General features: G+C 40.6%; 6 protein-coding genes across 8 annotated transcripts in view; 1 reads left to right on the forward strand and 5 right to left on the reverse strand.

Annotated features, from left to right (window-relative positions):
• LOC120716313 (insulin-like growth factor I) overlaps positions 1 to 7230 on the reverse strand; it is an 8672-nt gene extending 1442 nt beyond the window's left edge. Inside the window, exons 1-4 of the mRNA XM_040003793.1 lie at positions 6994 to 7230; positions 5147 to 5291; positions 1911 to 2089; positions 1 to 658 (exon numbers count right to left, since the gene is read on the reverse strand). The exon at positions 1 to 658 is cut by the window's left edge and continues 1442 nt beyond it. Coding sequence (XP_039859727.1) covers positions 470 to 658; positions 1911 to 2089; positions 5147 to 5291; positions 6994 to 7215 — 735 coding nt within the window. The 5' untranslated portion in view covers positions 7216 to 7230 and the 3' untranslated portion in view covers positions 1 to 469. The remainder of the gene's footprint in view (positions 659 to 1910; positions 2090 to 5146; positions 5292 to 6993) is intronic.
• Positions 7231 to 10245: 3015 nt separating this feature from the next.
• Positions 10246 to 15896, reverse strand: LOC120716301. 2 transcript variants are annotated; one of them, XM_040003779.1, is made up of 3 exons: positions 15649 to 15896; positions 13025 to 13552; positions 10246 to 11740 (listed from the first exon to the last, which is right to left on the reverse strand). In XM_040003779.1, the coding sequence occupies exons 2-3, from the start codon at positions 13547 to 13549 to the stop codon at positions 11267 to 11269; spliced, it is 999 nt and encodes a 332-aa protein (XP_039859713.1). In that variant the 5' UTR covers positions 13550 to 13552; positions 15649 to 15896; the 3' UTR covers positions 10246 to 11266. The 2 variants fall into 2 exon arrangements, with proteins under 2 accessions (XP_039859713.1, XP_039859712.1); XM_040003778.1 differs by lacking the exon at positions 15649 to 15896 and adding an exon at positions 15150 to 15482.
• Positions 15897 to 20214: 4318 nt separating this feature from the next.
• On the reverse strand, positions 20215 to 29456 carry lrif1 (ligand dependent nuclear receptor interacting factor 1). The gene is made up of 3 exons (XM_040003742.1): positions 27903 to 29456; positions 25351 to 26797; positions 20215 to 24028 (listed from the first exon to the last, which is right to left on the reverse strand). The coding sequence occupies exons 1-3, from the start codon at positions 27917 to 27919 to the stop codon at positions 23102 to 23104; spliced, it is 2391 nt and encodes a 796-aa protein (XP_039859676.1). The 5' UTR covers positions 27920 to 29456; the 3' UTR covers positions 20215 to 23101.
• Positions 29457 to 29534: 78 nt separating this feature from the next.
• On the reverse strand, positions 29535 to 47175 carry LOC120716276 (renin binding protein). Of its 2 annotated transcripts, XM_040003744.1 has the most exons (11): positions 46916 to 47175; positions 43459 to 43564; positions 43302 to 43377; positions 43143 to 43218; positions 38620 to 38798; positions 37528 to 37755; positions 37328 to 37409; positions 37000 to 37175; positions 36742 to 36873; positions 33088 to 33175; positions 29535 to 30613 (listed from the first exon to the last, which is right to left on the reverse strand). In XM_040003744.1, the coding sequence occupies exons 2-11, from the start codon at positions 43557 to 43559 to the stop codon at positions 30540 to 30542; spliced, it is 1212 nt and encodes a 403-aa protein (XP_039859678.1). In that variant the 5' UTR covers positions 43560 to 43564; positions 46916 to 47175; the 3' UTR covers positions 29535 to 30539. The 2 variants fall into 2 exon arrangements, with proteins under 2 accessions (XP_039859678.1, XP_039859679.1); XM_040003745.1 differs by lacking the exon at positions 43459 to 43564 and having other exon boundaries at positions 46916 to 46976.
• A 3454-nt stretch (positions 47176 to 50629) lies between these two features.
• On the reverse strand, positions 50630 to 52280 carry LOC120716279 (TELO2-interacting protein 1 homolog). Its single transcript, XM_040003749.1, has 4 exons — positions 51850 to 52280; positions 51571 to 51702; positions 50959 to 51126; positions 50630 to 50793 (listed from the first exon to the last, which is right to left on the reverse strand). Exons 2-4 carry the CDS (start codon positions 51581 to 51583, stop codon positions 50630 to 50632), a joined length of 345 nt encoding a protein of 114 aa, XP_039859683.1. The 5' UTR covers positions 51584 to 51702; positions 51850 to 52280.
• Positions 52281 to 53289: 1009 nt separating this feature from the next.
• On the forward strand, positions 53290 to 57324 carry LOC120716315 (collagen alpha-1(XX) chain-like). Its single transcript, XM_040003794.1, has 6 exons — positions 53290 to 53707; positions 54700 to 54916; positions 55387 to 55526; positions 55613 to 55688; positions 56411 to 56556; positions 56702 to 57324. The coding sequence occupies exons 2-6, from the start codon at positions 54907 to 54909 to the stop codon at positions 56924 to 56926; spliced, it is 597 nt and encodes a 198-aa protein (XP_039859728.1). The 5' UTR covers positions 53290 to 53707; positions 54700 to 54906; the 3' UTR covers positions 56927 to 57324.
• The last annotated feature ends 13766 nt before the right edge of the window (positions 57325 to 71090 follow it).

Here is a 71090-nt window from a genome sequence, read left to right on the forward strand (position 1 = left end):
TTCTCTCCCCACAAATGTTATTTCCATTAGCTGCACAGATCACATTAACATGAAGATATATGAAGGCCTATAATGATAAGTACATAAAGGAGTAACTTCTTCCTGAACATTACTTATTCACCAAATTACTGGTGGCCTGTCTGAGGTTAGAGCTAACTTTTGTTTTAATCTAAATCAACTTTTTTCTTTTTTTTAAATCGGTGTAACAAACAACCAAATACTCTCCATGAAGGGGCTAGGGGTTAACCAAACACTGTCCTTAACCATACATGGATTGCTGTGTTACTGGAAGTTTGCTGTCTGATTACATTTCTAAAGTTTCTGAGGTGACCTTTTATCTATGAACATATAAGAGGTCTGGGTCGCTGCACATACTCAAACACATACACTGTTTGATTGTTTTTATACCACAGGACTTCTGTGAGTATAAATATTATCTTCAAACTCCGGACTGTAAACCCATAATTCTTTAAAGTGCGCTCTTATTGGCTGCAGTCGGCTGACTTGTTGTTTCATATGCAGTCATTCTCCTGAGTGACCGTGAAACTTTGACTTTGTGCTGAAGAGAATGCTGCCAATTCCTTCTGTATGCTTCCCTCTTCGGACTGCTCGGAGGCCCCAGGTACTGTAAAAGTTTTTTCTGAAATACTTCTTGGAACTGCAAGACACAGATAAGAATAAAGAGTTCATTAAACAATGAGGAGCTTAAGACCTCCAATACAGCTGTTAGTTTGTGTTATGTGGTCACTGTTGCTGATATTCTGTTGCTTCACACAAATTGTGCTGGATCACCACAATACCAGAGAATTTCCCCGGCTTGGCAATACTATTGCAGAATTACAAATCCAGGAATATAAATATTCATCTCATAAGGCCAAAGCTCATAAAGCGCTATACAAATACAGGCCATTTACCATTTATAAGTCTTTAGTGGCTGTAGTACCAACTGGTTGTTTTCCTCTTTCATGACAGTGAAACTTTCTGCTAAAGTGTATGCTGCCTTTTTCTTTGTGGCTTTTGTGGTTTTGGATTTAATAAAATGAAACTTTTTTGTCTGTGGCCAGTTGAAACCATGTCTGGATTTACTTGTTAGGCATGTCTTTAACAGTGACAGGTGTGTTAGAGGAAAACAACACAATAAAACAAATACAACTCCCAATCCTGATTTTCTGGCTTAGTGTTGATATATTTATTAAATGGTAATATTGAGTCTGTCCAACATTCAGTAGGTATATGGACATATTCCTGCATTCTTATACAAAACACACTTATATGAAAAAGAAGGAAAGTGTTTTTCACAGCTCTGAAATAAACATATTTTTTTCACCATCTTTAGATATTTAATCAAAAATGGAAATAGTTGTGGATCACATGCTTGCAGTACTACCACAGATCACTGAGAGAAGACTCCACAGTTGGTTTACAAATGTTCTTTGGGATCTAATGTGACCTAATTTGGTAAAGGTCAGCAATGACTGAGGACACATGCTTCACTGTATTTTATACAATGAGCCAGTTAAGGGTAAGGCCCAGCTTTTTTCTCTTTGATCCAGTATAATCAATCCTCTGATAATGTCAAGGCCAAGTGTGAACTTAAACAGCACAGTGGTGCAGAGTCAGCACTATCACTTCACAGCAAGAAGGTCCTGGATCAAATCCACTGCAGATGTTCTGGCTTCCTCCCACAGTCTGAACATACATGGGGGTTAGGCTAAGTGGTCGTTCTAAACCGACTGTACGTGTGAAGGACACATGATAGGTTCTCTCTCTGTGTCTGGCCTTTGGGTTGTATCCTCATGTTTAGCCATGAGATAAGCTCCCACCTTCTCCCTGTTCTTCTGAAGTGGATAAGGTGAAGACAATGGATGGATACAAGGTATATAAACTTCTTTAAACAACAGAGATCTTACCAAATTTGGCTGTGTAGTGGCATGTACTGTTGTGGATGGAGAATATGTGGTCTGTTGGCTCCTTGGTTTAGCACAGTACATCTCAAGGTGATGAAGTTCACAACCTGATGACAGGCAACACAGATCCACTATCCCCTTCCCTCTGGACCGAGTGCCATAACCAGACCACAAGCCTTTACCTGCAGAAGAGAGACATGTCACACACTACGTTCTTCTCTTTCCTTTAACTATCAATAGCTTTACAGTCAAACAAAATCTCCTTTACAGAGTACAGTGGTGCTTAAGATTTACTGTGTCCCCTTATGTGGCCATAACAACTTCCTCCTCTGCAGAAAATAAATGTGCTCGGACAGTTTAGTCATTGTTGAACTGTCGTGGCTGCGGCGCAGGAGGTAGAGCGTGTCTGCTAATCGTTAGGTTGGTGGTTTGATCCCTGGCTGCTGCAGTCTGTGCGCCAAAGTATCCCTGGGCAAGATGCTGAACCCCGACTTGTTCCTGATGTGCTCATTTGGGTTTAAATGTCTGTGTGTGTGTTAAATGGATAAACACTTTTCTACATAAGAACGAGTCCATTTATTATTTTTATTTTAACATAATGCACTACCCAACTCTGAAAACACATCAGGACACATTCTCAACAGGACAAAAGTCATGTTAATCATCTATTCTGATATTAATGGGCGATTGTAGGGGCTTAAAGCACTTTGGGGTCCTTGGGGACTAAGCCAAGTGCTATACAGATACAGGCCATGATGTGTTGGGAACAAAAAGATGCACTGAATTCAAAGACATCCCAAAAACCAAAAGTGAAAAATATATGGCGGGCTAGTTCATTTAGCCGAAATTTCATTGTAGCAACTCAAATTGGTACTATCGGATTTAGGTCAGGTGCTTCATCCTCTAGCAACTATATGTATACTCTCACCACACGGGGAAGCTAGGTCCCACTGCACCAGCATAAGAGCTGACAGTCAAGAGTGTTGTTGCCTAAGCTGTAGAGGTCTGTGTGGCCCTCCCATGCTTTCCCAGACCATCACTGACCCACTACTAAACCAGTCATGTGGAACGATGATGCAGGCAGCATTCTCCACAGCTTCTCCAGACCCTTTCACATCTGTCACATGTGCACAGGGTGAACCTGCTCTCATCTGTGAAAAATACAATTCTGGTATTCTATGGCCAACCCCAGGGGTACCCAGCTGTGAGCACAGGGCCCACTAGAGGATGGTGGCTCTCAGGCCCATTAAATCTGTCTCCGTTTTGTCACTTACCAGTGGCCTGTTGGCCTGCTCTTTGTAGAGCTCTGACAGTGCTCTTTCTATTCCTGCTTGCACGAAGGAGCTGATACCAGTCCTGCAAATGGTTTAAAGACCATTCTGTACCCCTGTCCAGCTCTGCTAGAGTAAATTGTTAAATCTGTTGGTGCCAGGTATTACCTCACGCTACCAGTGGTGACATTGACCTAGCCAAAGGTATAACAGTCAGAAAAGATGAGGAGGAAAAATGTCAGTGGCCTGAAACCATTCGTGTTTGGGGACTTGTATTATTGCTGCACCTTTGAGCACCTTTTGTTAATTTAATTAACACCAAAGCAGCTGAAACCAATAAAAAACCCTCTGCTACCTGACTGACCACATCAACATCCTAGAAGTTTAAATGACTTATGCTCTGATTAATTCCTTCCTGGTGTTTTACAGATGCCATTTAAGAAGTGCATTTAAAATCATCAGGATTCATCCTCTGGAGCACAGACATGAAATCTACAGATGATTTCATGTCAGTCTGTTTAGTAGCAGTGACACTGTTTAATGTGAATGATAATATTTTTAAACCATTATTATTTACAGCTTTTCATTTTTTTAAGCTCTAAATCAAAATCAATAAATATAAGCGAAGAACTGACCCAAATGACTCGACCTATTACACTGACTCTGTTTAAATGGTTTATAATGTTATGTCACTAAAAACAAAAACAAAAAATAAGTACATAAAAATGATAGGTTTACAACAAAACATATTCACAAACTAAAGATAAAAACTGTTGTTTCATAAACAATAATAATCATACTTTTTCCACAAATTTAGCCTATATATATGTATATATATATATATACACAGATAGATAGATAGATAGATAGATAGATAGATAGATAGATAGATAGATAGATAGATAGATAGATAGATAGATAGAAGTAGAATATTTTGTCCTTTGTACATTATCAGTGTACAATTAGGAACAGTTCAATCATAACATGCCTGAACACTGCAGCGTTCGTCAGCATTAGCGTGTATGTGAATGGATTAATGATAAGCAGCACATTATCCTGAAAAGACAAAATAATAATTGATACTATTTATCTTCACATGGCTGATTTAAAACCTCTTTCAGTGTTTACTTCTAATGTTTCTTTTCTTCAAGAGACCTTTGACTGTCTCTAGCTTGGTGAATATGGTAAACATTACTTTCAAGATGTAGTCATGTTTAGTACTGGCATTGTGAACATTTATCGCGCTGTTTTTGGCATAAACAAAACATGAAACATGCAAAAGTATTTAGCACAATCACGATATAGGCCAAAGAACACAGTGCTTCTGAAAGAGCATATCTGCAGCTGCTTCTGCTCCCTCTCTGTACCTTTTTATTGCTCTCAGATAACACTGTTTTAACAATAAGACTATCACACAGAAGCACAGTGTCCTGGTGAGTATGCTGCTATTTTGATGCACTGCCACCAGCCTGATAGCAGATGCAGAGGGTTGCCTTGGTTAGAAGAGAGCAAAGGTAACCAGGTGAAAAGTCCAGTGGGTAACTGCATTGGTACGAGTACTGTGCAGTGGAAGTAATTAAAGTTTAATCGCATTTAGTTTTAAATCCTCATTATAGGGAGAATAACAGTGTGTTTAGCTATTATCAAACCTTTAATACATATAATAAATCTGTAGTTATAGTGGCACCATTCAAAATATTGGTAATTTGTTGTTTAATTTAGTATCTCATCTTAGCAGCTTTCAAAACATGAATGAACAAACAGGTGAAAAAACTTCAAAAAAGGAAACTAAGCACATTGGTGCACTTGTGTCCGTGCATCGTTACAGATTTACACCTGGAGCTTTTAGTTTAAAAAAAAAGTTAAGCTGCTACTCCTCAGTTTGACTAATGACTAAAGTAAGTTGAATAATGTGGGCCCATCCTGCTGCTTGATGCATCAAACTCACAGTACTTGAGGCAGACTCACGTAAATAGATTCCACGGTCCCCACAGACAAACATGAGGTCACTGAGCAGGTCAGAGCCACATCGGACTTTAGCTGTCTCTGCGCACAGTGGCCAGCTTACCAGACAAATGCTGGAGTAAAACATGCAGATCTGCACACACAGCACCTGAAGACAAGAAGAAAACCACAATACGAGAAAGGTGTTAAGGAAATGCTGCCATTTTTATACATATTCCTCTGTTTTTGACACTCCAAATGTTAAAAAAGTAAATGAAACTGACTGACATGAAGGCGAGGCCTGTTCCATCAATAGTTTCTGACAAATTAAGCAGATAAAAGATCTGGAATTGATTCTGAATGTTGCCTTTGAATAACCAACCAGCGCAAGTTTCAATATTAGGTCCAAAGAAATCTCAATGCAAATAAAGGAAGACATCGTTAGACTGAAAGTATAATGATGGATATTCAACAATCTGTTGACATTGCATGAGTGACTTTTGAACCTCATCAAGCAAGAACGCACTGTGCAGCTTAGTAACACCAAAATGCCCCAAAAAACCACAGAAGACATCATAAGCAGGTGACTGCAGAACGACTTCACACTGGTCAAGGCAAGAACTCAAACTCAAGACAAACCATCACCCAAGTCTGTAAACAAGACATGGTTTCATGAATTTAAATACAGCATGCACAGCACAAACATCTAAATTAAATATTGGCAACAAAGAGGGACAGCACACAATCGTAGTGGAGGCATCTTTGTGCCACTGGCATGGATGGCTGCTGGCTTTTCAGTTAATGAAGAGGCAAACAGACCCACACACAAGCAGCAACTGATGGCAGCTGCAGTAAAGGTCCAGCAGTTCGTCTCAAAGGAAAAATGCCTCTGCTGAAGCAGTCATTGACTGCAAATGATTTTAATTCAAGTATTAAGAACTATCATTATAGTCTAAATGATGTTAGTTTGCCCTGTTACTTTTGACTCTCTGGAAATGGGCAGTATGTATGAAAATGCATTAATGGGTTAAACCTGTTGAATTAAAGCAGCAGTACTTCAGCCACATCTTGATTATTTCATTTTAAATCCACTGTGGCAGTGTACACAGGCAAAACTACAAAAAATGTACAATTGTCCAAATACTTACAGCTGTACATTTATTTATGATCTTTTACAACAGAATGGTGTATTAATGGTATTTTTGTGGTACAATAAAGTGATATCCTTAAATATTTTATTAATAGTGAAACATTTGGGCTGTTTTAGGCCATAGTTGAACTGAAACAACAAACATCCTTCCAATCACACTACCCAAACTGTCAGTTTGAATCTGGCCACTGGATTAATTTAACTAAACAAAGACAACAAAACAAATAAGTGGGAACACTATGATCTCTGATATAATCACAACGTCAGCGTAGACATTCTGTACAGTACAGATAGATAACCTTCAGTAACCAACACATATCTTCTGATATTGTTGAGAGTAGACTGCAGAATTAAATGACAGGTTATACTATTGTCTCTATTGTTAAGGGAGCGTTAGGAAATATGACCAGTGGCCTTGGAAAGATAGCTCCCCATTTACTTTTACTTCTCACTTATTTTACTACTTAAATTATGTAATGCACACAGTTTTTTTTTAACTAAGACTCAGGAAATTAATAACTAGCTAATAACGGATGCCTGGAATGTAGTGCTTCTGCAGACTTCAACATTTAGTTTAGAAAGATCAACTTTTTTTCTTTGTAAAAATAAAAAATAAATAAAAACAAAAGAAAATAATGACAAGCAACAATGTTTAAAACACCACCTACATACAGTATGTTTCTTTTCTGTCCCACCTAAAAGAAGTGAGGCGAAGCCCTACCTGGAGTGTCTGTGGTCTGGCACGGAGACAGCACAAGGAGCACATCCTTTCTGTGTAGACCAGCTTTGGGAGACCTGCGGTCTTATAAAAGGCAGCAGGAGGGGAGGACTGCGTCAGGGCGGTTGCCTCCCTCCTATCCTCACAGAACCATTTCTGCTTGAAAATGTAGCAGATGACTTGGTTCTGTTGTCCTGAGAGGACGTCTGTTAGAATGACAAACATGATGAAACATGCTCAGGGTGAAATCAACTGCAACACACCAAGGAGTGGAAACTGAGCTGTAAACATAACTCTCTTCCTGTTCATGCCATTTTTGTACAGTAAAATATGTGCATACATATTTTGTATTTTCTAAGTTTGATTCCCCTTATTGAGATCAAAGAATTCATTCGGCAGTGATATTATACTGCATTCCATTTATATTATAAATAAAAATATAACCTAATCCTGTTGGTTTTCTCGTTTAGGCCCCCTAGCCTCTGTACCAGTGCCGGTTCTTGGCATATACAGTGTCCCAGTTCAGGGGCCGCATCCTTGAAGGCCGATTACATCACAGCGAGGCAACGAAGGCTGTCCCAGTTTGAAGGCTCCTCCAAATGTGGCCTCCTTTTCCCAGGTGTGAAGGACAGGTTGGATGAATCCTTCGTGGTCCACCCTATCCCAGGATTCATAGCGCAGCCGTGGTGGTGGAGATTTTTTTTTTTCAAAAATATGAATTACCCATCATGGAGCGAGGAGTAAATGTTTAGGTTCTAATAGTGATGTTTCCCAACGTTTCCCTTCTGTCGACTGTGTGGATGTGCTGCTTAATAGCGACATCTGCTGGATGTAAAATTATTGCAAGCATCCTGAACATCGCTCATTTATCCTGACTGATGAGCGGTCCTGTTTATATAAGTGCTAACTGAATGAACGAGAGGTGCATATTAATTTGATTATAACAAATTCATATGACTGATTAATACAGTGTGTCAAATGCAGACTTCAAAAATAGGTTTTGCAAAGACGTATAAATGAAACACGTGAAATCAAAGTGAAAGTGTTTGGGAAATATAAGCGCTCGTGACAGTGGGAGTGCTGGTGTGTGTGAAGGGTGGAGATCATTGTGTGCAAAGGAGTTCCCGACAAACACAATTTGAGCCCTGATCGCTGTACAAACAACTGCATCCACGTCAGTGTGTATGACATGGCAGCTGTATGGGTTACATAATTTGTCTTATAGCGACGTGCACTGATATGGGGTGTCCCTGTTTGTGGTTGATTTCTGAGCCATCACTAAGAACATTAAACCATTTGGCTTCATGCCAGCAAAATTGGTGACATTAGTGATGTTAGTCAGCAGTGTTGGTCAAGTTACTTGAAAAAAGTAATCAGTAACTAATTACTGATTACTTCCCCAAAAAAGTAATCCCGTTACTTTACTGATTACTTATTTTCAAAAGTAATTAATTACTTAGTTACTTAGTTACTTTTTAAAAGCACGATTTGCAACCTGAATAGGTAATAAAGTGATAGATATTTCAGCCCAATTCTACTTTTTCTACATAATCCATCATACAAAATGCAATCAAATGGAAAAGTCTCTCTTTTTTAACTTGTTTTATCAGTTTTAATCTTTTAACTTTATGCATCAAGCAAAAATTTAATTATATGCAGCATTCTCTGACTTGGATAAATTAGTGTAACATTTAAACCTATTTTCTGCACATTCCAGCACATAAAATAAAATATTTTTTGTGTTTACACTCAGTCTTTCAAATAGATGCAAGTAAAACACAGCAGAAAATAAATAAAGTCAAAGACTCAGCGGTCCTTTTGCTCTATTTTCACCTGTAAAGCAGGAGCAGGGTAGGCGGAGGTTTACCCTGGTGCAGGTGTGCCGCGGTCAGTTAAAGAATCCGCGAGTTTCTCTGTGAGTTTCCCATTATGTCGTAGCTACTTGGTGCTTGCTTGGAAATTTAGGGGTTTTTTTCGCTGTAAAAAGAAGTTTTCTTCCCACGCATGATGGACGCTAATGTTTTTGTCACTTTTTATGGAATCAAACTCAAAGTAAGGTCAGTACTTCCAGGCTTGAAACGCTGCACGCTCATACTCTCCATTGTTGATCTGCACACAGCTGTTGTCACTAACGGTGCACTCGCTTACGTCACTGTCGTGAGACATTCTCGCAAAAAATCACGGTTTTAGTAACGCAGTAACGCAGCGTTCCTACAGGAAAGTAACGGCAATCTAATTACCGTTTTTGCAATAGTAATCCCTTACTTTACTCGTTACTTGAAAAAAGTAATCAGATTACAGTAACGCGTTACAAGTAACGCGTTACTGCCCATCTCTGTTAGTCAGTACTTAATGTGGCTCACGTTCCACTTGATTTGAACTAGTACTTTAAAATGTACTCTGACTAAAAACTGACGGTTCTATATAGAACCGTCAGTTTTTAGTCAGAGTACATTTACATACACTTAAAAAGTGGGAGGCACATTTGCAATCTGTTGTAATTCCTACACCGTTCACCTGATTTGGATGTAAATACCCTCAAATAAAAGTTGACAGTCTGCAGTTAAAGCACGTCTTGTTTGTTTCATTTGCAATCCATTGTGGTGGTGTATAGAGCCAAAAATGTTAGAATTGTGTCGATGTCCCAATATTTATGGACCTGACTGTACCTCGTCAGGCCAGGGATCTGCAGTCTATTTACACCTACAGGCCAGTGGACACTCTTTCAATGATGAGGATGTACACATCCTGGACAGGGAGGAACGCTGGTTTGAGCGCGAAAAGGAAAAACAATCTCTGAATGGAGGAGGGGGCCTAAGGGTACATCTGTCACCATCTTACAATGCTGTGATTGCAGCCATTCCACAACTCTCTGTGAATGGTACTCATTGTTCAGTTGGCTTTGATCAATTTCCATATTAATGATCATGAAACTGACCTCACAGTCCACTGTTAATCAGTGGTGTTAGTTTCAGTCAGTGTGCAAATGTCCTGTTTATATGGTTGGAAACCTGCAGTCAGCTGATGATGAGGAAACATTTCTCCTAATGAGAACGTCCAGATGAACAGAATCAACTTTATGGGATAATCCAATAACTCACACTAATACAACAAACCTCACTTTTTTTTTTTAAACTTACAATTTTTTCCTTCAGTTACAATATTCTGAACTCTTCTGATTCCAACCCTGGTTACAGTATAAACTGTGACCCTTTGGTGTGGTGAGATGCTTCTTTATAAAAAAAAAAGTCAAAGCCCCATACAGAATGCTTTTAATGCAAACATATTTTCCAATCAGATATACATCTATAGAAATGAATTTCAAACACAGAAATGAAAACCTTTAACACTAGATGAGTCCATGCTAAACATTTTGAATCATTCAGGGACCAAAGCAGAGAGGTGAGTGTGAGCACAGTCACTATGTCACAATTCAAAGTCCTGACTTTCTTGTTCCACACTGACAGAAGAAATGTCAGGCTCAGAGTGTAAGACCTGCATATGAAAAATAATTTAAGGAGTGAGAAAGCAGAGTAGAAAGGACAACAGTCACGCCACAACCATTTCAGCACTAGGTCACCAAATAATAACAATAATAATAATAATAATAATAACAGCAATAATAATGATTTTTCACAGGTCTTAGTATTAAAAGTCACATTATGAAACATATGCACAAAGATTAGTCATATTTATTGTTTATGGTTTGGAGCACTTTCAACAGACAAGACCAACTCATGACCTGTGGAGGTGTTTCAAGGTGATCAGGGAAACTATCATACTAAACAAAAACAAAAGTGTAGATTTGGTATGCTTGATTACAAAAAAAAAAAAAAAAAAAAAAAAAAAAGAAAAGAAAGAAAGACAAAAACAGTCTTAGTTACTGAACCAGGAAAAACGCATCATATATTCTGGAAAAAATAAGTATTTTAACAAAGAACCATTTGGTTCACTTTGTAAATGGGACCAAACTACAGCTTGAAATAATCAAACCATACGATGTTATGGTTTGAGGTTTTATCAAAAGGAAATGAACTAACACATCAAAAACATCCAAACATTGAAGACCTTGCTATAAACTGCACCTAATGAGAAGAGAACACCACACTAGTACAACATCTCTGTTTTTGGACGCCTAAATAAAACAAAAAGGATCACCAAACACATAAGCCCATCGACACCACTTTTATTAATGTGCATGTGTTCACAGAAGACAAATGTATAAAAGTCTATTCTAAACATTCAGTACAAAAAGGCTAACAAATGTGAGGTCACTTTAAGAAAGCAGGTTTAGAGCAGCTTCGCTCTGTCTAAGTTTGGCTCTCATTTGAGCGATCTTCTCCTCCTGTGCCAACTCGTTAAAGTCACAGTCCATCTGCAGTGATGTGGAGGCGGCAGCTGCACCCAGGGGCTCCACCCTGCCCCTGCTACTTTGGTCAACTTCCCTGATGTCCATCTGTAGACTACCACCTCTGTCATTGTTCTCACGGGGGCCGTCTGCTTCCTCGGCAGCCAGATCCTCCTCTGGCTCCCTGTGAGGCTGAAAGCAAGCTGTCTTCAGGGGGGCCTCTGAGAGCGGCTCTCCTCTAGAATCTGCAGGACACTGGCTGCCCACTTCACACTCACTCTCAGTGGGTTTCGGCAGAAAGTGAACATCTCTTGTCCTGTGTGCGTCATCCTTCTTGTTTTCTGTATGCATTACTTTACATATGTTGTGCTTTTTCTTGGGCTTGTTGTCGCTTAGCATCGTCTAAAGGATGTACAAAAAAAGTCATAGAATTAGCGTTTAAAGTAGCATTCTAGGACTAAAATACAAATGAACATAAACATAATCCAGAGGCTTCTGGGAGATGCTATTCTGTCATTTAGTTCAGTTTTTTGTGGAATCTCATGAATTCCAAAAAACCCACCAAAAGCATATTATGAAATATACTTTTGGTGAACCCTAAGGCTCAATTGTTTGTCAAATAGGTTGATTACAGGCAGCAGCATGTAGCTTTACATTTGTAGGGGCCTCCTAATACATGCATGTATTTGCATCTTGATACTAGAAATAAGCTTGAACTTTATATTCTGTAAATTAATAATAATAACAATTATTATTGGTGGTGATTAGCACTGTCAAAGCAGTGCTAATCACATGGCGTCGAACGTTTATGGATGATCTGAAAACCGTCGACATCGCCTGAGACGAAGATGTAGCAGTTGCTGCAGACCAACGTCGATAGAGATCATTAGCTGCCCGATGTGACACTTGGTGTAGGAGGAACTAAGTGCTAAGTAAGATTAGCATTGCTGCCTCACAGCAAGATGGTGCCTAGTTGGATTTCACCCCCTGGCCGGGTCCTTCCTGTGTGGAGTTTGCATGTTCTCCCCGGGTACCCCGGCTTCCTCCCACAGTCCAAAGACATGTAGTTAGTGGGGTCAGGTTAAATGTAAATTCCCACAGGTGTGAATTGTTGTCTGTCTCTGTGTATTGAACATAAAATTCTCACCAGATGTCGGTTCCTGGCTGAAATCAACCCCTTTCAGCAACTCGATATCACAGCAAGGCATGTAACAGAGATACCAATCCACTGTGTCCATGTCACACTTTGTCTCTCCAAAGCTAACTTAATCATTTCTACTTCTTACATTTTCTGTTTAATACCGAGTTTGTGGATTTAAATATATCATGTCCCTCTGCTGTTATATTCCTGCGGCGTTCAGCAATATAATTTCTGCATGCGCTGGACCGGTGTTTCTGTTACATGATGTCAGGTTGGTTTCAGATAAAGGCTGAGACCAATAATCAAGAGTTTACACCGAGTGATCAGGCTAAACCATGTGAAAAGAGAAAAGAATGGAGAGCATTTGTGTGTTTTAGGTTAATAGTAACATAAATATATTCATTATGATTCTTTTCAATGATATATAACTGTGTTGAATTGAATCATTCTCCCTTCTGGAACAGCAACAGACTGCTCTGTGTAAATACGACCTCTGCTAGACTTTTTGTAAACTGGTCGTTTTAGCAGAAAGAAAGTTGTGTTACCTTTTTCCTTTTCTTTGAAGACAAGTGGGACGTTGAAGGAGTGACAGGCTGAGAAGTCATCTGTTTCCCACGCTGACTATGGCTACGACTAGGCATTCTGATGGACAAGTAAACTTGCCCACGGTAGATGACGACAGCATCTCGACCGGTTCGCGGGGCAGAGTCCGAAGGGAATTGAGAGGTTTGACATAGAGGTGCCTTGGGAACGGTGCCCTTCAGCACCTCATGAGCTGCACGGTTCGAGGAAACAAAAGACATTCGAAAAGGACCCCTTGAAGCGCGCAACTCTTTGCCCAGCACTGAGGTCATGTTATCTATTGCACTTCCTGTGTGTCTCTGGCCTTTCTTCCGTATAACTGCTGGAGAAATCCATATGCCTTCTGGAGAGTCTGCAAGATTCCTGGAGGCATTCAGTAGAGGGAGGCCCATTCTTCTGAGTACAGACTTTGGCAAGGTCGACAAAGGGATGTTTTTCACCTCAGCCTCCGCAGGGATGTAGATTTCCAAACTACTGAGGAGATCCATGATCTGTGTACACAAATCATTTAATCAATAAGCAATCGTTTAATAAAGTGACACATACAAAAATAGAAGAATCAGATGATGAAAACAGCCACAGACTGAAGAAAAAGCTCCACCTCAGCTTCCAGCAGTACACAATTGGGGAATTGACAAAACATGACTTTGTTGTTGGTGGAGAAACCCTTGTTGTAAGCACAGCTGACAGATGTTTCCTATAGTTGGTCATCAGGGTTGCACACATCCCAGGGGGGATTCTGGACAACTCTTCTTTATAGAAACTCTAAAGGTTTCTTACTCAGGCTTCAACTCGTCTCACAGATTTTTATAGAATTGAGGTCTGGAGTCTGGGTAGGACAGCCGGGGACCTTAATATGCTTCTTTAGCCACTCCTTTGTTGCCTTGGCAGCGTGTTTTGGGTCATATCAGAAGAATCATCCACAGTGTCTAGGCAGCCACATGCGATAAACAAGCACTCCAAGAGCACAAACCTCAACCAAAGCCCTTTTCCATTAGTACCTACTTGGATTGACTGCTTGTCCATTAAAATCTAGTACCATCTGATGTGGATGGTCATTATCATAGCAACGCGTCCCAGCGCCCCCGTGATGTAATTGAGATGCAACACGAATGCTTAGGTCAAAGAATAAGAATATGCCAGCTGCTCATCTGTGGCTCTTTGTCAGTCCCAATAAAACAGCCCAGAGTGAACCAGTAAATTACCCTATATAATTTTCACCATGTACCAATCACAATGTGTGCAGTACAGTAGAAGTACAGTGTGTCCATCTCTGTGCTCGAGTATGGGGATGGTGTTCCCCAAAGAGCTTGATTTTGGTTTCATGTAACTTCAGCAGTTTTCCTCAGGCCTCCTGTGAATCATTAAGATGTTCACTGTCAAAGTTCAGACAGGCCTATACATGTTCTTGATTACGGGGACCTTGTGGGTGTTTCAATCCGTTATTGCATAGTGGATTACCAGGTATGTTTTTGTTAACTGTGGCTCCAGCTTCCTTCAGGTGATTGACAAGCTTCTTGCTCATGGTCTCGTAGCCCAGTCCAGCCTTGTACCAGTCTACAATCTTATCCACGAGGTCCTTTGGTGTTTCCCACGGTGGTGGAGATGTAGGAATGAAAGAAACTGATTCTGTGGAATCTTGTTATGTGTGCTTAATGCACAAAACAAGTTGAGAACAGAAGGATCTAATTCATTTGATTGTATTCTGGCTTTGCTACAGGGGCTCAAATACTCATCTGACTTAATGACCTGCAAATAAATTCCAACTTTTATGTAATGTGCGTGTGTTTCATTTTAATAGAGAGAGAGAGAATATCAATGAAACTACCATAAAAATTTGAGACTGTTCTTTTTTTGGTAAGTGAACAAACAAATTCAGCAGAAGAGCAAATAATTATTCCCCCACTGTAACGTTAACATGGGAAATTCTTCTGCATTGAGTACTTTAACACTTTTTCTTAAACTAAAATGTTACAAAACTACTTTTGAACTTTCAAAGCTTAAAAGTGAAACTTTGGCATTACTACCTATGTGAAACTGCTTACACATATAAATGATGTGAATAGTTGCTTGCCTTAGATGTCTTACCGACATCTAAGCGTTAATTGGACTTCCTTTCCCAGCGTACCCAGTTTCTCTCTGGCCCATGCTGATGATACCAGATGTATACTTCCTGGCAAAGGACTTGAACAGCCATGTTTATAATAAAAAAAAAAAAGGTCCCGGTGTGAAAAATCTAACATGACGTTCGCTGAAACGCACCACCCAGTTCCGCACACCGAGATAAAACTCGCCCGTGAAAGAGACCGAGCCCGGTGTTCCTGTTACACAGACACCATTTTGTTAGAGAACAGCAGGAAAGGCTTTGTAACCAAGGACAAGTCTTAGACCGCTAATTAGCACATTTGTTTCCAAAAAGCTCGTCAACACCTGGGTGTCGTACCTTAGCTCACGTTCGAGAGGGACAAGAAACCAACTCAAACCTCAAAACGCGGAGGCGGATTTTCACAGTGCCGAAGATCGCCGTTCACGTTAAACACACACATAACATACTAGTAACATGCAAGTCAAACGCAGTAACACATACCTTAGCAAAGCAGCCCTTTCTCCCAAGACCGCGATATGCTCTTGTTTCACTTTGCCACAGGCGAACGGACTTCCGGGCCGAATTTCAGAATAAAACATTCATTTAGCCTAACAGCGATTTTAAGTGAAACTGTAAAAAAAAAACAAAAAAAACAATAATGATAATATTAATAATAAAAAAAATGCTGCGTTAAAAATGCGTACTTGACATAAAAATGATATGTGCTGGGGAAAAAAGGGAAGGTTTCGGAGGGAGTGTTGAGAAGTCCAGGAAGTATTTCACGAATCGTGTGTTGGCTTCAGTGTTGCCAACTCCTCAGTAAGGAAAATCGCTATTGGTTGTCCTAAAAGTCGCTAGAAGTCGCTAAATGACGTCATCGCCTAATTTGCATAATTGATCATGCTAATCTAATTGTAACCTATGTTGTTGGAGAGAGAAATAACATCGTGGAAGAGACATAAAGTGAGTAAAAAACGTCCTAAATGCATTTAGAGTTTATTTAGAACTACAAATTAAATTTCTTTTAGCAATTATTGTTTTTTTTTTAATGTCACAATTCCAACCCTGCTCCTTTACCCGGGCTTGGACCGGCAAGTGACCCGAAATAGGCGCTCTGGTGGAGTTACTTTGTGTGTGTGTGTTTATAAGTAGTTTTAAACCTTGTGATCCACAAAACAGCATAAGAGTAAAAGAAGAACTGACTGCGTTACAGCACCCGCTGCTTGTTGAGAGTAAAAGCGATACGCGCTTTCACGTCTTTTTTTAGCGACTTTCTTTAGAAAAAAAGTCGCTAAGGGGTCTGAAAACTCGCTAAATATAGCGACAAAGTCGCTAAGTTGGCAACTGGTTGGCTTGCACTTTTATGGGTGAGTGACGTCAGTGATGACGTCTGAAGCCTCGCTAGTTCAGAAAGTGAGTGTTGGTGTGATTTCTGGACATACATAAAGTGGAACGGATCCGTGGGTGGAGGTGCATATATTTTAGCCTAACATAAGCCTACTGTGGGGTACTTGTGCACTTCTGCCTCTTCAGTACCACGTGAAAGGGTTTTCTCCAAAGCCAAAGAGGTTATTGCCAAAAGGGGAAACCAGGCTAAGGAGAGCCACAAGTGCAAAATGAATTTAATTAATTAATTAAATAATGAAATAACGCATGCACACATTTGCACACAACCAGAGATAACTGCTAACAAAGAAACCAACAGACCCAATTTTCAATCAATCCAAACACAGAAATGTTTGCACACACATATGATTATGTGCAGAGGTCCACCCTAGAAACCAGCCTCAGATCTCCACACATGTACACATGAATGCACATACTTCTGTACACATCTGGATTGGTAAACTGATTACCAATCCAAAATTCCTAAAAATCCAAGCACAGAAATGTTTGTGCACAAATGTGATTGTCCACAGAGATCAACCAATTCAGCCAACCTTAGATCTCAAAGCAGGAACATGGGAATGCACAAAGATTTCCACACATACAGAGATAGAAACGGCTAAAGAAACCACCGGAACAAAATTCCAAGCAATCCAAACACGGAAATGTTTCCACATGTTTCCTGATCATGCGTGGCCCATTCGGTGTGCCTGCGTTGAGCTCGATCCAACCTTAAATCTCAGGATTGCAGGATTAAATGAATCCACATACATTTGCACACATACAGAGATAAACTCTTCCAAAGATACCGAATCCCAAGAAATCAAAAACACAGAAATGTTTGCACACACATAAAAAGAAAAGAAAAATAAATAAAGAAATGGCAAATGTGAAATGATCTCACACTCACCCATTCAATTCAATTCAATTTTATTTATATAGCGCCAAATCACAACTACAGTCGCCTCAAGGCGCTTTATATTGTATAGTAGATCGTACAATAATAGATACAGAGAAAAAACCAACAATCATATGACCCCCTATGAGCAAGCACTTTGGTGACAGTGGGAAGGAAAAACTCCCTTTTAACAGGAAGAAACCTCCAGCAGAACCAGGCTCAGGGAGGGGCGGGGCCATCTGCTGCGACCGGTTGGGGTGAGAGAAGGAAAACAGGATAAAGACATGCTGTGGAAGAGAGACAGAGATTAATAACAAGTACAATTCAATTTACGGAGGCAGGTGCTTTTGCTGTGATGTGTATTGTAACAGTTTGTCAATAAAAAGGCGACGAGGGAAGCTGCTCTTTGAAGGATTTGGGCTACAGACAGGTGAGGAGCATGAGCTCCAAGAGCTGGTTCTGACCCAAACTTCCCTCGTTAACGAGTGAAAAGACCGGTTGAAGATGTTCTGTCTTGTTTTCTGTTCTTCATGAGGAATAAGTCTCTAAACTAGCGGGGCATGTGGAAACACAGACCCAACAATGCACATCATCGGCATACATCCCCTTGAATGTCCAGTCAATAACCAGACCATTATTCTTCTCAGAGTTTTTGTATATCCCATACGCCCTGCCATGGGGTTACAATGAGCTGCCTGGAAAATTATTTTCCAGCTGCTTTTTGGCACCAACAACTGGGTGTGTCATGACTCATTCAATACAATCTGTCTCTAACCATCACAGAAAGAGGGTAGGTCAGCGCTACGTCTGAGCACACCATTTGATCATCAGTTTCCATCCCTTGGTCAAAGGCTGAGCGTAGAGCGTCATCACAAGACTGCTCTAGTGGGAAATCTCAGATGGAGTGAATTACTGGAGCAGGCAGAGCCTGTGTATGTCCCTGGGCACACACCTAACCGTCACCTACTCTGCCTCCAACAATATCCTGGGTTGAACGAAGGGTATGGTGGACCAGAGTCAGCGTGCAGCCCGAGTCCACATTATCTGTCCTGCCTCCATACACGGGACTCTCGACTGACGTGTCCTAGTTGTTCACATCTCCAGCACTCCAGCCCCAATGCTTGTGTGGCTCGCAGTGAGTGGAGTGCATTGTCCATAGCTACTGTGCAATGACACAGACCCAGAGCTGCCTCCCTAGAGTTGGGACTGGATGACTCGCCACTGCTGGTTTTGACCGACTCATTGACTCTCTTAGCTGCACTGACAGGTGGTTCTCCGACCGCTTCACCACGGCATGTGGATCGGCTGGTCGGTGGCAGCAGACCCACTCTGCTGTGTCTACTGGGAGCCCATCCATGAATTGCTCAAGGCCAATTAGGTCCACCAGCCAAACCTCTCCTTTATGTGAGTGCCTGGCGTTGCTCGGCCGCTGGGTCATGCACCTGCCTTGCGTAGGTGAAGGGCCGATTCTATGACCCCGCCAGCTACCTTGTGCAGTGGTCCTCCAGTGTGAGTCCCAGTTGGTCAAGTATCAACCAAGGGACATCTTTAAAGCAGACCCTGTTAGGATTAAAATGATTAAATAAAGAAGTTTTTTTTTTAATGATTTTCATATATACATCACATGTGCTCATTATGGGCTGGTGCTGCATGTTTTTGAAGGTCAGAAACTTCATTCAGTGCTATGACTGAATTGAAATATTGAGACTGATGTAGAGCGCAGAGGGTCTTTTTGTAGCATGTATACACATCACACCACATAAAAGTCAGGCTATTTTGTGGACCAAGGAACTCTGAACAAAATGTCCAGAAATTAAATAATAAATAGAATCAGAATTAATTATCAAGGCAGGGAGGTGTTTTTCTGTCTCTGTCATTCCAGGAAAAGGAGCAGATATGAGGTCGAACCTGAGCGGAGAGGAGACTCGAAGGGAGACAACAGGACTGCCACAATGCTGCCAGAAGAAGATTGTCATAATAAAATTTGTTATTGTTGGGGTATAAAACTGTGGGCCCCGTTTCAGGCTCATCCTTTTGCGTGAAGACAGACGGCTAATTTAACAGAGAGATCCAAGGCTGTAACTTGTAATTTCAACTGCAGAAGCAAATTAAATCTTTTTTTTTTTCAACGACAGGTTGAAAAAAAAGTACTTCTGTACTCCCTTCGGGAAAAACTAAACACGACAAACCTCACCATTGCAAAGTTGAGGGCCACCATCTGGGCCTCCCAAGACAGCAATGGGAGCAACCATAAGGACCGCTCCTCAGCAGGCCACTGGCACGCTTCAGCCATGTCCTCCACGAAGGCATAACAACTGGGACTGGGGGGATTGACAGCCGAGCTGGCAAGGAAAGTGTGACCAGCACAAGCACTCGGCCTGGTCCTGCAGCCAGTCAAGCTGCTGGTGATGCACCGCTGTCTGATCCTGATGCATAGTGGCTCCAGAAGCATACTGGCCAGAGTTTCCAAAGGCTGAACCCGCTGCTCCACCCCTCTACCTGCAGCTGACCGTCTTTACTCACACCATGCCACACATGACTTTAATGTACATCATTAATTGAAATTAGGGCAACCCCCTTTTGATTAACCTACTGAAATGTGTAAAATGTATAAGAGTGAAAACAGTCTGTCCTCCTGTAATCAGGAATGTACTGATGGTTGCAGAGTTTAAATGCATGTACATCCTTCCTTCAATTACAGTGCATTTAATGGTAATAAAAAGCAGACAATGAATTATGACACTGTGTTCATTTGCAAAAAGAAATCACTGTACACACTGTGATCCACACACAATTGAACTGTAATTAATGTATGTTACAGATAACAGACAAGAAAACAGCAAGAAGGCAAGTTTTAAATAAATGTTCATTTAGTGGAAATGGAATTAAATAAATCATGAATACATATTTTAATCAAAAACATGAAGAAACCTAAAACTGATGGTCACATGTTTCCAACAGAAGTCAGAGATGTCTGCTTCACTGCGTCCAATTCAGAACAACTATGTTTCATACCATTTGTAAATATCCACTTTGTAAAGACAAAGCTTACACTGTCTGTCAGGATTCAGTACATGTTAGGCTGTGTTTGGAAAACAAATGAAAACATTATAAGTAATGTTTAGGATGCAGCTTACAAGCTGAAGTGGAACAGAGTGATTTAATCTATTATTCAAAAGTGAAGAATTAAGGTTTACAAACGAAAAAGTGCATCACTGAGCAGATACATGCTATTGTATTGTTCTACACAGCACAAGGTAAACCATAGCAAACTTAACTATAAAACATATAACCCTGTTTACAAAAATATTGTGATTCAGTTTAAAAATGTAAATTAAATAATACAGTATTCAATTAAAACCTTTGTGTAACTATAAATAGCAGAAAGACAACGATTCAAATATTGAAACAGTTTTGTAAGAAAATAAATATTCATTTAAAATGTTTAATTAATGACAGCAACAGTTTCCCATTGTGTTGCATAACCACTTTTTTAAACAACCCCTTTATTTCACCTTCATTTTAGGTTGGAAATACTGCCCCCATCACATGACCTGAAGACGCCTCAGAGGTGAAACATCTTCACAAACCTAATGGAGTCCAGTTATCTCCTTGTATGTAAAGAGACACTTACTGGCAGGAACTGATGGAAAAAACAGGAATTTAGTAAAACTGCTGATTCAATCTGCGATAAGTCTGGAAACCATTACATGAAACCTTTCTGCACATCATTCATCAATAATGAATAACACAGACTCATTAATGCATTAATGAGATATGTAAATTACTACACCATTATAGGTTGCTAGCTTTTTATCTGTGCGTACTAACAATCGTCATGGAGCTCTGTAAATAAAGAATAGAGCAGCCATTAAAAACAAAGAAGAAAAAGAATTATAAGAACTAGATCAGTTATCTCTTTGGTTACCTTTTTAAAAAATAAACATAATTTCTCAGTTTTAGCATTTGATGTAAACTTTAAAATAATCTTATTAATAAAAAGTTATAGTTTATTACCTGTTTTGAACTTCCATAACAGTTTTTGGAAACAGAGTTTGTTTTCAGTTTAATGGTTGCCAGAAAAAAACAAGAAACCTGACCAGTAAGAAACATGTAAGCTGTAAGTGTGTTGGAAAAGACATAAACTGGGTGCCACTTTAGCTCAGTGGGTAAGCAGAGGAATGAATGGGTGAAAAAGAAAAGTTGTTTGAGTATGCTATATAAGAACCAGTCCATTTACCATTCACCGTGCAGGTGACCACATGACAAGAGTGAAGCAGCTGGCTTTGACTCTGACATCTGGTGTCCCTCTCTTATCCTGGTGTCTGTTTCTTTTGTTCTCTATCCATAGCTTGTGACCATGGCTGAGGGTACAGACACGGATCAACTGATAAACAAACTGGTACAGTGTCCACATCACTGCAGATCCTGTCCTAGTTTGTCTATCAGTCTCCTGCTCCCCTCTCTCAGGGATAAAGTTCCCTGAGATACTTGATACCACTTAGGGCAGGGGTGTAGAACTCCAGGCCTCCAGCACCGGTGTCCTGCAGGTTTTAGATCTCACCCTGGGTCAACACACCTGAATCAAATGATTAGTTCATTACCAGGCTTCTGGAAAACTTCCAAGACATGTTGAGGAGGTCATTAAGCCATTTAAATCAGCTGTGTTGGATCAAGGACACATCTAAAACCTGCAGGACGCTGGCCCGCGAGGCCTGGAGTTCGACACCTGTGACTTAGAGTAACAATTCATCCAGCAGAACACCATATCTTCAGATTTGAAAATTCTAGTTCTTCTTAATACGGCTTCAATTTTGTCTGTGAATCGCTCCAGTGGGAGCTGGAGGAAACTGCCTGATGGAGTCAACAGAAAGCAAAGAGGAGATCCTTAGGCCACCAAGATGGAAGACGTCCACCTTAGTGGCCCTAGCACCTGCCAGTTAAGCAATTTTTTTTTTTTTTTTTTTTTTATAAGCTTATTTTCATTTTTAAATTGGAAAACAGACAATCAAAACAAACAAAGCGAACAAACAAACAAAAAAGCAACTTTCAATTAAGACTTAATTCCATTAACCCTGCAACACCTCCTGAGAACCGAGGAACCAAGTATCTTTTTTGTAATGTCCTGCATTTCTGGAGCTAAAAGAGCCACCCAAACCGGCGTGATATCAATGGAAAGGTTGGTGTGACTTATTATGGTAGCCCAAATAAGTCAAAAGATGTAGAGCAAAAACAAATGTCCATTAAAAAGGGCATAAATGAATAGACTGGTTCTCAGGAGGATATACATACATTTTTGTGAGTTTTTGAAATTTCCACATAAATGTGATCCTCTGCCTCTCAAAAAAGCAAACAAAATGCAAAATGTAGCAAATATGATACAAATGAAAACTGCTAAAAGCAAATTAATATTTTTTTCCTGAAGGTATTTCATGGTTCAGGATTTAAAGTTTCAGGTTTGTAAATACACTGTGTGTAATGATATCACATTATAGCCTATTGGACAAGTAAAAACCCAGCATTGATGTATGTGTGTGGTGGGATCCATGGAACATAAACTCACTTTGAGTCTCAGAAAGTGAATGTGCATGAGGAGGTGCCATTTTTGAGTCCATTAATCGATGAACTTTATAAGGACACGTGTGTGCTAGAAATACTGGACATTTTCAATCAGCTCACTTTTCTCTTCATTAGTTGCAACGCTGCCTCTTTCTCTGTCAGGTAATCTTTGAGTCTTTTGATCCGTTCCTGTCTTTTTAGTTCATCACAGTCCGTGGACGTTGTTGACAAAATGTTACTATAGCCCACATGGGCGACACAGTTCTGCTTGTTTGTGACTTTTCCACAGCTCATCATTCCATCTTTTCGAGGAACCTTTGCTCTTCCCCCTTTTTTACTCACCTGCTCTGCTGTAAAGTCCCACTTGTCTAGCTCCTCTAGCCTTGCCCTGGACTTGACTGCAGGATCCAGAGTAGTGGGCATGCAACATGGACACACAGTGCGTTTCCTGGTCCGTCCTATTCTCCTTGTGTTTCTGCTGAGATCCAACCAAGTCTGAGTCTGAAGATGGGCATCTGCATACTGTGATTGTGAGATACTGCCTTCATTTGTGGTAGGGACCTCCTCACCACCTGGTTCCAAACAATCTGTCTCTTGCTTACTTTTACAGTCACATGATGCTCTGTTGTGTGAACTTTGACCTGAAAAGAACTTCTGTTTCCAAGGAAAAGGAGGAGGTTTCTGGTCCAGTTTGACATGAGAACATCTGAGAGCTCCAACACCTGTGTCAGGTGATGGTGGTAATTCCTTTCCAGTTTGTACTTTTACTCTCGGGATATCAGTATGACCACTGTTCATATTGGTTTCTTGTGAACCGCCACCTTCATATCGAAAAACATCTACCACTGGTTCCTCATTATCCTCCACTGACTTAATGGAGTCTATGTGCAGCGAATTTGCAGGGACAGACTCAACTGATGGTTCATCAACCCTCTGAAGGCAAAGTTTAAGTTCAGCTGTTATCCCAAATATCTGCCTCAGCAGGTGGTCGGACACTTTGCGAGGCTTTGGTGCCACTGACTCAGGATTTGTAGAGCCCTGCAAATAGGGAAATGTAAAATAAAAATACCATTATCACACATTAAGCAAATGATCCAAGTACATTTAGTAGCTGTTTATGGGAACTTTTACTAGGCGGTCCAAAGAGAGGTCACTGCAAGTGAAGGAGGCCATCATTATTAAAGAGATGGCTAAAACTCTAGTGGTCAAATCAACAATCTGGTACATTCTTAAAAGAAGCAATGTATTAGCAACACCAAAGGTCTGAAAGACTACAGAAGACAACTAAAACGAATTCTTTCCATGGCTGAGAAAAAACCCACTCACAACATGCAACACCGTGTTGGCTAGCAATGTCACCTCACAGGAAGAGATGACCTGAGGTTCCTGGTTTATGCTGGGGCCTTTGTGTGCTGTGTGCATGTTCCTTCCTCCCACCATCCACAGACATGCATGTCAGGTTAATTGTTGATTCTAAACTACCCATGAATGTGAGGTAGATAAAGTGCTTGGAGTGTAAAAAATAAAGCAATGCATTTAATGCATGGTTAAAAATGTGGCTTGTACTCTAAAGTCAAAATTGCTCTTAAAAAGGTTGGGATGTCATTGTCAAGGTCTACAAGGTCTTCAGAGGGTTTACAACAAGGTGCCACTGGTTACTTTTAAAAAGAGAAAGTCCAGATTATATTTAGAAAGCATCTGAAAAGAACCTGCCTAGGCAGATGCCACCTGTCAAACATGGTGGAGGCAATGCTAAAGCTAAAGTATGGTTGCCAGTGCTACCAGGTCATAGTATTTGCTGATCATGTGCCTGCTCAGAGACATAATGGGATGAATCTGAGCTGCACAGGGCTGTACACTCTGCTCAGATTCAGCCAAATGCTGTGAAGCTTAATAGGTAGCACGTTCCAGTGTAAACAAGATTTATTGTAATACTGAAAGCTGAAAGTCTGCACTTTAATCACATGTTAATGAAAACTGACTACGGTGCTGTACAGAGAAAAAAAAAAAAAAAAAAAAAGGAAAAGGAAAATAAATACACGTTTTTTCTATCATCCACGCTTCAGAAAATAAATACTCATTTTGTAGATCACACAAGAAAACCGACAAGGTTAAGAGGTTGAACTTCCAAACGAACACTGGTGTGATCAGAAATACTCACCAGACAGAAAACAATACAAAAAACAATTACAAACAAATAAACTTGAATTATCCTTCAAAAAACATAGACCAAACCACAGATCTGTAATGATTAGCTGCAGACCTACGTGAAATGTTATATTATCTAGTCTACAATCACACCTTAAAAGCATTTTTATTAAAACACTAACAAGTCCCAGAAGCATCAGAACTAGCCTTACCTCAGTTATCTGACTGTCGCTCTCTGTTTCACAGCTGCTGCTGGCCTCTGTTGGACTTTGTGTTTTTGCATCAAGCTCTACGTCTTGCAGCTGCTGGGCAGAGGTGCTGTGAAGCATGTCTGAGCCACAAACACACGTTTCATTTCTATCTGACGTGTCCTGGCCGGCTTTTGCTCCTCTCAAAGCCATGTTTGAAGTTGTGCAGCGTGGTGAACAGGACTCTGGCTTGGGTGGAATATATGATACAAATATGACATTGTCTTCATCCAGATGAGAGACCGCAGGCATGTTAACTGCTTGTTGAGGTGACTCATCATCGTCACATAGATCAATCACCTCATCTGACTCCCTTTGCGTTCTAACATCTCGACTTGTTACAGCTGACTGAAGAAACTGTTGTAAAGAAGAAGATGGTGGAAGAATGCTTTTGCTGAGTTCAGACGCTTTAGTTGTTGTTGTGGTCTTAGATAGCGAGGTGCACCGTTTAGCTACAAAGAACACCTTGCCATTGCACATGACCAAAGCATTTTCTTGCCCTTGTGCACCATTGTCCTGACTCAGTTGAGAGGCTGTTTTTCTGAAGGTGCTGAGCTGTGTGGAAGAATTTTCTCTCTGTGCGATTGCTTGAAGAATCTCTGAAGTTACAGACGGACAGTTAAGAGGTTTTATATTTGGACCTGATGAACAATCCACTTCTTCTATCACCCAGCGTGTGGGGCTGTCGGGCCTTTGTGAAACCTTTGGAATCAGTTTTAACTGTTGTGTTCTTTGCTTTGGGTGAAATCCATAAGAAGTCAGTGTTGATGCATTGGAAAACATTCGGACTGAGTGTGGAGCGGTGTCCGTTGGCAGAGTCCCGCCTTGATTTATAGTGGTGACAGGAGTAACATACACTACACTGGGTAATGCTGACCCCGAGGAGGAGCTGGCAGAAGAAGTAAAAATCTGTTTCTGGATAGCTGCAGGGAGTCTGCATGCTGGAACGGTCTGGACTTGTGCATTGGGGGGAATCTGAAGATACTGTCCTCTCGGGAGTGCAGGAGATTTCACAGTAACTGGGAGTGGATTAAAAAGTTTTACTGGCATTCCAGATTTTTCTTTAAAAGTTGCCACTGACGGAACTTCAGCCATTAAATTACCAGTCTCCTGCTGCAGCGAATGGTTGTTGACTGAATGTACACAGTTGGACAAGACATCCATAACTGAAACCTGCTTCCTGATTATTTGCTGAGAGACAGAAGAACTCAAAGCTGTATCTGTGACCATGTTCACAGGTGCTGAGTTGATATTTATGGTAACAGCTTCCTGGGAAATTGGGTCCCTTTTAGTGTTACTTGTCTGTGGTTGGAAAAACTGTCTGTTCACCATTTGGACAGGAATCAGTTTCATGATGTTCTTTCCATCAGCTCCAATTGCAGGCATTGCCTGGTAGAAGACACCTCGGCCACTGAGAGAACGGAAGGAAGAACGGAATTAACACAAATATAAATATATGAATTTTATACAGTTATGACTTTATTATGTTGAACTCTAACACCTCCAAACAGTACAGATCTAAACCTTTACCAGAGTGGCAGAGAGTCCACATATCTGATTTCCTTTGTTGAATTTGTGATAGTTGCCTGCATTTCTAAGCCAATATTAGTTGTATTACTCGCTCTTGTTGCTCAGAGGAAGGCTTTAAGCAGGCACTCGGGAGCATACGTAGGTGTCACATGCATTTAAGAAGAAATTCATCCCCACTCTTTTACAAAGAAGTTATTCCACCAGCATAATTAGAGGCAACAGAGTATCTGATGCTGTATTTTTTTTCTATTGGAAAAATAAAATGAGGTACGTCATTATCGTACTATTTTTACTGTTTTCCCAAAATTCTTAATTTTTGCTTTACTCCTAATAACTGGGAAGAGCTGTTTTACTGCAATGGGAGATCAATTATATTTCTTTTAATAATCAAGGGGTAACACTTTATAACATGACCCGCGAATAAGGCGCAAGTACCCAGTACTTAGGTGTCATTTGCAGGTAACAAGTTATTGTATGTTATTTTATTATTGTTTCCTGTACAAAACGTGTTACACGGAAATACAGGATACTTGCGGTCTAACAATGTAATTATTTTATAGTTTCCTGCAAAAACCTGACTCGGTACACGAAACTGCATGTAAGTACAGGGTACTTGTGCCTTATTCGCGGTTACCATCAAGGGTACATTACAACTGACAAGGTGTGCAGTACACAAAGGTACAAATATTTAAATACTGTTTCAAACAAGTTAATAAGAACTTTAAAACTTTAATGTGGGACTATATGAATGACAGAGATCGATCTCATATTTTGTAAGATTAGCTCATTGCAATTAATAATAATGATTAGAATATTTATACTTAGTATTAATATATTTAGTATCTAATCCCATCTAACAGCAAACTGAGCCAGCCTATGATTTCTTATTCGGACCCATCATTAGTGTTGTCATGACTCCCGTTATGTTTAAAAGAACAAATCATCAATAAGGGACTGGGAGGCATTGAGCCATCAAACCGCAGTACCTGTAAATCGTATCCATCTGTCCTCTGGTGAAAAGACGAACGCTGGAATGTAATTTTTAGCTGCCGTAACGAAAAATGACTAAATTAAATACATAATTATTGGTGTGAGCTCCGTTTACACGATAGCTATAAGTTACTGGTAACGTCCAAACACCATCGTAGCCTCAGCGCTTGAAAGCTAGCCTTGGTCCAAATGTGTAATCGCCGCTATTAACCTCCGAATACTCTCGTTTAATTGCCATTAAAAATGTTTTGACTGCACATTTTTCGCCCTGGTGCCTTTCATCAATAGATGTAATAAGTTGGAATCTCGTTTCCATCATTTCAGCCCTTCTGTCACATTATTTCCGGTTTGTTACGAGGTTGTGTTCAACGTAGCAAGCCGTTTTTAAGTTTGTGTTGATTGTGTTTGTTTGTTTTAATCGCAGACTCTGACTTTAGGTTGAATATAGTGGTGCTCTGTCGTGTTTTAGCAGGGTTCATTATTCTTATTATTTACTATTATTTATTTTTCACGCAACACAAGACGAGTTAAATATTGCTAGCCTTTGTGGCTTTTGAACTGTCCCTTTTTACCAACTTCCGCTTGGCCACTTCCGGTTCCGTTTTGTGATACGCATATTTATTTATATATTTTCTTATATATTAAGTGTGTCTGATATTTAGATAACCTGTCATGAAGAGGTTGAGGTGGATATGGGCTCTGTCTCCTTTAAACATGACACCCAATGTTGTTAGTGGGTTTTGGGATTGGTGTTAATTCATTTTGCAGTGTTCATTTTGGTAAACCATATCACCCCATGACAAATTTATAAATACACTGACACAAGTAGTGGGAAAAATAGACAAGGAAACCTAAAAAGGGAGGAACACAGGGTGCTCCAGCAACATAGAGTAGAAAATCAAAGTTATGATGCAGGACAACCAGATCAAGCTTGAACTTAACTGCTTAAAAAAAAAAAAAAGAAAAGGAAAGAAACTCCTAAATCAATGTCGGATCTTTATGAGTAAAATATTCAGCTGTTTTTGCTGATGTCAGTCAGCATTGTTAATATGGAAATCTAGTGAACTATATTCGTGTTTTTGTGTCATCGTGAAGTTATATAACAATTTTTAAAAATGCTGTTCTAAAGAGCTCAAAGTAAAAAGCTTGTGACCCCCAGTGACTAACATTTTGCTTTAAAGTTTGGAGATGATCTAATGGAAACTAACGCTTATCCTAATTGACCTGTTTCTTTACATTTTGTTTTTTAAGATCAACTTTGACCTTGGGAACTAATGATGAAGATCAAGGTCAAATGCCAACCTAGGTACTCATGTGCCCCAAAGCCTAGTATATTGTTGTTGTTGGAAAACAATCCATAAAAATTATGAAGAACAACATTTTTACAGATTTTCACATTTGGTTGACCTTGACCTGAGTCAAACCAGCCCCACCTGTTACCTACCTTCACAGAAAATCGAAAAATGAACAGTGGACGTTAGACTGCTAACAGATAGACAGACAAAGGTTAGATTCTAATAATTATTTGTTAATTAGAAACATATCCGCTTTCTAGGAACATTGGCTCATCATCTGTCATTTGTTTCCATTCCATTTCAACTAGTAATAATAATGATAATTCAGCTGAGTGAAAGCATCTGCATCAGCAGCTTTATTATTTCAGTATACAATTTATTTCCTGACATGGAAGTGTATAGATCACATAGAACAGTAGTAAAATAACATTTTAAAAGGCCTGAAGGTTCCAGTTTAAAATCCATATTTTCTGTAAAAATATGAGCATAAAAACATATCTGTCTATAAGTCTTAGCCCTGTGAAAGATTAGTGACCTGTCCTAGGCTTACCCTCCCTCTCCTGTGACTGCTGGGATTGGATGAGAGGAAGAAAATTGGATGGATGGATGGATGTACTACCAGCTGTTGTACATTTGTGGAGTGCTTTGTGGGAAATTCAGTAAATTATGAGGTGTAAATACCAAGTGTGAAGCACAGGTTTTGCACAGGGGAGTTAAATACAAATCTCATCCACATTTTTGCAAAACTTCAACTGTGGTGAAAAATTATCTTCATCAAAATTATTCAGCTGAAATGTTCCTGATGCAAATAAGGGCAAAGTTACTGACGCCCCTTGAGCCTGTGATGTATTGTTGCTGCACTGCTGTGACTGTGACATCACTGGTGATAGCTGCTGTACAGCTACTGAAAAAAACATTGTTGGACCGAAGAAAGCAAAATTAACTTGTACCAGAATTATGGGAACCGCTTATGATCTGAAGCATTACAGATCACCTGCGCGAGCTGCCATTGGAACTGGGTCACTACTCTACCCAGATTCAGTCAAATGAACCATTTATTTACTTTCAAACATTGAATTAAAGCTGAAGGTCTTCAATGAAACATGAATGATTGATTGATTGGAAATATATATCTCAAGGTTAATGTGTTCTTTTTTTATTCCCACCCTTAGCATCGGGTATTTTAGAAACCCCTTCAAAGGTAAGATTTTAACTGAAACCTGGATGAATGCACAAAGAATCAGACAATTTTGCTTTATAATTTGATTATTCGTGATTCGAAGTAATGCACAAGTTCAATCCCTGACATGAATCCCTTTATCATTCATGTCAGAATCTTCAGTCCTTGTTTTCCAGCAAGTCATCCAGAATGCGTTCACACATGTACAGGCAACGAGGCACGTGGAAGAACCCTGAGGAACAGACGAAACAGCTACTTTACCATCATGTTAAAACAGAAAAGTATTTCACAATAAAATGATTGTTGGGATTTTAAAACAATTGATGCAGCTAAAAACACAGAAGAAAGACTCTTTCATGCTGATAGATGACAAATGAAAAAAACTTGTTTGGTTTGGTTTCCATGTGCTACTAGGCCAGCTTCAGTGCTGCTTGGCATTAATTTTCCAAGTTTCTAGAACTCTGTTGGAGGAATTAGTACTAATCTTTCAAGGTATTTCATCTGATGATTTGTGGAGACCAAACATCTTAGTCCAGTATCTCTCAAAGCATTCAGCTGGGTTGAGGTCTAAGGTCTGAATGGTTTGATAAGTATGAAAATAATGCAATTTGTATGCAATGGCTTTCACAGGGAGCATGGAGAAGCGCAGCATCAAGGTGATGATTCAGAACAACCTTGTGGTTATTTATAGTGGTCCTTTCCTCTAAAGAGATCATTGGAACCAAACCATCCATTCTCTTCTGCTTATCCAATTCAGGTTTGCAGTGCGAGAGGCGGGTTACACCCTGGACAGGTTGCTAGTCTGTCGCACTAACTGCATGTTTTTGGACCGTGGGAGGAAGTCAGAGTACCTGGAGAGAACCCACGCAAACATGGGGAGAACATGCAAAGGCCACACAGAAAGACCCCGGCCTGATGGTGGAATTAAACTCAGGACCTTGTTGCTGTGAGGCAACAGTGCGAACCACTATTCCACTGTGCTGCCTTTGGAATCAAATCATTGTACAGGGTGGGCCATTTATATGGATACATCGTAATAAAATGGGAATGGTTGGTGATATTAAAATCCTGTTTGTGGCACATTAGTATATGTGAGGGGGCAAACTCCTCAAGATGGGTGGTGACCATGGTGGCCATTTATAAGTCGGCCATCTTGGATACAACCTTTGTTTTTTCAATAGGAAGAGGGCCATGTGACACAAAACAATGGTGTGCTTGGTTTCAACGTAACTTTATTCTTTCATGAGTTATTTACAAGTTTCTCTTTGTTCACAGCCATTGACATGTCGAAGAGGTTAACACGTGAGGAGCAGATCGAAATTGTGTTGATATCTGGTGAAGGCAGTAACCGGGTCATTGCAGCAGATTTCAATGCAAGACAACCTACGAGACCACCCATCTCCCATGCTACAGTTAGCAAACTGCTTACTAAGTTTTGTGAAACTGGTTCAGTGTTGGATTTGCCAAAACGTGGATGCAAGAAAACTGTCACTAATGAAGAAACATCAGTGGCTGTCCTAGCTTCATTCAGCAAGAGCCCACAGCGTAGCACTCGCCGCATGTCACTGGAGAGTGGCATTAGTCGAACATCCCTTCGGTGGATATTAGCTACTCACAAATGGCACCCTTACAAACTCCAGCTACTGCAGCATCTCAACGAGGATGACCCAGATCGGCGCACAGAATTTGCAGAATGGGCAAAACAAAAATTGGAACAGGACCCTCAGTTCACGCAGAAGATTTTGTTCAGTGATGAGGCAAACTTTTATGTTAATGGTGAAGTTAACAAACAAAACCACTGCTATTGGTCTGACACTAACCCACATTGGATGGATCCCTCCAAGACTGTTGGAACAACAAAAGTGATGGTTTGGTGTGGTATATGGGGTACAACGATAGTGGGTCCATTCTTCATCAATGGAAACCTCAAGGCCACTGGATATTTGAAATTGCTACATGATGTGTTTCCCTCTTTATGCACTGAAGCTGGCACGTTCCCTGAGTTTTTCCAGCAAGATGGTGCACCACCACATTATGGGTGCCAGGTCCGAGCATTCCTAGATAAACAGTTTCCTGGAAAGTGGATTGGTCGTCATGGGCCAGTTGAATGGCCCCCAAGGTCTCCCGATCTGACCCCCTTAGACTTTTATCTTTGGGGTCATCTGAAGGCAATTGTCTATGGTGTGAAGATATGAGATGTGCAGCACCTGAAACTACGGATACTGGATGCCTGTGCTGGCATTTCTCCTGTGGTGTTGCTATCAGTGTGTGAAGAGTGGGAGAAGAGGGTTGCATTGACAATCCAACACAATGGGCAGCACATTGAACACATTTTATAAGTGGTCAGAAACTTGTAAATAACTCATGAAAGAATAAAGTTACGTTGAAACCAAGCACACCATTGTTTTTCAGAGACAGTCAGAATTAATAGACATGCCCAGCACCATCATTACATCCGTGTCAAATTATTAAACATTACAGAAATATGTGTTCCACTTTATACATTCTCCCTCATTTTTTACAACCTGGGGCCTAAAATACGCAGCACTCAACATCTTCACTGAAATTTGAGTGCAGATCAAGGAGTGTTGTGCAGGTAACTAAAACATACAAAGCCCATTTTATAAGCTACTCTACATTCTCCTGTCATTTATTTCCCTCATTTCAGAACTTCCTGCTGTTGCTAGATTTTAACTATGCTCTTACCTTTAAAGGGACCGCCTTTAAAATCCAGTGCTACTTTCCCTTCTTGTGTCAAATAGCCAAACCACTCACCATTCTCAGCATCAGGAAACTGGAAACAGAAACACGCACAATCACCCAGCGTTACATTCTTTAAAGGTCTCTCTTTGAAGTAATCAACAATGGTCAAAGAGCCTTAAATTAGCCTTTTACACTTGAAAAGTCATAGTTCAGCACTATTTAAGCTGGGATATGGTTAGTTTAGTATTGCATAAAGACTGAAAGCAGGGAAAACAATATCTTGGAGTCAAATTAAAATGGATTTTAAAAATAAAACTTTGAGCAGCTGGAGACCTTAATAACCCTGGAATAATATTTGTTGGATCAGAATATGCTGAATGCAAACAAATATTTCCTAATAAACCTTCCATAACAAGGCGATCCGAGGTTAATTATTAATTGTAATCTGGTCTAATCTAATAATGAAATTTTCCATCAAGTCAGAGAAAGATGTGAGGGACAGTTTTTTAAGGACAAAGGAACAGAGAAGTTCAGTGTGCAGAGAATCAGACTGCATTCATACTAGACTCCATAATAATGTGACTTGTGTCTGCTGTGGTGAAACTAGTGTCGAAAGATGAGCTAATTTGATACTTTGTGAAAAACAGGATAGTCATTTTAAATAAACAGGAGTACACATATAGCCTTTAAAGTAAAATGAAATGGTTATCACAGTGAGACGAGTTTCTGCTCATGTCCAATCCCATTTTCTTTTCCTGCTCGTGAATCTGACCCTGTGTAACTCCTGGCATTTGTGAGGATTTCAGTAACTGGAGTCAAATGAAAAAACACAATAATCCTAAAACCTGCAATTTAGAAATAGACAAAAAAATGCAAACTGAATTATTATAAATGTAATTTATTTTTAATATAACTCGTAATCTTCATTTATACAGTATTTATACATATCTCTCCATCTACAACATCAACATAACCTCGTCATAGCCAGTCATAGCCAGTCAATCTTGTTTTCTGCATTTTCTAACACTCTCTGTTTCAAGTAGGTTAAGCTCCGCCCAGCTAGGCTGTGGTTGGGGGTGTTGGGCTCCAGTTTCTCCATTCTTCATGCCTACTCTTCCTCATTTCATCACCTGCCTTACTTAAGGACAGAATCCAGCGTTCAGCTGCTGCCCGATTGTCAGTGTCAGGGAGTAACGGAATACATGTACCGCCGTTACGTATTTAAAATACAAAATATGAGTAACTGTATTCCGTTACAGTTACCGTTTATAAGGGTGGTATTCAGAATACAGTTACTTTGTTGAAATAAAAGGATTACACGGCTCTTTTTCTGTTTCATATATTAGACTATGCTCTCTCTATTTTTGGGGGGTAATTCCACGCCGGTGGAAACCCAAACAAAACACTCATTAAGAGGCTCTAATGAGTGTGTCTCAATCTTGCGGCCCATGACACCTCTACTTGCGGCCCGCAAAATGACGTGAAGAAATATTTTTGAAAAAAAAATTCTCAAAAATTATTTAATAAGAGGGCAATAGGCAGAGTGTTACAGACATAGACCTAAAGAATGTAGCCTCATGGGCAGTGTAGTCCGTGCTGCAGGGAGAATGGACTGCCATACCCGTTATGTTCCTGAGAGCGAGGGAGGGAGAAAAAAAGAGAGTGGAAAAGTACGAGTTGTCACAGAGCAGAAACAGGAGATGCAATCATGTAAATATAATAATAACCACTGCAGTCAAAAAGAGTGCCTGACGAGCCCAGTTGTAAGTAAGCTATTAAGACTCGACTGTACAATGTGTTCGTGTTTTTCTCCGAAACAATAAGTTCAGTTGGAGCAGCCTTTCAACGCCTCTCTCTGTCTCTTGCTAGCAAAGTTGACCAAGACAACAAAGTAAAGTAAAACTAGATTTCGGCTACGAGCCTGACAGAGAACCTAACGTATTAGCCAGAGGTCCCTTTATGGTTTTACGCCTTTACGGTTCGGAGCCGCGGACCTGTTTTATATACATGTGGAATAGTTTTCTATACGAGATCGCTGCAAAAAGTGCAGCCTTACCTAATGTCCACCCTACTGTTACTCATTTTATATTAAGATTTAAAAATCTAGTTGGTATTGGTATGGAGAGTAACCTTCAGTAAAAGTAATAAATCACACGGCAATAGGACATTCATGTAGTTGTAAAAAAATTGATAATATATTAGTAATCCAAAGTATTCAGAATATGTTACTCTCATTGAGTAACGTAACGGAATACATTACAAAATACATTTTGGGGCATGTATTCTGTAATCTGTAGTGGAATACATTTTAAAAGTAACCTTCCCAACACTGCTGATTGTCATAGTACCTCGACTGGTAATGATTTAGAATCCTTTGCTTATTATAATAATAATAATAATAATAATAATAATAATAATGGATTGGATTTATATAGCGCTTTTCAAGGCACCCAAAGCGCTTTACAATACCACTATTCATTCACTCTCACATTCATACACTGGTGGAGGCAGCTACAGTTGTAGCCACAGCTGCCCTGGGCAGACTGACAGAAGCGAGGCTGCCATATCGCGCCATCGAAGTAATGAAATGAATTCATTTCATTACTTCCACTACAGTGGTGTTCCATAATGGCACCTCCTGTCTCTGAAACTGTTCGTGGGAGAGTTGGGTCAGTGCTGTAGAGTTCTGCTCCAGTGCTCCCTGGTCTTCACATACGTACCTCGCTCTTTTTTGGATGATCCTTCAAACTATTTGACCTTACTGGACTCCTCTGAGGTATGGCCTTGATCTAAGCAGAAGACTTCTTCCTGTCAAAGACTATAAAGACATATCCATTTGCTGACTGTAACACTAAAGGACCCGACACGGCTCAGGAATCTCACTTTCAGGTTTATTTGCTCACATTGGTTCAGCGATTGTTACTTCTTGTAGCTACTCCTCTCCGGCCCGGCTGCTACTTAAATGCAGCAGCAAATCTCCTCTTTACCACCACAGCCAGTCTGCATCTCACTTACCTCCATGGTGTCAGAATTGTGAGCTGAAGCAGAAGAGGAGCCTGCCAACACTTGTACCACTTCTGCCCCTTTGTGAGAAGGAAGCGGGTCTCCAATTGGCGGCACTCCTCGCTACTACCAGAGGCTGCTTTCAAGCCTGTGTAGGGCCTCCGCCTGACCCTGATCTTCATCTAAGCCTGCAGCCCTGCTGAGATCAACCAAACCCCAGGTCTTTGCAACCACCTCAAGGGTGAGTAAAAAAGAATTTTCTTCATGCTCACCCTGAGCCAGAAAAAAATAACTCTTAACTGCCTTGTTCCATGTCCTGAACTGCTACAACTCCACCATTTAGGTCAGCCCAACCACCCAGACTGTTTACTGTTTCGTTTGGACTTTATGGCTTTTTGTGTGTTTTTAGGTTTTGTTCCATTAAAACTTTACTCAACAAAAAAATTGTAGAGCCTTAAAGGTAAAAAGAGGAAGCTGCTGTTTCCTGCCTGCTTCCAGTCTTTAAACTAATCTCTGTAACATCAGGTAGTCGTTGATATTTCATATCAATAGGAAATTACTTATTTCTCAAAAATTTTAAATACTCAAAATATTTAATGACAAACGCACACAGTACTCTTGCTATGCCGTGTGGCCAGTGCCGTATCAACTCACGTGGCTAAAAGTGTACTGGTAAACTTCTGAGAATATCTCCAGCAGCTCAGGCTTCCTGGTGTGACTGTAGGCCATGAGGAACGCGACGAGAGCCTCACAGTGTGGCCACCACAGCTTCATGCTCCACTCTAGCTGCTCAGACACAAAAGCAACATGGCTGATCATAAAGTGATAAATGCAAACTACTATTGAATGCAAATTGAAACAGAATTTTGTGTCTAATAAAAACATAATCATGTGTAGAGATGACAGGTTAACCTGTGTGGGGCAGTGACCATCCACATCCAGGAAGTAGAAGAGGCCACCGTGTTCTTTGTCCCAGCCATACTGATAAGGGAGCTCCACAAAGTTTCTGATGGCAGTTCTGTGTATTTCCTTGTCCCCGGACTGTACACCGTACAGCATCAAGAACCAGCCTGCTTCCAAGGCATGGCCTGAGTCAGCACCAGTTATTAGTGGGAAGGACAAAAAAACATGGAAAATGATAAAGTGAGCAACTAAGGAGAGGACAAGAGTGTAATATCTGCTTCCACAGGGACGGACTTTGCTCATAGCCATCTGGGTCAGCAGGCTGTGGAGCATTTACCTGGATTCTGCAGTCGGCCCTGGCAACCCGGCAGTTCAGATCCATCCACTGACACGTTCTCTAAGATAGCTGTGCCAGCTCTCTGCATTAAAAGATGCAGAAGATGAGAAGGAAAAATAACTGTATTTATGAATAGAAGGTACTTGATAAAATATACAACTGTGACAGAAAAAGCAGCAGAGTGTTGTCTGTGTCCAAACCTGGATGTGCTGTAGGATCTGCTCTACACACCAGTTTCCCAGTTCTTTGTACTTTTGAGCAACTTCCTGCCCACGGCCTTCGGTTAACTGTTGCACCAGGCACATGAGCATCATGGGAACTGACAAACTGTTGATGGGAACCTCCCCGGGAAGTTGGGGCCGGCCCAGGCCTGAAGGGTCCACCTGAACCCAGTAAATTAGCTGTTCCATCATCTGCTCAGCTTCCAGCTGAAACACATAAGAGGGGTAAGAGATAATGTTGTAGAAATGGTAACACAGCTATAACCCAAACTCAAACACCCTGCTTCTGAGGTGGGCATGTTTTTTTATGCCAATTGTATGATCAGAATGAATGTCAGAAGAAAACTAAACTTAACAATCACAAAAAAATTAGTGTTTGGCAGATTATTTCTTTGTTGTAACAATGTTTGTTGGCATTAAATCTTATACTGCCGGAAAGTCGGTTTATTTCCCCTTAATTAATTCAATAAATTCCACCTTTACAGCAGCTGTATATGGTCTGGTATAAAGATCAAAGATAGCTCGTGAAGGTTGACCCAGAAGGAAATTTGGGTAATCAGTGTGTGGAGTTAATGTCACCCTCTATAATGTAGGCAACAGAACAGTTGTTTTGGAAAATTCTCTTCCACTGATTAAAACTAACTACATTTATTAGAAGTTGTATTTAGATTTGAATAAAACTTGTATTGTCATGTACTAATAGTGTTTTATTATCACAATAACATGGGTTGAGTTCACTTTGCATAGTAGCTTGTAGCAGAATTGTCCTTCAAAGAGCTACTTTTTAGGTTCTTATGTTTCAGAGCCTGATCTTTTTGACTTTTTACTTGAACCTTTACTGTATTTCTTTAACACAAGTAAAGGCACCCTTGAAAAAAAATGCCAAATACTAGTGTAATTAAATAAATGTTGTTTTCCGTATAGAATTTTTGGAAGACTTCTTTCCACTGCACTGATCAATAATAACTAGGAACTCAGACAGAAATGTCAATAGGCTTAAGATAAGACAACAAAGAAAGGTGGCAAACATATGGTATAACTAAAGAAGATTACACTAACAGTTACATATACCTGCATATCCTTGTCACCAGTTAGCCTGCTCAGTTCATCCATAGCCATAATGTAGAAACACTCACTGAATATGGTTCTCTGAACTTTGAGCGCTTTACCATCTCTCGTCAGGCAGAAGGCACATTTCCACTGACCGCTGCTACTGGACACACGAGCAAACTTTCTCAGGAATGCTCCTCCTATGATTCAGACAGAACAACAGAACATTGGTATGAACCCACAGGAAGCTGTTCACTGATAGAGAAAATATAAAAGAATCATTCATTAAGATTTCAGAACATCTATTCTCAGACTTCAAAAACAACAAGAGTGAAATTGTGCAGAAGATCAGCGATATGAGTCACGGACCATTCAGCCACCGGAGGTGTTAGTCACCAGATCAGCCATCAATGGGGCTATGTGCCACCTGAAGCTGGCAGCAGGTGGCAGCACATCACCATCAGTTAGACCAGTGGTTCCCAAACTTTTTTTGCTGGGCCCCCCCTTTGTTTTACAAGAAAGATGCTATTTTACATGTAGTTGTTTTTTTCCTGTGTAATAATATTCAACATTTCTATCAATACATTTTTTTTTTAAAAATGCCTCTCTGTGCAAAATGGGTTTAAAAACATAAACAACTGTTGGATACTGTTTGTCCGTGATAGACAGGGGGAACAAATTACGGCAGGGTTAGCCTGATATTATTTGTATCCCACTGTAACTTTACTGTATAAAGAGCTAACATCTCCAAAATGTCAGGAGTAGTTAGTCATTACAAGAAGTGTTTGTGAACTAAAAATCAAGAATGTGGGATACTGTTTGTCCGTGATTTGGAGAGCCCGGCGTTTGCTCCCAACGCAGGGGAAACAAATTCTGTCGGGGATACCTACTTTGGCACGACACCGGGCTGATTTGGCTATCTCCTCTGCTACAATAAAACTTGCTTTCACAACAGCTTCACTTTGTGATTTTGCTCTGGTGAAAAACGTCTGCTGAAATGTCAGATTCTTCTTTAGCTCTTCTACCTTCTGTAGTTTATGCATTTAGGTTTTTCAGCTAATCCTGATGTTTTGTCTCGTAGTGCTGTCTTAAATTAAATTCCTTAATTACAGCCACATTAGCTCCACTAATAAGACACATGGGTTTACCAGCAATGTCTGTTTAACCTATACTCAGTCACCCACTGGCGCTGAAAGGCTCTGCTTTCAGAATCAACTTTTCTCTCCACCATTGTGAGGGGCTAGCTGCGCAATAACAGAAGTTTGACTTGATTGACGCGGGAATGTTCCCAGTTAGCCTAGCGTTCAGCAAGGAGGCTGCAGCGCTGCATTATGGGATCTGTTGTTTGTATATTATTAGCGCCTCATATCGCCGGGCCATGCATAACAATAATAATAAATCTATATAAAATTATCTCGCAGGCCGGATATAAATGTAAGCCGGGCCGGATGTGGCCCGCGGGCCTTGACTTTGACACATGTCATCTACAGCAATGACATCACAATGTTATTAGGATTGGAAATGTGTAGTTGGATGGTAACAAAGAACTGGGGGGGGAATGTACTACCAGAAGGCAACACTGCAGACATCGAAGATAGCTACCTTGGAATCCCACAGGCAAATGGGACCCATGAAGAAGCCGCTAGGAAAGCCACAACCACCAAATACATGCAGAGAGTAAGGTGTTCTGAGGAGTCAGCTGAACAGGAAGAACAAGATCCGGGCTATCAACAACTACGCAGTAACGGTCATCAGATACCCTGTTGGGATCATCAGCTGGCCAAGGGAGGAGACAGAAGACACTGACATCAAGACAAGAAAACTCCTTTCCATGCATGGAAGGTTTTTAAGTCCAGCACCCTGAGCCTGCTATTCAGACTATAACAACAAAGATCCAAGAGTATATCACAAAGACCCCCAACTGACCATGTGCTTAGTGAATATCTCAGACAGCTGAAATCCAAGAAAGAAGAGGAGCAAAAAGAGAAACCATCATGTAAAGACAGCCCCTGTAAGGCATGTACCACTGGCAGAAGAATTGGCTGATATCAATATACTACCAATGGCTTGACAATCATGACATCACAGGAACAAGCTCTAAGCACACGATCAGTAGAGTCACAGAGAAATTTCTGCCTGTCACGCACTATATGTGCAACATACCTTTATTTACCAACATACCTGTAGTGCATTTATGCTCATGCTAGTGTGCTGAATCAGTTTAATTTTGTCCTTTCACAAAGTCCTAAACGGTGGCATCATCATACATCTGCTACACTACACTGTCATGATCCCGGGATCTGTGGATTTTCTTGTAGAATTTCATAAAGTGTGTTTAGCTTGTTTTATATTCTTTAATTCTAGTTTCTATTTTGACTCCTCTTGGGTTCTGTATTTTAGTGAATTAGATCTGGGTTGTAGCTCTGTTTACTCAGTTTTCTAGCCCTTTGTGATTCTCTCTGTGTCCCTGTGTATTTTGTGTTGCTTTGCGCTTTAGACTTTGTATTTACTTTTATGGATTTTTAAAACTCATTAAACAGCTTGTCTCCTGAGTCAGCATTCGAGTCCTTAGCCTGCAAATAGTGACAATAACAAGCCAGATGGTCTCTCACTTCATCAGGTCAGAGGATGTGTTTTCCAAAAAGAATTTCAACGGATCTGAAATGAACAGTTTTCCACGTTTCCTCAGTTCATTTCACTTCAAATAATCTTTGGCCAAGAGAAGAAGGTAGCTTCCTCTTTGTGTTATAGAGCTTTAAACTTCAATCTTTAACTTTAATCAGGAAGTGTTCCCGATCCTATGCAGTGATTTCTGTGACAGAATCATGCCTAGTTTTACTGCAGTGTCACCTGAGGGTCCAAATATCACAGACATTCAACTTGGGAACAGAGATTTCTCAACATTAGCTGACTTTTGTGTTGATAATGAACTATAGATGATGAGATATTTTTTGCCATTTTACGTTGAGGAACATTATTCTGGACTAATTTGACAATTTATAGACAGTTTTTCCTTTGAAATTCTCTACTGTGGCAACATCACTAACTTGTATAAAGAAATGAAAGCTTTATCCCAGAAAAAGCATCAAAAGATAAAAGAAAGGAAATCACTCAGACAGACTTACACCCTCATGGTATCATATCACCCCAAATAGAGCACTTCGCTCTCACACTGCTAGGCTGCTTATGGTTCCCAGGATATTAAAAAGTACAATGGGAGGCAGAGCCTTCAGCTTTCAGGCCCCTCATCTGTTGAACAGGCTCCAAGCTTGGATTTGGGAGACAGATACCCTCACTACTTTTAAGATTAGGCTTAAAGCATTCCTTTTTGACAAAGCTTATAGTTAGGGCTGGATCAGGTGACCCTGAATCCTCCCTTACTTATTCTGCAATAGACTTTGGCTGCAGGGGGCTTCTCATGATGCACTGGGAATTTCTCCTTCTCTCATTCCTTTTTATTCACCATTTGTTTATACACCCCCTCTGCATTTAATTACGAGTTATTATTAATCTTTGGCTCTCTTCCACAGCATGTCTCATGTCTTGTCTTCCTCCCTTCACCCCCAACCGGTTACAGCAGAAGACTGCCCCTTCCTGAGCCCGGTTCTGCTCCTAAAAGGGAGTTTTTCCTTTCCCACTTCTGCCTAATTGCTTGCTCATAAGGGGTTTCTCTGTACTATTGTAGGGTCCTCACCTTACAATATTAAACATCTTGAGGCGTTGTTGTTGCGGTGATTTTGCGCTATATAAATAAAATTGAATTGAACTGAACTGAATTGAATGTCCAAGAGACCAGCGATGAAATCACTCTGGTGTCCAAGGAGGCAGCCAGTGACAATGGAGGAGCACCTCAGGAGGTTTGGCTGGAGGTCAGCAGCACCTGAGGTGAAGAAAACCTTTTGGAGGCTGGTGGCGACAGAGAGTACAGAGTACCTCTGGTGCCTTTGCTGGAGGCCAGTGACAAAGGCCATGGTATACCACAGGTGGCTTTGCTGAATGTCAACAACAAAGGCCATGGAAACCCTCTGGAGGCCAGTAATGAAGGAAACTCTAAAGGCTGGGAGAGGCGTAGGCGACAGGATACCGCTAGTTATTTGTCTGGGGGCTAGTGATGATGGAGGAGATGGATCTCCTCAGGAGGCCCAGCAAGTGACCCCCTGTGAAGACTGAGACCCTCATGCACTCGAGACTTTGAAGTGCTGGGGATCCGTGGCAGCGTAGAATGTTTGGCTGGCCTAGACTTGGGGTTCACTAAAATCTCAGGACTCTAAGAAGATGCAGGAAGCTCAGGATTCTCAGGATATGCAGGATATCATAAAGCTTAGGCTGTGCAAGGCTCACAAAGTACCTTTCAAGTCAGTCAAGTCAATGATTAACATTTATCGTTTGTGATATAAATACACAGTAAATGCATATTAAAAAAGATGCAAGAAACCTTTATTATGTGCTGCTCTCGGTAACAGCGACTGGACGCTGTCACTTCTGAGAAAAACACAATGCTCATGATACAGAGCTGTATAGTCAAGCATTACATTCACACTCACCAACTGTTGCTGCTTCAAGGATTTCAGGCTTGTGGAAGCGATCCATGGTTCGGTACAAGCGACAATACATCCACACCTGTGAGACACATATATAGCAAAATCTTCACACTGAACAACCTAATGTCACAGCAGATTATTACAATCACTGTCGAGGTTCACCTGTCTACCCTGCAGCCAGACATATTTCAGCTCATCATAGATCTTCCCATCCTTTCCAATACACGTGAAGAAGCCTCTAAAATAGAAAGCAAAAGAACTCATTACAAGGATTTGGACAATATAGCAGTACAAACATATTCCAGTGTAAAGGCAGTACCCATGTACTCTGTCAAGAGAGTATTTGAGCCAGAAGTCCACTACATTGTCCAACTGTTTTCGAATGTTCTCTCGACACTTTTCAAGCGTCACCACTGACATTGTTCCTGTTCAAAAAGAACATTAAAATTAGTTTGTGAAAAAAATTTATGGATTCTTGGTTTATAGTTATATGTTTAAAGTGTAAAGGTGGTACTGAAACTGTAGAATTATGCAAATATGTCTGTATTTAAATCTGCAAAAATATTGTGACTGTAATAATATGACTGTAATTGACATTTTTTAGAAGTTGGAATAGGTTTTAGGTGGGATAACAGAAAAGTGAAACAAGGGCAACACAAGCTTGTAAAAGTGGTGCAATTTAAAAACAAAGAGGTGGAAAATCCTAAATAAATCTGATTATTTAGTACATGACTGGGTGTAAAAAGTGTACCACTGAGAGGCTGACTTGGGACAAAAATGGGGAAGGGCTCATGACTGTTGTGAAAGACCGCATGGACCAACCGTTCAAGAAACTTGAAATAACATTTTTGAAAATAACATTAGAGGAAGTCAGTGTCTTTGAAACACACACAGTCCAGAGAAATCTCTGTATGTAAGAGACAAAGCTGGAAACAAATACAGAATATTCACCTATAAAAAACAAACATGATTCTCTCACGGGGTTTACTGCTCAGTGATTTTTCAGAGAGAAAAGAAATTGTTGCAGCTTCCACATATTTAAGTAAAAAGTGTAAAGAAAGTTATATCCTTTGTAAGTGAAACTGTCTGCTTTGCAACCACTGCACCAGATTCATGCTTTGGCAGGTAACTCTGTTCTCCAAATGGAATTCTTTTTGCTTGAACCAACCTCACTGAAAACGGTTTGGAGGTTGGTCGCTGCTATTAAACTAATGCCCAAACATAATCTTACCAACATACCAGCATAACATCACGGGTGGATGTAGTTCAGCTCATCTACTAATCAGAGGGTTGGTGATTTAATGCCTGGCTGCTTCAGTCTGCACATCAAATATCCCTGGAGTATGAATGTGTGTGGATGGTAGATAGTAAACACAGAAAGAACTTGTGTGACTGAGACAAGTTGTGTGAAGTGTTTTGAGTGCGCAGAGTAGAAAAGTGCTATACAAGAACCAGTCCACTTACCATCATGCTACTTAACCAGACAAAAGAACTAACACTTACAGGTTCATTACTGCATGACTCAATCACAAGAAACTGCATTACTTTTGCAACCACTCCATTAGGAATGCCAACTGTCCATACTGAGCGTATCACCCCTGACACAAAGTTGCTTTGGGTGCACTTGATTATTGATTATTGTCTAGATCAGATGTTGAAAACCACTGGGTGTGCTGTGAGAGATCAGCAGATGTGCAGTGGGAAATTACAGTGGAACCCCGACTTACGAATACTCCATTTAACGAAAAATTCAAGTTACGAAGGCACTGAACGGCAATATTTCTGCCCGTGTGACGGCAAAATACCCATGTAACGAAATCCGCTGGCTCTGATTGGCTGAGCCCACAATGCCTTCGGAATCATGTGACAACCCCCTTAGCTTTCGTACTTGCGCTTCGCTGTTCCACTTGAATGACGTATTGTTGTTGCAGTTAGCAATTAGCCTATAGGAGGAGTCATGTCATATAGAGGAACAAACAGTACTCCAAGAACAGACAAAGCCCAACAGAAACCTTGAAGAGGAGCCGCATCTGCCCCCACCCCCGAAGAGCTTCAGAAAGGAGAGGCATCAGAGGCAAGAAGAGGGGTCCCTATTTGCCTCAAACTCTCTCAACAACACCACGACCAGGACCAGGGACCACGACCTTCCCTAGTCCCCCAAACCCCTGACACGCCATCACCCTCCTCCCCCTCCCTTTCTCCCTCCTCCCCACACTTGAAATTCACTGAGGAGATGATGGAGCGGGTCAATGCTGGGCTCAGATCTACCCCCCGTCCCAATCCCTTTTTGTCCCCCATAAACCCCCCCACCAGAGCAGCCAAAGGTTCGCCATCGAGCCCCGCCCTCAACAGAGCAATCGAAGTTACATTGCCCAGCCTCATCCCCCTTAGTTCCTCTTTACCACCTTCATGCCCTGTCTCCGCAGTCTGATGTGTGATGTGTGGAGGGTCCGGGCTGCGAGGATTATGGCAGTGGTGACTTTTCCCAGGAGAAGGTGGGACCCTGTTTACTAGAAGGTTTTAAAATTTCTGTACTTTTAGGTGACAGAAGGAGACATGTGGCCTGGTCAAAACACAGAGAGCTGCACTCTAAAAGATCTTTAAATATATTAAACATACCTTGTGTGCCACAGACTGCTCCCAAACACGAGGGGGCAAATAATACCTCTAAAACACTTAAGTTGGCTTTATTAAACGTTAGATCTTTAGCTGGGAAAACATTTTTAATTAATGATTTAATCACTGAGCACAGCCTTGATTTTATGTTTTTAACTGAAACTTGGTTGGACCAAAGTAACAGTGGAGCTGTTCTCATCGAGACGACCCCTCCTAACTACAGTTTTATCAGTAAGGCCAGGGTGAGCAGGAGAGGAGGGGGTTGCAGCCCAGGGTGAGGATAGCCAGGTCTCAACATCTGCCCCAGTCGCCAGAGGAGGCAGCTGGGGGTGCCCGATTTGAGCTATGAGCGTGCTTGTTGCCAAAGGCAGCGATCTAATTGGTCAAATCTGTTTATTTGGATGCAAAACATCGGAAAAATTGAGCTTGGTTCGAAAAAATAAATGCAGCGTCCATTAAATCCATGAAGAATCGGTGAGTCTGAAAAATATTTTTAAGACAATTTTTTTACCATGATGTACATTTGTTAATCTAGCTGAAGATAAGCATAGAGAACATAGTCCACAGGCAAAAAGTGTCTCGAAACCTCACACATGTGACATCATCATGTCAAATATCTGTAGACATTTACACTCAGAGGAAGCTTTTTGAAAGTAAAAATGATCACATTTGTAAAGTTACACATTAAAAATTGTGTGTAAAGAGGGACCTTTTTGTTGAAATCGGTGTATATTTTTGTGTAAATTAAAATTCCTTTGTCTGATGTGAATCATAACTTATTACCATAGGTTTTTGAATTTAACCTCTCTCCATAGGGGCTTTAGTTTTCCCATAATAACACCACTTACTTATTATTAGATGACCAAAGGCTATTAGAGAGATAACTTTATGCCACAATAGCCAACAATAACACTGTCATCTTACATTTAAACTAGCTCATGCAAAAAAAAAAAAGCAATATTAACTATACTAGCAAGGTATACTGTTTGGTTTAAAAACTATTAATTTCACCCAGGATTTCTAATTTCTTTTTCCCTGTGTTGCAAAAACAACAGAAAGTCATTTCCGTGCTGTCAGCCATGTAAAAAGGACAAACGGTGCCTTTGGTAGCCGTCTCAATGCGTTCATGTTGAGAAAAGGACTAATAAAGCTGCCATTACCTTCAAGCTGAAATAGTGAAGAATAGTCTGTCCAGCTGCTCCGTTCGCTAGCTCTGATAATCACATGATCAGATAAGGAAGTGGACAGCGGGTCACGCGGCCACGTGACTCGTCTTTTTTTTTTTTTTTTTTAGGGTCTTTCAAAGTAACTTCCAGAGGGGGGTTCGCTTGCCTTCTACTTCCTTTTGGAGTAACTGCTTGTCGGTAAAGTACTTTTCAGGACATCAAAATCACGTTTCCTAATCAGACCTGCAGATTGTACAACCGCTTATTCCGCCATCTTGCCACCCCCCCCGCCGTCCTCCGTGAGCCGTCATTTGGTTTTGTTTTGTTTTTTTTAATTTAGTTATATTTTGCACACATTTACAATCTCTCATTGGGAGACAACATTGGTGCAACAACATCTTGAAATGTTGAGTACGAAACCAAACGAAATAGAAGAAGACTAACAGAAAAACAAAAAACAATATAAATATGTGTGAAGGCCATTCTTATGACATTTAACAATATCCTTTCCGTGAACACTTTAACATACATGCGGCTTACTTGGTACACCAAACGAAACATATTCATTAAAAGGATAGAAACTGGGTCCCATTTTCACATATCAAAGCAGCATCTTTACATGAATCCTTCAGTAATTCTAAAGATGACAAAAAAGACTTCAATTCAATCTTCAATGCACTTAGGAAAGGTCTTTTGTTTTGCCATTTACACTTATGAATGTGGTATTTGCCCATAATTATTACCATATTGTGGAGCATGGCAAGTTCCTTAGACGGATCGCCATTATTGTATAAAACCTGTGTTAGAGTCAGTGGGGTCATCCCATCTATTCTTACACTCAACCAGTCTACCAAATCCTGCCAGAAGTCAGTCGTTACTGAGCAGGGAAAAAAAAACAAATGATCAATACTTTCTTCATTTTGTAAACAAAATCCACATGGCTCCACCTCAAACCCAAACCTTTTTTAAGCATTTCAGCTGCTGGGCAATATTCATTAATTATTTTAAATTGCATTTCTTTGACTTTGGGGGGGATAGGCCATTTTTAAAAAGTGTGTATATTTGTTCGTTATTTTAACATTACTCCCTTTTAATTTTGTGTTACTGTTAAAATCGTGAAATAATTCATTTTTAAATATATTGTTTATGATTTTATTATTACACTTTTTATTAGTTAAAGGAATCTGATTTACCTGTAAAGGAGATAAACTAATTTGTCCCTTAGAGTAATATAAATAGCCTTGTATCAAACTTAACAGAGGTAAGGGGATCGCCTTACAGACCTTGTTATATTCTCTAAGGGAACACTGAATGTTAAACTTTGCATTGAAAACACCCACTGGGAGAAACTGCCCCTTTTCATCAAGTAAATCTGTTATAAAGATGTTTTTTTCATACCACTCTTTAATGAACAATGACTTCCTATTACTTGTAATGGTCCTGTTATTCCACAAGGTGGAGCAATGTGGCGTGAAGATATGGGCAAAAACCATCTTCCAATAAGACAAGACCTGCTTATGATATTCTGACAGTTTCACAGGCAACTTCAATATATCAAAATCACATTTCAGGAGAAAATCCAACCCTCCCACCTTTTTGAAAATATTTTTAGGGATATGGAACCATATGGAGTCAGGTTTCAAGAGGAAGGCTTTTATCCAGTTAATTTTAAATACTCCAACCATTGATAGAAAATCAATTGTCTTTATACCACCTTTGGGGTAATCTTTGACGAGTTGTGATTTTTTTTAATGTAATGTGTTTTATTGCGCCAAATGAATTGATAGATTATGGAGTTAATCTTTTTAAGACTTTTTGGGGTAATGTATAATGAGTAAGCTGGATAAACCATCTTTGAGACACCCTCTGATTTGGATAATAGATTGCATCCAAAAATTGTGATATCTCTCATTAACCAATGATTTAGTGTTTTGGACATACTTGCAAAGTAGATATTTAATTTAAGGGAGGAAACTTGGTGAACTTCTATCGCTGCACCATCGAGAGCATCCTGACCAACTGTATAACAGTCTGGTACGGGAACTGCTCTGCCTCGGACCGGAAGGCGTTGCAGAGGGTCGTGAAAACTGCCCAGCGCATCGCCGGAGCACCACTTCCTGCCATAAAAGACATCTACAGGAAGCTGTGTCTGAAAAGGGCTGGGAAAATCATCAAAGACCCCAGTCACCCATCGCATGGACTCTTCACCCTCCTGCCCTCTGGGAGGCGCTACAGGAGCCTCCGGACTAAGACCACCAGGTACCGGAACAGCTTCTTCCCCACAGCTGTCAGACTCCTGAACTCTGCCTCCTGACATCTGACCCACGTTAAACTCATGGACTGAACATACACACACCCACAATGGACAACTGTACCCCCAAACACACAATAATAACATGGACTGAACCACCACTCACAACCACTAGCACTTTATATAGCCTCTGTAGAAACTATCTACACCCTCACTTATCTTAACTGCACTACTGTATAGCTCTGTGTAAATAATCATTCTGTACATTCGATAATCTTTAATCCTACAACTGTTTACAACTTGCATAGTTCCCATTTCTGTATAACTGTATATCTCAGATTCTGTAAAGTTATTTATTTCATATTCTGTATAGTTTTTCATATTTATATCCTGTTCATATCCTGTACATAGCTTGTACTCACTACAGCCTGTACATACTTATAGTTATAGAATATTCACAACATACTTCATACCGTGTACATTATAACATACCATAATAGACCCATTTCTGTAATATACTCACATATCTATATTATTGCTAATATATATTGTAATATATCTATATCACTAAAGCACTTCTGGATGGATGCAAACTGCATTTCGTTGCCCTGTACCTGTGCATGTGCAATGACAATAAAGTTGAATTCTATTCTTGAATTCTAATTCTATTCTAAACACTACGAATATGCAAAAGCATTTGCTCACAAAACACACGATAACCTTAAATGAATGTCATGTTTTTAATTCCGCTCCGGACTCGTGAATCTCAACCCAGCAGCAGCGGTAACGTTTGCACGTCCTCTCCCATTAATGCGGCAGGTCAACTAACAGTGCATATTATGTTAGCGCGATCTGCCTTATTACAAAACCTGCCATTACTGTGCATTTAGGTGACCATGATGAGAGAGACAGTCTGGCTGGCTCAGATGCTGGCAGTTCTCGCTGCAGTCTACCGGTAGCGTCTCCTTTCAGGCCAGGATAGACGAATGTCACCAAGCAGTGACTAAGTTTGTGGTCAAAGGCTTGCACCCATTTGCCAGCAGATGCCCCGATTTTCGGTAAGTGAATGTGTTTAATTGTAGGCAGGGACATTACTGGATATTCTTGTGTAATTGCTACAGAATAATTTATGTTATACTTTGTTATTGCTACAGAAGAATATTTATTTTATTATTTTACATTTACAATTTTTTTTCCTGGGGACCCTGTGACACCTCATTGAAGAGCCGTAGGCTGGATCTCTTAAGATCTCACTGTTGGGTTTGTAAGGCCATGTTACTCCTAAATTTCTATCTTGTTCAAAGAGAAGATATAAAAAAAAAAGCTATTCGACCTTAGTGTTCTCCTTTTTTTAAAAAGAATCGATAAAGAATCGAATCGTTAAACAGAATCGAAAATGGAATCGGAATCGTGAAAATCTTATCAATACTCATCCCTACAGTTGACTCTACATAAAACTACTGATACAGTACCTTGAGTCGGAGCCTGAGGCTGGGATCAGACAGCAGATGAATGCAGCGCTCCTTAACATCCTTAGTGATGCTGAGGTGGGAGGGAAGCTCTGCTTTCACATCAGGACTACCAATATCTTCCACATCCTCACACTCAGTGGGAGGGACTTCTGCAATGGCAGCACATGTACAGTTAGACCGCCAGTTTAGCAGTGAGGTTCAGATTTCTATGACTCTTAATTACAATGATCCATCTCCTCTACACTCTGAATCTAATATAACCACCACTACAACCTATAGCTTATATTCCACTGGCCCTTAGACAGACCTATTACCTCGGTCTTCAGTGTCATCATCCTCTATTCCAATGCCCTCTGCCAGTTCTTTCTGTTTGCGGTAATTCAGCAGGAATTGGCGAATGCTGAGGTCTTCCTGGTCACTGGAGCTTTGATTGGAGCTGGCAGATGTACTGGTCCTGCTACAAGTGGAAGGAAACCACCTCACTAAAGGAAAAACAAGACAACAATATGAGCATAGGTTTGGTTACAATAAAATAAGTCAGTTGATCAAAATCAGTGTGACACAGACGCTGATGTTTTTGAAAAGAGCCCATCAGTAACATTTAATTCATACATTTTTACTGTGAGGGTTTGTAAAACTTCTGTATGAATATTATTATGAATATTAATTCTACAACAGAAAACGACTCAGCAATTAAACCATCACGATGTATTAAATGTTTCCAAAGATACTGATAATTTCATAACGAGCAAATTATACATCCTGAAGTGTACTCCCTGATAGAAACTTTGAAAGGCACTGCAGAAAACAAAGTTAAGCAACATAAAAAATGTGGCAGAGCATGCAATGAGTCACATTTTCTTCCTTGTCCTCTTTGACTCCCAGTATACGTGAGACTCAAGCTGACATCACTGTTGAAATCTTACCCAGTGCCTTCATGAGCGCGTGCAGAAAAGAGCAGCTGTGCGCTCGTAGCTGACATCCAGATCCTGAACGATGTCCCCGACCAGCAGGCTGCAGTCAGAGTGAGTCAACAGAACTGTCAACACCGCTGGAGCCTGGCCAACAAGACAGGATTATAATGAAATACAGTACAAGCTCAGGGCAGCACAGGCTTAAGCAGATCAAGGAGGAAATCGGGTAAACCCTCCAACAGTTATTTCTGTGTCCATTTTGGGTTAAAAACAAAAACACGTCATAACTACCTGTGGATGCTGGCTGAGTCTCTGAAGGTTGAGTGATATGTCATTAAGCAGGTAGTCAGAGTTCTCATTGATCAGTTCCTTGAGGGAAGCGTATCCACAGACCTTACTGATGTCCCACATGGAGCTCAGTGCCGCCTGGCTAACCAGCAGCGTCTCCTCACCAGCTTTCTCCAGCACAGGATACAGCGAGGTCGTCAACACGGGACGGAAATCGCGGCCCTGGGCCTGAGCACAGCAGGCGAAGGCCTCGAGTTGGATGCACAGCTGGCAGATGTTGCTGTTGAGCTGGTGGATCGTGGATGCAGATGTTGATGATGAAGGAATCACTTGGAGAGAGCCGGCATCACTGTTGCATATGGAGAGGAGTCTGGATGGACTGAGCAGCTACGCAAAGAGACAAAACCTGTGTTAATGCACTGCTTTCTAACCACTTTTACACATGCACTGCAGCTCTGTTATCAGTTTTCAAGATATTGTCCATGCACGTGAGAACGCAAATGTCTGACACAGTTAGATCAAACATTAAACAGCCTTTAGCCTTCCTGCTCCTGAGTGAAAGCCTGTATTATATCTGACTGTGCTCATGTGGGGATAACACAGATTAGCCTTTCTCAAAGTGAAGAGTGGGGGCCAATTTAGGATCTTCACTCAAATTTAAAATACAAGGGGAACTGATGTATTTCCTTAAATAAACAAAAACCACACAAGTGCTTATAAAATGCTCATCCTACCCAGTCATATGCAAAGTGTTAGAATCAACGTGTGATCCACCTGCCACTAAGAGATATTATTTCTCTTTGGTAGATGGAAAAAATGGAATCAAACTCACTGTCAGTAGCTACAACAGCACATTTGTTATAATATGATGAATCAAGCATTTAGATATTAAATAGTATTGAGGGAGACAGGATCAAATACAGTGGGGCAAAAAAGTATTTAGTCAGCCACCAATTGTGCAAGTTCTCCCACTTAAAAATATGAGAGAGGCCTGTCATTTTCATCATAGGTATACCTCTAACTTGTCCGACTTTTAAAGAATTGATTTGCAAATTATGGTGGAAAATAAGTATTTGTTCACCTCATTTTTTGCCCCACTGTGAGTGTAAACTTCTTTATACTCCTTTTCGACTATGTAAACTGTGTGATATACTAAGATATTTGTGGCAACTCGATGTGCTTTGTCCACTTTTATTATCGCATTGCTCTGTTAACCAAAGAGAATACCTCAGTTCATTGTATGTTTGACTATAATTTACAAAGAAACTAAAACATGATTTCACATCGTTTCTACAATAACTGTCATCTGAGCCCACAAACTCAACAGGACAGTGCATCAAGTCATGGCTCAAGTGACTTCACTGGCAGAGAGGTGGGCGCTCCAGTGGTGTTAAGGCCGGATCCACTTGCACGCACCTTGCTGGTATCATGGGTGGGCAGCACCTTCACCTTGTAAGGGCGGACCAAAGGGGAGAGAAGACAACTGGCTGTGGAATACAGTCTCACAAATGAAAGGAGCCTTATTTACAGAACCGAGTAAACCACGCAAAGAGTTTTCCATTTTCAAAGCTGGCCAGAGTGGAACACTGTAACATGTAACACCTAGAAGGTTCAGATGGCTGCAGTACTTTGCTAATTTGGATCAAAAGTTTGGGGGAAAAAATGTAATTAAATCAAGTGATTGTAATGCTGTTACTTCCGTTGTGTAGTTAACCATCTATCATTTTAGATGTTTCATTAGCAGCCTGATGAAATTAACTGTGTAGTTAGCCGACTTCTGCCATCCAAACAGATGAGGTGAATTATGCAGATCACTAGCACAGTACACAGATTACCACTTCTTATTCCAGCCAGACTTCAGGTACTTCATTCTAATCATGCAGTAACAACAAAGATTTATTACTACTGGCTTTTTAAATTGTGCTTCTTCTGTTCTAGAAAAACAGAAACATGTTATCACAGGGTTTTGTTTTTTTCAATGACATTTGTGTTGGTTGTGTCGGTTGCAGGCAAACATTTATCATAATGGTTAGATATTAGGAAATAGCTTAAAATGTGTACATATTTAACTTGTTACACTGCCGTAGTGTTACCTGCGTGGGATCTCCTCATGAGCATATGACTGTACCCTGGATGATGATATGTGAGGAGCTTGAACTTGATTCGCTAACAGAACCTAATTTGGCTAGCTTAGCGCACATGTCTTGTGGCAAGATATATGCACTTAAATGTTTTAAGTCATTGGCTGTTCTGCCAAATTGCCACCAACCTGCAACTTTGTGAGCTGACTGTTTCGCGATTTTTGTGTTTTAGACTACAAAAAGAAAAGAAAAAGATGTACAGATCCAGGCTTTTCCTTTACTGTGGTAGTCGCATAGAATGACGTCACTGACACTGGTTTAATGTGAAAACAAACTTTGCAAAAAAAAAAAGAAGAAGAAGAAGTGAGTCGGCGTGTCATCTTTATCGAGCACCATACATGTTTTGCCTCACGTTAAAATTATTATTTTTCCTTTTCAAAAATAATTTATATTCAGAGAAGTCAAATATACCAAATTTGTACGACTTCCAGCACCTGCCGGCCCCTGGCAACTTGAAGCACAGACAGGCGCTGGTTCGAGTCTCACTCAATCAAAATCATCTCAGTAGCTTCAGTCTGCTAGGGGGATTCCTGGTCTGCGCAGGGAATCCCAATCCTTTTTTTTCTTTTCTTTTTTGGGGTGTTGGGGCCTGTATTTACAAAGCTGGGACTATCTCCGTTGTCATGGCTACCAAGAACAACGCCAGCTTGGGGGAGAGCGGAGAGCCGATAAGCAAACACTCATTCATCCTTTCTCCTCTTTCGTTTCACAGCTGCTGCGGTGGGAAACGCTGGGACTTGTGTGGCTATGCAGTTTTTGCATTGTTGGGAACTTTTAAGGACCAGCCTTGAATTTTACAGATTTGATAAGTGAAGCCTGGATATATAGTGAAGAGAGCTGGGATAATCTGGACAGAATCTGCAGGCTGCATCTCCAAATCACAAGTGGCTTTAGATCTGACTCTTACAGACAGGCATGCATGTCTCAGGGTGATTACACACTAACACATTGTGATTAATCACACACATTTGTATACATTTTATTAACAAGATAATAAAAAAAACACTATACAAAATGTGTTTTTGTGACAGGCCGCTAGTAACAAAGTGCTTAACGACTTCAAATTGGTTCTTTCCCAAGTTTTCTGTTATGTGTACACATATTCCTTGAATTAGGTGCTTTTTAATTCTCCAATAATGGTCAGTGCAAAGTGTTTACACAAACAAACAAAACAAGTGTTTACACAAACAAACAAACAAAAAACATTACTCAGAAAATGGTCAGGTACAAGAACTGGATTAAAAAGGATTGGAAAAAACAGATAATGTCCAATGAAATACTTCAGCGTGTGGCTCATGACTTTTGCACAGTACTGTAAATGTTATTAGTAATGAAAGATATAAAGATGTAGCTTTCCCATTTTTAAAAAATTCCCATACACATTATTCTTTTCTTCTAGTGAAGGTGCCTCCTCCTTCAGACCTTAGGATAACCAATTTCTCAGACAGTGACATCACGGTGCGCTGGGAAGCTGCAGCTGATGATGATGTTTCTTACCTCATTAAGTGGATCTCCCTAAGTGGAGGCGACCTGAGGCAGGTGGGGAAGAACTATTGGGTTGTTGGAGTACATATTATGAAATGAAAAATACAACATCTCAATAAACTGTTGTCCTGTGTCTTAAGGAGTATCAGATATCACTGTCTGCACTCTATGGAGATGGAGCTCAGAGTGAAGCTGTGGCCGTACGCTATAGCACCTGTGAGTCACACATTTTCTGATCCTGAGCATTTCTCAAACACAGGAGGGGAGAGCCTGAAACCATTTACCAAAGTCACATTAGCACTAGTGTTCAGCCTAAAAAATAGACAAGTTAAAAGTCATGCATTTGAGTCAATCATCCTTTTTTATTTTTTTTATTATATTATTTGTTTATTTATTAAATTATTTTCGAGACAATGTTAGTTGTTAGAAGCCAATGTTTTAATGATAGGATATGTATGACAGTAATTAAACAACTTAAGATATCCAAGATTACCACAAAAACACAAATAGAATCACAGAAAGCTTGTTTCTCTCCCGTTAGTCTATAGGCCCAGTTACCTTTTACTTTTCTGTGGTCAGTAGCCCTTCGTGTCATATTCTGTCTCTATGTATAATATAGCATTACTAATACAATAACCTGTATGTAAATGAACTTCATTGTGTAATTGATGGCCGTTCCCAAAGTACTAGTCACTTAAAGTTTAAATTTCACATCTAAATTCTCATCTTTGAGTAACTAGAACTCTGAGCTATGAAATAAATGTAGTGAGGGTAAAAGTATCAAATCAAAGTATCACATTCTCTGTTATACTTTACATTTATTGTCTAAAAAAAACACTTTGCTCTGCTGCCAAAATAATTTCCTCCTATAAAGGAACAAAGTGAGGGTTAAGTGTCGTTAGCTGTGGTACTTTATCTCTTCTATGATGTTGCTGCAGTGTCTGGTGGAGGCCCGACCAGCCTCACGGTTTCTGATGAGACTGCCGTCAGCATGGTGATCAGCTGGGTATCTCCCAATGCTCATGTCCTCCAGTATCGTGTGTCCTACACAGCATTGACTGGAGCTGACAGCCAGGGTCACACTGTGAGTGGGTTCTAGTCATTACATCTTCAACTATTCTGGCTTTCAGCCGGCTGCCATGTGTGAGAATTCCAGGAATTCCATAAGCCCCAAAACTTTAAATGAGTTCTGACTGTGTTGGGATGATAGTGTGGTTTGTTGTCTGCAGGTGCTGGTCCCTAGTGGGAAGAAGCAGGTGATGCTGGAGTCATTGCAGCCAGATACACGTTACAGCATCTTGGTCACCGCTGAGTACCACAACAGAGAAGGAGGCAGCGGTTCAGCTCAGGGCAAAACTGATGAGTCAAACAAGGGAAAGATGCCAAGACAGCTCAAGTTCAACTTCCAGTTAAGACCGACAGGCTTACATGCAAAAAGTGCAAATGTCCCATAACTTTACCCTTACAGGAGGATATGCAAACTTGAAGGTCTCCTCATATAGAAACATCAGGAATTTTGGGCAGTATTGTTTCTACAGCACTACACATACAGTCATTTTGGTCCAGAGACACAGATTCCTTTCTCTGCATAATGATAGGCTCTCTGAACAATGAGACAGCAGAAAGTGGCAGTTAAAGGGTTAAGTCTGCAGGGCCCACACACACTCATGTGAACCTACAGTCTCCCCCTCCTCTGGTCTCTGTCATCCTCCCGCTACTGCAAAAACAAACAAACAACAAACAAACACATACATCCACCCTTTTTTACTGTTTGGGGTGGATTAGGCATTAGAAGTGACTGATCCTAAAATGGTTACTGTCCTTAATCTCAATTTCAAGTCAGTCACACTTAGTCCACGTCATCAGTCCAGTCACAGTCCAGTCACACGCATTCATACCAGTTATTGCTGATAGTGGAAAACCGTGCACTAATTTGAGTATCCACCCCCAGCAATATGACGTCATTACAAAAATAAAAACAATTCACTATGATTTAGGAATAGACTCAATCGCTACAATCCTTTTAGACACTTACCATCTAATTTGGTCAGCATCCTAGGCAGGTGAATTTCCTCTGAAGCCCATTGTTATCTGGACAAGCTCACAGTATATTTGCTCTCAATGACAGATTTTATAGCGCTTTTAATTGCAATCTTGCAGACCTGCTTAAAAGAGAGCTGACTATTAAATCATCAACACACAAAACATCATCACAGGAGGGCTGACACCTGACAGGTTTTCTCTAAGTGCACTGTTACACAAATATTAGGCCCAATTCCAGACATGTCCACCTATAGAAAAACTCTCTCTCTCTTAGAAAGGGAAAAACAACCCAAACCTAACTGGCAGAATCAATCTATCACTAAAACAAAAAACCACAAATCTGCCAGATTAATCACAGAAAAGTTTTTGCTTCCTAGTACAACAATATGTTTGTACTATGTACAATTGACTTATCTTACAAACGCACGGCTTATTGAACCAGGACTCCAAAAGGGTTGGAAATCAACTCATCTTGAGCCACAAACACCATTCCTATAACAAGGTAGAAGCTGCAATGAGTTTTTGGTAGTGACTTTTATATATGCTTTATTTATCTAGTTCCAAAAATGTGGTTGATGTTAAAATAGTGTTTGTTTGTTTTTTAAAAAGAGTAATCTGTGCAGGAGGACAGCAGATGTTGCAAGAAATATAAGAATAGTTGTGTAAAGATATTTTAAGTGGACAAAGAGGATAAGACGTTTGTAAACCCTGTTGCTAGATGCATGAGATGTAAAGATATTGGAGATTAAAAAAAAAAAAAACACAGGGAAACATGGGAAATAATGTTTTGTCAGGCAATGACTTGTTGGCACAAGAAGAGTGGTCCTTGGTAGCCATGACAACAAGGAGGTCTGTTTGTTGCTGGCAGGTAAAAGAAAACAAACAAACAAAAAAATGTCAGGGGAAGCCCAGGCTGAACAAGGTTCATCCCTTGGAATTTTCACTCCAAGATCACCTGCCTGGACCTCCCCCTAGCAGGTGAACATACAGAGCCAGGTGAGCCGAGGGCTCGAACCGGGCCTGTATGTTACTAACCTGCTAGCCCGCCACATGTGGCCACATGACGGGCAAAAAAAATGGGGAAAATTCTTATATTTAAAGAGCACAACGTGCACAACGTGCACATCACGCGACCAGCCTTTTCCATTAGCTGGAGACCACACATTTTTGCACTCAAATACTCACCAAATTTTACACACTCACACCTGTTTTTATTTGCCTGCCCACCTCTTTCTCCACTTATTTCTCAACAACCACTCCTTTTTCATCTCTGATACCTTGCCTTTATTACATCCTCTTAGCTAGCATCAATGACTGGACAAAAGAGCAACCCACTGCTTTTCTCATCATTTCTTTAGTCACGCTCAATTCATTCGCCTCTAAGGATTAGCTAAACCAACTTTACAAAACAAGTTTCCCCGAAGAGCCCACTTCTCATCTTAGCTGCCTAGATTTCAGGACCTAGCTAAGGACAGTGGACACAAACACATTTAACTTACCAAAAAATAGCGGCGGGGGCCTCAGTCTGTCTGTGGGGCATAGCTGGACTGGCCATCGGGGATACCGGGCATTTGTGAAAGGTGGCGGATTGGACAGATGCTGGCGGATTGGACAGATGCTGGCAGATGTGTAAAAATAACTCAATTGTTTGGTAGTGGCTATGGTGGAGCTTTCACAGATTCAGTAAAATTAGTAAGTGGTGGACGCCAGCAGGTGGATGGGGGAAAGGGGAGGTGGAGGTGGAGAGACCCAAGGCAGCCGCAGGTCCGACTGTCAAGTGAAATGAGCTTCAGGTAAGAAGTTATGACCTGCAGTCTATCTGGGTCAGATATAAACCAAGTTTAGGTGGAGTTTATTTTCATTGTGCTAACTTTTTACAGGCAGTTACAATAACTCGTACTGTGTACTAGCTAGCATGATGGAGTTTCTATACAGTAGGGTGGGTGCTATGAATTTACTGGTGAACTTTATTTTATTCATATGGTTAGTTAGTAGAGTTGCCTCTACTAACTAACTAAAAAAAAGACAAAAAGCTGGAGTTATTCTGTGTCTTTACGCTGTCAGCTGCCTCTTCTTCTCTCATTCTCCCCCCTCCCTCTCCTGCTGCTACTTCAATCATGAAACTAATCAATGATCAGCTGATCGGCGTTTCTGCTGCAAGTCCCTCTCTCTTGCTTGTTTATCTCCGGCTTTGCGCCAGAAAGAGGAAACTAGCAGAGGTCGCATTAAACATCAGAAGCGCCTTTAAACTTGATCAGCTGTTGTTAGAATTTATTTAATATTACTTTCTAGTATCAGCTGATGTTTGTTGGAGCCACGGCTGTAAAAGCTGCTGGTCATGTTATCGGTTTGGTTATCTGGTGAGAGAGAAACATGAAGATGAAACCAGGAGATGTTCTTACTGAATCATCAGAGCTGAACAGGTGATGGAGAAACAGGTTTACCTTTTAGGTGACATGAATGGGTTGAAGGAAAGCTATGAACTGTTTCTGAGAGACAAATAACACCAGGATCCTTTTCTATGTAGCTGACAGCTGGTAACTGTGCAGGGGTGGGTCTAGCAAAGTTTTGCCAGGGGGTCAGGTAGAGCATTAACAGGGAGAGGGGGGCACAAAAAAGTACTTTTCTTTCTTATTCTCATTTAAAATTTCTAGCTTTTAACAAATAATTATCCGAATCTTACAACCAAAGTTTTCATCTGATGTCAAATTTATAGAAATCCATTATTGTACATAGTAAGTTTTTCTCAGGGTCCCAACACAATTTCTTCAGAAGAAAGTACTGTACATGATGCCAGTATTTTCCCACATTTTCTAGATACTGTATTAGTACTTTATGTAAAATGCCATCAAAAAGTCAGTTAAGTTTTATTCTTTTTCACCTGTCTTTCACTTTTAAAAGGTTGCCATGTTAGAAAATATATTTTGCCCTGCCATGCTGTTTATTGATGTGGTAAATAAATAGTTTATGAAAATATCACTGAATCTGTCATTTATTATTTTTAATATTCAGTAATGGTCATGTCTCACCTCTAGTCTTCTCTGTCTTAATTTCAGGTTTCCACCATATGTTGTAGATAGTTCAGGAAGTTAACTCAACCAAGCAGTCTTTGGGTTTCGGCTAAGTACTGTTTAGAATACCAGAATAGGGAGGATGGTGTAGGTTTAAGTTTATTAGATTGATACATATGTACCAACAAGACAGTGTACATCACTGTCACAACGACGTTTGTTTTCATTCAAAGGCTTTATGGTTTTTCCTATAATACCTGGTGGGCCGGTCTATAGTCAAAATGCCCGGGCTGATTTTTTGTCCCAGTCCAGCCCTGCTGTGGGGTAGTCCAGTTTGAAGAACACCTCAGGCTGTCCAATAAATATAAATATCATGCTTTATTGCAGCTTGAAAAACTCCATGCCCTTGGCTACAAACCAGCGCTGCTTCTTGGGAAGAAGAGCAAAAAAGGAGAAATCGGATGTGAAATATTAACCCCTGGCTGCAGACTAACAGCCTATGTCCAGGAATCCCTTTAGAGGATGGGCTGATTTTATGAGTACCTTTGTAAAGGTAAGATTCATATCCTGCACTTTTAAAGTTATGATTTATGTTTAGTGTCTAAAAATATTTTCTTATGTTTACCTGTTAGAAGACCATTTTACTGTAAAAACAGAAATTCAATCATCAATCCTTCTCCCATTTTCACATAAGCAGCACATAATTTATACGTGTTGGTTCCTTCCTCAGCAGTAGTTAACAACATATGGTGGCTTATTTTTCCTTTCCAAATCTTGAGTGACAGCCACTTTTGCTGCTATCACGCTTAAAGATAGAAAGGAAGCAAAGTGATCAAAAGAATGATCTGCAGAGTGCAGCTACTTAGACAACTGACAATCTGTTTGTGCCTGTTTTCTTCCTTCATTGATATATGTGTAACTGATACATGTGATGTGTAAATGAGAATCTATGTTAATTAAAGTATTAAAGTACTTACACACTGTAAATGGCATAAAATCAAGTGATGGTGTAGCTTAATAAAATGGTGATGGGTATAGATAACGTTGCATCGGAACCTTTGTGGATATTTAAACGTTAGTAATCTGGGCAGAAATGATCACATTTTACTTTAGTTTGTTTAAAGGTTTAAGTAATGTTTTAAATATTGTATTGGATGTATAGCTACTTTTACTTGCTCCCTTGTGACAAAGGATCGCTCCGCGTGTTTAATTCGGGAGCTTTTTACACTGGATGCTCTTCCTGTGGGCAGTTGTCTCTGACTGGGATCAAACCAGTGACCCTTTGCTTAAATGTGGTAACCAGTACGCTGTTGATGAAGGAAAATGGAAATAACTGAGACCCTGAATAATTAAATGTTGTTGATCTATTGCTGAATGCTGTTTAAATGGCCGTTACAAATCAGTTTAAGCTGAAAGTGCTGTAGTGTGTCTTATGGTCGTTGTTACATACCCATCTTTGTACAAATAAATCGAAACATTCTTAATTAAAAAAAAGTTACTTATATTAACACATTCAGTAGCTGTTGTGAGATGAACTGGCATTTATAGTACATCTGTTCCAACACAGTTAAGTCACATGCAATTTTGATAGTCATCATGAGACGTTTTACCAAAAGCTTTTGTAATTCTTTTCAGTCTGTCAGTAAGGCAACTGTGTCTACACTTGGATTTTTATAGTTTATAGTCTATAAGTTTATAGAGGTTAAAGTGCACATTGTACACGGGCCTTGAAGAAAAGGTATGTAGTCTTAAGCACGATGTTTTGGTGGAGTCAGGGGTCTGTAGCATTTTGCACTTCCAGTAGACTGACGTTTGGTCATCATCATCATCTTCTCCTTCACCCTCACACTTTAACTCCACTCTGTTTCCTTTCATACATCATATATACTTAGTCTGCTACAAACCAGGAGGCGTAAAGCAGGATAAAGTTAAAAGTTTGACCCATTGTGTAAACTAACTTGAATGATCAACAACCAGGAGGAGGCAACGATTATGGAGGCACGGGAGGTGAGGACCACGCAGGTGGAGGAAGTGAGGAATGTGATGGAGAAGACTGAGCTCAACAAGGGACAGGATGACCCACTGAGCACTTCAGAGGGGCAAGTGGAGCACGCAGGCAACAAGACCTGCAAAGGTAATTTGTATGTTTGTATGTATTGTATGCTTTATATTTGGAGTCCAGGCTGAGTTTTAGAGGAGTACCTGATGGCTGAAACGACAGTAATTTATGTTCCCTGACCAAGGATCAAGGAACATGTATTTTACACCAGCTGATACATGTACAGTCAAATCTATTGAATGTTGATATTATTACATTTAATGTAACCATTTAAAATGATTTTGTTTTTGTTTTTCTCCTAAAATCACATACGTCAACACAGGATCCACCAGGGGGAGAGTTTTTGGTGAAAGCCATTGTCATTGTTTGTGGAAGTATTTAGACTAGTTTGATACACTGTAGTAGAGTGTGTATGGTAGTGTATGGTAGATTCGATTCAAGGAACATTGTTATATGAAGATGAAAACAAAAGTTGTGCGATCTCTGAAAGTGTTTTGTTTATTTGCTTTTTGTTTGTTTATTGTTTATGAAACTGGTGACTTGGCTGTGATCTTCAGTCCCAGAAGCATCAAGATCCAGACCTAAGAAGAAAAGGCCACTAGTAAGTATGCTTTTACTAATGCTTTTAATCACCACAGCTCATTTCATTCAGTACAAATACCTGTAGATATGTGATGATTCCAAGTTTACATTACACTAATGGCAGGAAACTGCATACATGTGTCACCTTATACACATACCACATACTATAGAATTCAGTCCCCTTTGCTTTTTGCAGTCTTATTGCAGTATATAAGTACATTTAACAGATGATGCAAGTACAGTTAAATGCATTCACTCCAGTAAAAATGCTTCTAACACGATGCTGTTGCAAGCAGCAGATTTTTTTTTCTGTTGTCGATGTAGATAGAACTTTATTAATCCCTCGGGTGGTTCCTCCAGGAAACTCAGTTTCCAGTATCAGAACACTGACAGTGTGTTTCCATGTCACTTCAATGTGTTCTTTGCCATCAATAATTTTATGTTGATTTTATGTTACATAAGCATGCCTCATGTGTCCTTCCACTTTTTTTCCATTGTCATTTCTCGCCTCCTTTGGATTGTTTTTTTTTGTTGTCTCTTATTCACTCATTCCCTCACAATTTATATAATCCTCTTACCCAACTCTGTCCTCTTTCCTCTTCTTTTCCCCTTCAATCTCTCTCACCGTTCATCAATATCGCACATCCAGACTATACCCGTAAGATAGAGTTGATCCGCTACCTTGTGAGCGGCTATGTGAACGGCAAAGTGCTGGCCACAGCAGAGCACGCCAACTCCATGGCGTCCTCTGCTGTGGCCAGTCTGGAGGACGAGGCTGACCAGCTCTCTCACTTCCCCTTCCTCCCAGTGGCCAGTGACCCTGTGCTAACTGTCCCCAAGCATCATGGTTGGTACAGTGGACTCTGTTGTAGCTAATGAGCCAGACATTTGATGCTGGTGCTGTAGTGATTAAAGTCGTGCTGTGCTCTTATAGTGCTCTGTGGCTGCAGGCCGTAGTACAACAAAGCTCTGCTGTGGTTATGAGTGCTGCACCTTGCTGACATATCATTCACACCAAAAGAAGACGTGAATAGAGCAGTTTTCAAGTGTAATAACATTCCTTTCGATCATATTGAGTATAGACGAATGCAACTGTGAGCTTTAGTGATTAGCCCGTTTCAACAGGACCGTGATCCCGATGTGTGAGACAGCAGGGTGCTGCCACTGGTGTTGTAATGTGTGATTTAGTTCCTCCTAACATTTCAGTTTGCTTCCAGTATCTATCCTCTGTGATTACTGGCTCTATAAACAGATTTAATAGAAGTGTGTGAGCTATTGGCTCAGTATAAAGGGTCAGTAGTGTTTTCACGTCACCTATCCATCCTCCATTTAGTCACCCAAAGCATGTAGTAAATACTCCTCACTTTTATTCATCTTCTCTTAAAATCCAGACAAATTCCAGCTTGATAACATTGAGCTTCTGTGTGTGTGTGTGTGTGTGTGTGTGTGTGTGTGTGTGTGTGTGTGTGTGTGTGTGTGTGTGTGTGTGTGTGTGTGTGTGTGATAAAGTCACATGTTCATATATTGGGAGTATTCCTGTCAGCCCTCCTCACTTTTATTCATCTTCTCTTAAATCCAGACAAATTCCAGCTTGATAACATTGAGCTTCTGTGTGTGTGTGTGTGTGTGTGTGTGTGTGTGTGTGTGTGTGTGTGTGTGTGTGTGTGTGTGTGTGTGTGTGTGTGTGTGATAAAGTCACATGTTCATATATTGGGAGTATTCCTGTCAGCCCTCCTGTCAGATAAAAAAATGACAGCTTTGTGGAGAACAATTGTTCATCTCTGTAAAAATGTCAAAATTATCAGAGTAATAATTAAGATTTGTCAGTGTGAACAAATAAAGGCCTGTCTGTCCAACAAACTTCCCGCTATTATTGCCCAACTGTGATGCACTGAGGATATTTCACTTTCAGAATTTTGCCGAACCACTTGATATGCTCTAACACTGAACTGGCAACTGTTACTTCAAAAATGTTCTGAATCCTTACTTCGAGGTTAATTATTGCTAAAAATGAAAATATTCAATTTATTTTATCTGAAGCTGTTGAAGCTCAGTCTAAATGGAGCTTATGTGTAAGTTCAAAAAAGAGCATGTGCAATCAGACACCTGTCTATGACACTGGTGTTTGGCAGCCAGTCTATTCTTTTCATCTCCTCATGCTCAATAATGACCTCTCCTTTTGAAATATAGTTGATAATTCATTTAAAATATATATAAATTTATTTTTTAAAATATTGTACTTGAGTCATGTTAAAGGGCTGTGATGTTTCAGCTGACCTTCAGTTTTTCCCTCTTTAATATTTAAATTGTGCATGCCACATTGAATCTTAGTAGCAAATATCCTTGATTTGTTACGGCAGAGTTTTATGTATGGCAGATTGCTTAGCAATTGCCTAACGCACAAAAACTGCCTGTTTCTAACCCATCCTCAGTTAGGGTACAAGTAACTGCCAGTGAAACTAGAGTTTTATGAACCTCACAGGAATTTTGTAATTAGGTAAACAAGAAAATTCAGGTTTCCGGATGCTTGTCTAACCATGTAAATCTGAAATATGAAAACTCAGTAACAACTTTTAAATTTGATAAAATTCATAAAGGTATTGAATCATATGTCTGAGTTTCCAGTTTTTACAGTCAAGTATTGTAATGAAAACAAAAACACAAAAAGTTCCACAGGAGGGCGCTCTGTGATAAACTGTTTTCAAGGCTGCTGTTGTACAAAGAATCATTTTTGGATATATTAAACAGCCGCACTGTGCCATGATATAATGTCACCTTGGACTTTACAGGCCTAATTCATGCAGTTTGCATTGTTTTCCCTTTTCCTTTTTCTCTCCCAGTATGTCCAGTCTGGCTCCAATTCCAGAGTCAGCTTTTCTCACTAGTTTTTCAGTCTGCCTGCACCCACGTTTCTGTTGTTATTAACTTTTTTGGTGTGTTTTAGTGATTTAGTGCTTTTTGACTGGTGCTTTAGTTTATTGGCAACTCCTGGGTTTTGTTCTCTTTCTTTAAACAGTGGTTTCAACAGTGCTTTTGTTGGGCTGGAGACATTTTCCATGATGACTGTTGCCAGAGAGGGATTTATATTTCCACTCCCAAGCCCTCACCATTGCAGCAGCACAGCCACCATGAAAACACCTCTTTATCTCAGCTGGAGTAGGATGGTGTCTTCCAGATTTGCTCTGTTTCAATGAGAAAAGTACCCAGAGCTCTTGAGCAAACTCTTCTCCACAGAGACGTATCCATCGCTAAAACTAAAGTTTGAGTAAAAATCAGAGCTGCCAGACTTGCTGCTGCTGTTGAAGTGCATGTTCTAGAATTTAGGTGAAAGAGCCAGCAAACTGAAATCTTGCATATTTGTATATTCTGGCACACACACACACAAACACATACACACAGACCTTTTCCCCTTTTGATCACGTGTGCAACACTGAAGCCAGCACAGAGAAAAAAGTGGACACAACGACGGGCTATGTGGTGGTTAACATCGTGAGGACACCATGTGTCTATTGAGCATAACAATAATTCTTTTCAGGTTCAGGTGAAATGATTCACTGGCGTATTACCAATTGATCTCCATGATCTTCATAATCTAACTGGACACAACAGTATGGTAGTCCTTTTGTTATAATCAGCAGTGACGTCTTCTCCATGCTGCCTGTCAGGTACATTTAGACAGCAGTAGTTAATGGATGAATCACAGCTATTATTTCCTGCATGAATCACCTCTCTCTCTCTCTCTCAATGATCTATTTTTATTTCACAGGAACTTAGAAGTGATATATGTAATTAGTTTCTGTTCATGAATCCATTTCATCAATCACATTATATCATTTCTAGTTTCTTTTTCATTTTGTGTCTTAGCTTTTCAGCTCCAACATTTTGTTGGTACATCTTTATCAACCACTTCTACTCCAAACTCTGTTTTACAAGGTGCATTGGGAAGATTGGGGAAGGAGATTTGACTAAGCAGTCCAGTGTTAGTAATACAAATTAAAGAATGGGCTGCTGTCAGTGCTTGTTGCGCCGGTGTGCAGCTGCCCTTCAAGCCAGTCCATAAGCCTGTATAATTATACTGACAAAAAAAAATTATATTGGCCCATCGACCCACTGGGCAAATACTCGGCATGCCAGATTACCAGTCCTGTGTAAGACTGAAGCAGTCAAGGTTATTATCGTTAACGAAAACTAACGAAATAACGAAAACTAGAAGTGAAAAAACATTTTCGTTAACGGAAATAAAAATAAAAACAAAAAAAGGAAAACTAACTAAAACTGTAATGAGTGTTCACAAAACTAACTAAAATTAACTGAATTTATAGCAAAAATGTGTTTAGTTTTCATTGATGTGTGCGTGTCATACAATAGTCAAGGGTGAAAATGAAGTTTAGTTTACAGATTTTTTTCTTGCTGTCCGGGGCAGACCCAGGACACGCTGGAGAGATTATATCTCTCGGCTGGCCTGGGAACGCCTTGGTGTTCCCCCGGATAAGCTGGAGGAGGTGGCTGGGGAGAGGGAGGTCTGGGCCTCTTTGCTTAGGCTGCTGCCCCCGCGACCCGGTCTCGGATAAAGCGGATGAAGATGGATGGATGGATGTCTAATTATGCCAGCAGGTGGCAGTACGTTAGTCGAGTCATCAGTGTTGCTGCTCCGTCCACGCGCAGATTCATGTCAGGAAAAGTCAGGAGAAAGCGCCAAAGTCCAATTTGGGATTACTTTGAATATGACTGTGTTTTGGATAAAGCAAGTGTCTTGTAGTGGAAAGAGACAAATTATGAGGGATATTTCTAAAGGGGAAAAAAATCCCACAAACCTTAAAGTGCACTTGAAAAGCTCACACAAGAAGGTTACCTTGAGAAGGTAAGGGAGCACACTCAACCCTCATCCCCAGAAAACAGAAGCTAACCTCAGGCAAGGCAGCGTGATGCATCCCGAGACAACAGGACTGGGATATCTACACAACTGTGTGAGTCAATTGCCTTCAAAGTTTTTATTTATTTATTTATTTAAAGAACCCATAGGTGGGAATGTGAGTTGTCTGTCTCTGCGTGTTAGCCCTGCGACAGACAGGCGACCTGTCCAGGGTTAGGGTATGGTAGCTGGAATAGCAACATACCCAAGGATAAGCAGAAGAGAATGACTGATATGATGAAACTGGGATTTTGTTAGACTTAATTATTGCAAACACAACTAAAACTATAACTGAAACTAATCAAAACTAAACTGAAACTAAGGATTTTCAAAAAATAAAAACTAAACTAGCAAACAATTGGTAAATACTAATTAAAACTGATATAAAATTGAAAATCTGAAGTCAAAACTAAATAAAAATAAAAACTAATGAAAATTGCAAAACTATTAAAACCCTGGAAGCAGTGAATGAGAATTTCAAGAAATAACCATTTTCTGTTGTTTAAATTGTAGAGGGTGACTTTGATGCCACACCTGAACAGAAAAATGCGAACAGTCAAGATCTCTGATGTTGTTCCTGGGATCTGCTGGAGCCACTCGCCTAACTTGGGAGTCACTGCACCTAGTGCTCTGATTACCACTGGGACCGTGGCTACCTTCACCTTCCACATCATCTCCAATTCTTCTCTGAGCCCTTGGTACTTCTCCACTTTCTTGAGTTCTTTCTTCCTGATGTTGCTGTCATTGAGAACCGCTACATCTATCACTACAGCCATGTTCTTCTGCTTGTCCACCACTATGTCTGGTTGGTTAGTCACCAACATTTTGTCTGTCTGTATCTGGAAGTCCCACAGGATCTTAGCTCAGTCATTCTCCACCACCCTAGGGGTGCGTCTCCCATTTTGACCTTGGGACTTCCAGGACATACTCGGCACAGATGTTTATGTATACCATCTTTCTTTCTTGGGTTTCTGCTGCCTGAGGTATTCACTGAGCACGCGGTCGGTTGGGGCCATCTTGCTGATGTTGGATGGATGATGATGGATGTTCGCTGCCTCATCCTGGACTGTGGTACTGACGCTCTCCAGTCCTTCTATTTGGCGTACAGCCTCAGGGTACTGGACTTGGGGTGAAACCCTCCATGCATGGTCAGGAGCTTCCTTGTCTTGGTGTCAGTGGCTTCTATCTCCTCCTTTGGCCAGCTTATTATCCCAGCAGGGTACCTGATCACGGGCAGGGCGTAGGTGTTGATAGCCCAGATCTTGTCCTTACCATTTAGCTGACTCCTCAGGACTTGCCTGACCCTCTGCAGGTACTTGGTGGTTGCAGGTTTTCTAGCGGCCTCTTCGTGGTTTCCATTTGCCTGTGGGATTCCCAGGTACTTGTAGCTATCCTCGATGTCTGCAATGTTACCTTCTGGTAGTTCAATCCCCTAAATTCTGACTACCTTACCTCTCTTTGTTATCATCCAATTACACTTCTCCAGACCGAACATCATTCCGATATCATTACTTTAGACCCTGGTGGTGTGAATCAGTGAATCGATGCCTCGTTCACTCTTGGTACAGGAGGTGGCTGACAACTGCTCCATTCTGTAGTCGGTATCTGTAGCCAGTCTTGTCAATGATCTGACTGAGGGGGTTCAGGCCTGTACAGAACAGCAAGGTTTGAGCCCCGGTTCGGACAGTCTCAGTCGTTGTGTCCTTGGGCAAGACACTTTACCCATTGCCTACTGGTGGTGGTCAGAGGGCTCGTTGGCGCCAGTGTCCGGCAGCCTCGCCTCTGTCAGTGCGCCCCAGGGCAGCTGTAGCTGTGTGTGTGTGTGAACGGGTGAATGAGTGAATGTAGTGTAAAGCGCTCTGGGGGCATTAGGGACTAAGTAAAGCGCTATACAAATACAGTCCATTTATCATTTACCATTTATGGGCTTGAAGTTGGCCTATGTTGTTGTCCACCACAATCCAATTGAGTTCCTGATGAAGGCTCTTAGTGTCCTGTTGATCCTGTATAGTTATAGGCATTCTAGGTTCCAGGTGTGGGGCATTGGGTCATAGGCCTTCTTGTATTCAATCCAGGCAGTGCACAGGTTGGTCAGTCTGGTCTTGTAGTCTCGGCTGACTGCTAGAGTCTGTTGCTGTCCAATTCTTCATACCGGAGACCCTTTCTTGTAGGTCTGCCACTGTGATGGTTACTGGACCCTGTTCAAGGAGGTTGCTGTGGTCTGCTCTTAGATCCACTAGCCACTGAGCATTGCTGTTATGTGTTGCTGTTATGTGTTGTTCTTTCAGTATTGCTCGGTCTTCAGCCTTGTTGGTGGGTGTTCTCATGTTGTTCTCCTGCCACTGAGAGTACATCTTGGCTGGTTCTGTGGAAAACAGCTGGTTTATTGTCCTGCCTTCTATCTCTCTGGTGTACCTCTTGAAGCGGCTGGCCAAGGCTGTGAGTCTTTGCTTGGCAGTTTCCAAGGCCTCAGGTATGGACAGCTTGCTGTACTTCTTAGGCATCTTCTTCATTCCACCTTTCTGCAGCTCCAATAGTTGGATCACTTTCCTCCGTGCTACCTTGATCTTGGCCTCTAGTTTCCTTCTCCATGGAGGGTACTGCTTCTTGTGGCTGTTCAACTTGTAGCTAAGCATTTCACTGATCACTGCTGCCATGGTGTAGATCAGCTGGTTAGTCTCTTTAATAGTGGTGGTAGGTATCGTCCGTAGTGCTGCATTCACATCATCTAGTAGATCTTCTGAGGGTATTTCATGTAGTCTTGGTAACTGGCTATGGAGGATCCGGGTTTGAAGCTTCGCCATGATTCTATCTTTTTAGGTCAGCTCCTCTCGCACTCAACTATCCTTATTCTATTGCACCTGCTGCATAGTATCCAATCTGATGATATCTCCCCCCTGACCTGTCATCCTGGCTCCCCCTTGCCATTTGTGTTGTACCTCATCAATCTCTAGCCATGAGAGCAGTTCTTTCTTCTGAAAGTTGGAACACTGAGCTACTAGTTGTGTTGC

The sequence above is a fragment of the Simochromis diagramma genome, unplaced genomic scaffold (genome assembly GCF_900408965.1).
Source record: "Simochromis diagramma unplaced genomic scaffold, fSimDia1.1 OVJJ01000466.1, whole genome shotgun sequence".
In the NCBI taxonomy this organism is placed as follows: Eukaryota; Metazoa; Chordata; class Actinopteri; order Cichliformes; family Cichlidae; genus Simochromis; species Simochromis diagramma.

Bases quoted from the DNA above. Each gene is read 5' to 3' on its own strand.
- LOC120716301 (XM_040003778.1), bottom strand. The intron at 11,741-13,024 runs GTAACACAACTT...TACATCCTTTAG, and splicing joins CTTCAAAGAAAAGGAAAAAG to ACGATGCTAAGCGACAACAA.
- lrif1 (XM_040003742.1), bottom strand. The intron at 24,029-25,350 runs GTAAGGCTAGTT...CCCTATTTGCAG, and splicing joins GCGACAGTCAGATAACTGAG to GGCTCTACAAATCCTGAGTC.
- LOC120716276 (XM_040003744.1), bottom strand. From the start codon at position 43,559: ATGTCAGTGGTGACGCTTGAAAAGTGTCGAGAGAACATTCGAAAACAG. The intron at 36,874-36,999 runs GTTAACCTGTCA...GTGTCTGAGCAG, and splicing joins ATGGTCACTGCCCCACACAG to CTAGAGTGGAGCATGAAGCT. The intron at 33,176-36,741 runs GTGAGTTGATAC...TTCTGTTTCCAG, and splicing joins ACCAGTACACTTTTAGCCAC to TTTCCTGATGCTGAGAATGG.
- LOC120716279 (XM_040003749.1), bottom strand. The intron at 50,794-50,958 runs GTAATAGGTCTG...CTGCCATTGCAG, and splicing joins TGATGACACTGAAGACCGAG to AAGTCCCTCCCACTGAGTGT.
- LOC120716315 (XM_040003794.1), top strand. The intron at 55,527-55,612 runs GTGGGGAAGAAC...CTGTGTCTTAAG, and splicing joins GTGGAGGCGACCTGAGGCAG to GAGTATCAGATATCACTGTC. The intron at 55,689-56,410 runs GTGAGTCACACA...ATGTTGCTGCAG, and splicing joins GGCCGTACGCTATAGCACCT to TGTCTGGTGGAGGCCCGACC.